The sequence below is a fragment of the Vicia villosa genome, linkage group LG3 (assembly GCF_029867415.1).
Source record: "Vicia villosa cultivar HV-30 ecotype Madison, WI linkage group LG3, Vvil1.0, whole genome shotgun sequence".
Classification (NCBI taxonomy): Eukaryota; Viridiplantae; Streptophyta; class Magnoliopsida; order Fabales; family Fabaceae; genus Vicia; species Vicia villosa.
In genome coordinates, this window is record NC_081182.1 from 35,148,360 (window position 1) to 35,220,448 (window position 72,089).

The 72,089-nt window shown below is 36.2% G+C and overlaps 2 protein-coding genes and 1 non-coding gene across 6 annotated transcripts; 1 reads left to right on the top strand and 2 right to left on the bottom strand.

Moving 5' to 3' along the window:
- Positions 1-19,092: 19,092 nt before the first annotated feature.
- TRNAG-UCC (transfer RNA glycine (anticodon UCC)) lies at positions 19,093-19,164 on the bottom strand. The gene has a single exon. It is a non-coding gene; the product is annotated as a tRNA-Gly (tRNA).
- Positions 19,165-22,204: 3,040 nt separating this feature from the next.
- On the top strand, positions 22,205-29,335 carry LOC131660969 (protein DETOXIFICATION 27-like). 4 transcript variants are annotated; one of them, XR_009301088.1, is made up of 10 exons: positions 22,205-22,642; positions 22,731-23,272; positions 23,351-23,437; positions 23,533-23,589; positions 23,686-23,924; positions 24,048-24,166; positions 24,321-24,407; positions 24,496-24,551; positions 25,157-25,297; positions 29,198-29,332. XR_009301088.1 is itself a non-coding variant. In XM_058930350.1 (9 exons), exons 1-8 carry the CDS (start codon positions 22,355-22,357, stop codon positions 24,544-24,546), a joined length of 1,470 nt encoding a protein of 489 aa, XP_058786333.1. In that variant the 5' UTR covers positions 22,205-22,354; the 3' UTR covers positions 24,547-24,551; positions 29,198-29,335. The 4 variants fall into 4 exon arrangements, 3 of the variants coding, with proteins under 3 accessions (XP_058786333.1, XP_058786332.1, XP_058786330.1); XM_058930350.1 differs by lacking the exon at positions 25,157-25,297 and having other exon boundaries at positions 29,198-29,335; XM_058930349.1 differs by lacking the exon at positions 29,198-29,332 and having other exon boundaries at positions 25,157-25,538.
- LOC131660968 (protein DETOXIFICATION 27-like) lies at positions 28,338-46,401 on the bottom strand. Its single transcript, XM_058930346.1, has 7 exons — positions 46,098-46,401; positions 45,396-46,024; positions 45,241-45,297; positions 29,186-29,424; positions 28,989-29,107; positions 28,808-28,897; positions 28,338-28,689 (listed from the first exon to the last, which is right to left on the bottom strand). Exons 1-7 carry the CDS (start codon positions 46,374-46,376, stop codon positions 28,615-28,617), a joined length of 1,488 nt encoding a protein of 495 aa, XP_058786329.1. The 5' UTR covers positions 46,377-46,401; the 3' UTR covers positions 28,338-28,614.
- Between the last annotated feature and the right edge of the window lie 25,688 nt (positions 46,402-72,089).

Sequence of the window (72,089 nt, forward strand, 5' to 3'; positions counted from 1 at the left end):
ATTTTTCCAAAAAGGTAACTTTTAGTTAAAAATTGATTTTTGTTTATTTCATTGACTTTCCTTTGACTAATATCCACCAAAAGTCAACATCACGAGATCGGCCCTGATTTTGACCAAAAAGTCAATTGTTTGACTTTTTCACCTTCAGACGAATTTTCTGATTAATCGATCCCCGATTCCACTATTGATCATCCATCAACCAAATAAAATCGATTGTACACCCTCACATGAGCCTTGTTCTACCCCACACTATAAAATCACCTCCTGATTAAATGTTTGACCAAAAATTCAACTGCGTTGACTTTGGTCAAAAACCCTGATTTGAGGGACCAGCTGATTTGCAAGTTTGTACCCTTCAATCAAAACTTTGCATCGAAAGTAATGGAACCTTAATCTCAGGAGAACTTCAAAGGACATAGTACCATACAATGAGACCTCCCATCTTTCTTTCTGAACCAAAACATATTTTCCACAAAGCCTTTTTCTTATCAATTTCTTGAATAGTAACCATGATATGGATGAATGTAATGGGTGAATGGCCTATATGAGGTATGCACATGAGTGTGAAGCCTAAGCCAGATAAAAATTAAAGGGTGGGACAAATTTGGGGTATGACAGCTGCCCCTATTTAATCCTCTTAAACCTGAAGGTGAGATTGGCGTCAGCCTTTCGAGCATTCGAGGTAGAAGAAGATTAAATATCAAAGTACCAGAAATTTGTCCTGAAGAGAAGATGGTGTAAGTGTTATCCTTATTTTTGTTTTGATATCTGCTGGGGAAAGAGACATTTATTTTTCTGGTGGGAAATATTCACAGTGAATAATGGATTTGAATGGTGGTAGTATATAATGTGGTAGCGGTGCCAATACAGGGTTCTCAATGGAAATGATTGTTGTATGAAACTATGATTTGAAAATACGGGTTCGATGGAAAGGTAGGACCTACGATCTGCGACTCGAAACTAGGGTAAGGTCAACGGACCTACAACCCACAAGAATTGAAAAAGATGAGGATAAGGTCAACGGACCTACGATCCACAAGAAATGAAAAAGATGAGGATAAGGTCAACGGACCTACGATCCACAAGAAATGAAAAAGATGAGGATAAGGTCAACGTACCTACGATCCACAAGAATTGGAAAAGATGAGGATAAGGTCAACGGACCTACGATCCACAAGAAATGAAAAAGATTGGGATAAGGTCAACGGACCTACGATCCACAAGAAATGAAAAAGATGAGGATAAGGTCAACGGACCTACGATCCACAAGAAATGAAAAAGATGAGGATAAGGTCAACGGACCTACGATCCACAAGAATTGAAAGAAGGGATGAACATCAACACTGGGGTTGGAGGACATCAACGCTGAGGTTGGAGCGTATCAACACTGAGGTTGGGGAGACATCAACACTGAGGTTGTGAAAGGAAAGGCGCCGACACTGAGGTCGAGGACATCAACACTGAGGTTGGACAAGAAAAGAAAAACATCAACACTGAGGTTGTGAATGACGATTGGCATCGACACAGAGGTCGGTGAAGGGATGATAGGCATGAACACTGAGGTTGGACAAGAAGAGGATAGACATCAACACTGAGGTTGAAAAAGAAAGATATCGACGCTGAGGTCAAGGGAAGAAAGAATTAATATCAACACTGAGGTTGGAAATTAGTCTTGAAATGGTTTTCCAGGACGGAAGGCAAGGGATACACAACACAGGGGTTGGATCTAAAAGTTTTCCCGTTCGAGGGAAGGGACCACGGAGACTAGTGACGACTAGACTCGATCGAAAGACATAATCACGAAGATGTTGATGCTGGTGAAGCATAAGAATTACATTAATCCCTCAGGCCAAAGGCGGGGTGTAACTTATCAAGAGTGGCAATCGTTCGAATTGCCACACACCAAGTATGGTTATTCAAACGGTTGAAAAATGAGATGGGTTGAATGCCCACCCTCATTCGCACTCTAATCTTCACGTAGCACACGGGAAATAACCTCGGAGACAACGATTCTGACGAAGAAGGCCAGGAGAGAGGAGATAAGATTTCTTTTGGGAATTGAGAATACCAGGTATTGGCACCATGGTTTGAGGAGATTTGTGATGTGGTAACAGATATCAATCGGAGTCTGTAAGGACAACTTTTTCTGTGGTGAAGTATTGTTATCTTGATTGGGTGTTGATCTGTATTATCTGGCTTATACTTTGATGCATGTTTGAATTTTTCTATGGCGTAATGATCCGCTTTGACGGATATGCTACGCTTTTGAGGATGCAATGCTATATGCAATGGGTTCTATATGCAAAAAGTGCCAAATAAAGGCATTAGAGTGATAGAGAAGCATGATTATTGGAGTCCCTTGCTTGTTGTCTTGAGCTACCAATATGAATCGGTGTTGGAAACCCTACAGTACCAAAGATTATTGGCAACTGCCTTGAGGGTTGGAATGTAGCTTTGTTGGGGAGGAAGTGACTTCATTTGACTTTCCCTACATCTTGAATTGCTTGGGGATGGTGAGCTTGAGGAGATTCCCTCGATTCAGCATGTTGAGGATGAAATATTCAGACAAGGAGACCAGGTTGGGGGGAGTGGAGCAAACTCCCATGAGAAATAAACTCATGTGCTTGGGGAGAGACCGAAGTTCCAGGAGAAATAAACTCCTATAATCGGGGAGAAGGCAATAAAACTCAGAAGATTGTGCCCCAAGCTTTGCGGACTATGAAAGAATTTTCCCCAAAAGGATCCTTGGAGAGATTTGTCAAATCTCGACGTAATTGCCCCAGATTAATTGACCCCAAGAGAGATTCCTCGACTTGATTGCCCCAGATTGATGGAAACTTGAATGGATGCCTTAGTTGACAGAGTCTTCACACAACTTGCCCTTTGGAGTAATCAGCCTTTGAAGTGAATGGCTCATGGAATCGATCAACTTTTTCTGCAGCTGTTCATTGTTTGGTCTTCCTTGATGTCAAGTGTTTATTCACAAGTAAAAGATATTTGTTTTGAAGATGATAATCCTAATGCAATGCTTATGCTAGCTTCGAGATCAAAGTTTTTGAAACAAAGTTGTGACATTCAGTGTTTGAATTATTTGTCACATCGATATCAACATGAATGGTAAGCAACATCTAGGAGTCAGTTTTACACAACTTGCTTTTGAAATAAACCCTGCTTCAATTAGGTCTTTTAAGGGTTGTAACATGGCCTGGTTCACGGTTTTAGAAAGAAAGGATTTAAGGCTCAAAGTCTAACCTAACCCACCCATTCTTCGTGATGTTCTCCAGTCCTAAGTTCAACTTAACCTGATACGAGCGTCCATCCTTCAAGAGGAGTTTGGGATGGTTGAGGAATCGATGAAGTCTTCTTGGACATGGCATTCACTCACTTTCTTCTTTGGCATCTGATCACACGACTTTGTTCTTTTGAGGAGGATCTTTATTTTATAATCCTCGTTTTTCGCTTCTGCTTGGCATTTCCTCTTTTTTTTTTGTTTCCCTAACTTTTGCCTGGACAAATTCTTTTGAATTTTATTTTGGAGTCCAGCGGGATGCCCTGATTTTTGCCTAAGTCACTTGTTTTCAAGTTGGTGACTTAGCGGGCTCTTTTTTTTTTTTTTTATTCGCTTCTTTTTTTTTTGAACAAGTCGTGTGATCCTGAATCTCTGATTTGTTGGAGGTAATTGTGACTGCCTCATTCTTTGATTGATGAGGGATTATCATTGTGGTATTTACTTTCCTCAACCTTTTTAAAGACAACCATTGTTGTGTCCTTGGATGCACACTCCTGATGAATTTTGATTGCTCGATCAGATTAATTGAACGCTACCCTGCCCCTGGGTTAAATGTGAGGGTTTTTTCTTTGGTATAGAAAAGGAACTCCTACTTCAAGGCTCAAAGGGGTTAACGAGGGTCTATCTCCCTTATATCTTCAGTGTTTGGGGATTTGAAACAATGCCTGTACATCCTCAGCGGGGTTTTATTCAAAAGCACATGATTAAAGATTTTTGCATTTATTATATTTTCATCATTCTCCTTTTGATATTTTTATGCTTTAGTCAAGAGTTTGATATCGATAGACAGAAAGATATGAGTGAACACGAATGGATTGATTCGAAACTAGCATATGCAATGCATTTTTATTTTTCATTAAAAAACAAACAAGTTTTACATGAAAAAACATTTAACAAAACAAAGAAAATTACAAATGAAAATGCAGAAATGATTGATGATTGCCATTGTTGAGGAGGCTTGACTCCGTCTGGACTTGTTGATCTTGAATACTTTTTGCAGTTCTTTCCAAATACTTCAGATTACTTCAAAAGAAAACTCCAACGAAGTCACCCAAGAGTTGTAAACTTTTGCCTTACTTTAGGGATTCGAGCAATGCAAGTGATGCAATGCTCAAGATAAGAGTATGTCTTGCTTATCCCTCGTGCGGGAGCCCCAAGCATAGTTGCTAGAGTAGTAATCGCCATCATAAATGGAAAGAATCTTGTATGATCATCAAACTCAAGAGAAATACTTGTGGTGAAGAAGACCCAATACTAGAATCTTAACCAATTGAAGTTCCAACAAACGGGGAAGCAACTTGAGAATGAGAAGCATTGTGTAGAACACTCTTAAATACCACATGGAAAAAGAATCTGACAAAGTCAACCCAGGATTTGTAACGCTATAAGGGATTCGAGCAATGCAAATGGTGCAATGCTCAAGATAGACCAGGTCTTGCTTATCCCTCGATCGGGAGCCCCAAGCACCTTTCAATTTATATGAAGACCATTTGGAGTGAATGATATCGCTTTGGAGTCAATGAGATCTTGGACCTTGTGTTTCAAAATATTACAATCCTCAGTTGAATGTCCAGATGTCCCAGAATGGTACTCGCACTTTGCATTTAGGTCATATCCTTGAGGAATCGGTGTTGGAGGGGGTTTAGCCTCCCTTAGTTCGACCAAGGATTCATTGAGTAAATGAGATAGCAGTTGACTATACGTCATAGGAATCGGGTCAATCTTTCTTGGGGGTCTTCTCGGCCTTCGTGGACCTTGTTGTTGGTAATTTTGGTGATAGTTAAGAACATGAACCTGAGGATAAGCAGGGAGTTCTTCTTCTCTATTCTCTGAAATTGCATTTGTTTCACTTTTCTCTTCTTCAGTAAATTCAGAAGCATTGGCCATATCTTGGATTTTACCCATCTTTAAGGCGTTTTCAATTCGTTCCCCTACGACAACCAAACTTGAGAATTCGGAGGAAGCGCATCCAATCATCATGTTCAGATAAGGATCTTTCAGGGTATTCATGAACATGTCTACAAGCTCTCGTTCCAAAAGAGGAGGTTGGACTCTGGAAGCTAATTCTCTCCATCTTTGTGCATACTCCTTAAAAGACTCATCCACCTTCTGAGTTAAACTTTGAAGTTGTAGTCTAGTAGGAGTCATGTCACTGTTGTACTTGTAATGCTTGAGGAAAGCCTCTGCTAGTTCATCCCAAGTGCGGATATGAATTCGTTCAAGTCTTGTATACCATTCAAGGGATGCCCCACTTAGGCTATCTTGGAAGAAGTGCATGAGAAGCTTATCATTTTCTGCATACGGAGCCATCTTGTTGCAAAATGCCTTGATGTGACTCATCGGACAAGTGGTACCCTTGTATTTCTCAAAACTGGGGACTTTGAACTTAGTAGGAATCTTGATATCAGGCACTAGGCACAAATCAATAGCACTTAATCCTGAGGAGCTTCGACCTTCTAAAGCCTTCAATCTTTCTTCCAAGAGATGAAATTTCCTCTCATTTTCCTCAATTGGGAACTTGAAAGCTTCGAGTTCAGAATCGTTCTCATGATGTGAATCCTCCTTATTTGGAACTTCCACGGGCACAGGTTTTGATCCTCTATTAGCAACAGTAGTCGGAGTACTATTAGCCCATTTAGCAACACTTTGTCTAAGCTCTTCCTGCCCTTGAACAACAATCTGGAGAGTCTCGAAGAGTTGGGTCATCCTTTCCCCCATAGTATCCAAGTCCTTACGAAGTTCAACCTGATTCTGTTCAAGACGGTCCATGATTCTCTTCTGATTAATCCTTGTATGCTACGGATGTAGGGAAGTCAGCTTTGATGATGAAGCAGAAATCTGATGAAAGGGACCCCAATTAGCTTCTGATGCGGAACCATGAAATGCATGATATGAATGCAATGTTTCATTTCCGAGGAATCCTAAAGTATTTTCGCACATTCTTTCTTTTATCCCTTTTTTTGAAATCAAAGCTTTCCCTTTTTATAGAATATCTTTTCTTTTCTTTTTTCCTTCTTTTCTATTTCCTTTTTCTTTTCATTTCTTTTTTGGAAATAGACTTTAGAATTCCTCACAAATGAAGTGGATAAAACAATAATGTTATGCAATGCAAGCATGGGATCAAGGTCCATATGATCTGAGTAACCACCACACAATCCTCTGAATAACTGATGTGGAGCTTCTGTACAGGCCAAGTGTCACAGGATCAGAGGTTCGACGCCTTTTTGAATACCAGAATATCAAGCACCATGAGAACAGACCAAATAAAGGTCCGACCTCCACTTTGAAGAAGCAATGGTATGTAGGAGCCAAGGTTTCCTGTCCCACCCCAATCTCACGGGTATGTAGTCTAGACACGGACAAGTGGTCCCTAATGGTCACTAGGGTCTACAGTTCCCATGGGGTACAAAGTGTTTGAGGCAACAAGGGTGCCAGACACAGTGTTCCATGAAAGAACCTCGCCCAGTTGTGGTACCCCATGTTGAACTCGATCGTAGCAAGGGCCACGGGAGTCAACATGAGCATCCACGCTAATCCTATGTGTCACTGGCCTGGGTAGTGGGCCTTTTACCTCACACAAACCCCCCACCTGCAAAACAGAACAGAAGACCCCAAGGAACACAAAATATAATCCATATGCATGATGTGCAAGCAGAAAATAACATGATATGCAAGCAGAAAATAAACATGCAAACATATATACAAGATATAAACATAAAAAACAAATAAACACCCAATAAAATAAAACAAACAAAGGCTAGGATCGACTTGCTTAGGTATCCCCAGCAGAGTCGCCAGCTGTCGCACGCTCGCGAAAAATGAACAGAGTCGCCACCAATATATTTATCCCATAAGGGAAAGGAATATTAGAAAACCTAACAAAGGAAGGAACAGGGTCTTGCGACCAGAGAATCAAGGTGCGGGAGTCGGTTACGCAAGGGGAAGGTATTAGCACCCCTCGCGCCCATCGTACTCGATGGTATCCACCTATGTTTGTTTCTATCTAAAGGGTGTGTACTATGCCTATGTCTATATGCGAATGTATGCAAAAGAAATACGGGGAAAAGAAGGAAATATTTACAAGTGTGCTCGTTCAAGCCCCGCGACTTGATGCCTACGTATCCTTTTCAGGAATCAGAGCGCCGTAGTTCGGCTCCATAGTTTTGTTTGTTTTTGTGTTTTTTAGTTGGGCGGAGTTAACGCTCGCGCTCTTGCATAAGGGGACAGCCTAGGATGCAATGGAGCGGAGATAACAATGCCCTTAAGAAAGGAGAGAAAGAGAGAGAGTTTGAGTGTTTCGAGGAAATCCCTAAAGCAAGGGAAACTCGAGTTACTCTATGGTTTGTGTTTTTTAGAATTTGGGAACTTACGCCCGAACGGAACCCTAAAGCAAGGGAGGTCCAAGCTCTCGAACGTTCCCTAAAGCAAGGGACGTTCAAGTTTCCATTCCCTTTTTATTAGTCAAAGTATTTATTAGTCATTTTTTAAGAGTTTTCTTTGTATTTTTTTATGGGGAATTTATTCAAGTATTTTTATTAAATGTTTTAGAGTTGAAAAAGAAAAAGAATGCAAAAAGGGAACTAGTCCTAGTTTCTACCTCTATGTTATGAATATTCTAAAAGGAAAATGAGGGAGAAAAAACAATTAAATGGATGAAAACAATATTAAAGGGCAAGGGCATTTTAGACACTTCACAAAGGAAAATATTCAAAAACAAAAGAATTAAATCTATACAAGACCCAAAGAACAATTATGAGAAATATTCACAAACTATGTTATTTTGTTTATGCAAGAGTCTACTTTGAATTAACTAAGAAAACAATTTATTTATTATGGTTTAACAAACAATCAAAGTTAAAAGAAAATATCAATTAAAAGTTCAATTAAAAGAAAATGACATTTCTAAAAATCTAATTGGATGAAGATATTTTTGTTATTATTTTTATTTCAAGCAAAACTCAAAAAAGGAATGAAAGAAAGAAGATTATTTATGCATTTTTATATGTCAACAGTGGGGTGCAAATATGAGTGGCGCTAAGGCCCAAACGAAATCATGGTCCAGCCTTTTCTACACTATCTTCTTTTATTTCTCATTTCCAGTAACATGCCAATTCATTTTTATTATATGATTCAAGGTCCTCTATTTATCAACGTGACACAACAATATGCTAACCTGAAATCAATTGGACATGGTCTCTTTTAAGTCACTACAGGACAAGAAACAAAACTGGCCAATCACGCTTCAACACACTTCATTTCAATGATTGTAATAAAACAAAAGGACCAAAAGCATGGGAAAAAGGACTAATCAGAGCACGCCACGTAAGCACGACGGAGCCTAAACCCTCAAACAAACTCAGACGCCGGAGGCGAACTCCGGTCGTCTTCTCCGGCCATCCCAACGGCGGAGCTTCATGAATATTTCCAGAAAAACGAAACAACACCTTCTTGCGACTCGGAATCTTGCACTGATTCCAAATCTGAACTCCTTTTCCACCGAAACGCAACGTAACCTTTAAACATAAGCCATCTACGAAACCCTAACATGAAGATTTCGCTAATACCTATGCTACTCGTCACAAATACTACCTCTTCTACCGCTATGCCTCGTTACAACGTTAAAACACCTCGAAACGCCGCATACAGCATACACCACATAACGAAGCCGAATTCAATCACAACAAGATAAACTACCTATATGTTCTAATCATGAATGTTCTGATATGTTGAGAAAGATTTGGAGTTTACCTGCTCGAACCTTTCACAGAAAGAAATAAAAAGCTCCTTGCTGCTTCCTTCCTTAGAGCTCGCGTAGTGAGAGAAATGATGATGATGATTTATGTAGAGTTCTGGATGAAGACGAAAGCGTGGCGATTGTTGTGTTGTTACGGCGCTGCTCGTGAGGGAGGTAGTGAGATGAAGATGTGATGAAGGCGGTGATTGCAGCGACGGTTATGGTGGTGGTGAAGATTCGGTTTTGAGCTTTTCTGAAAAACGGTTATGGAGGTTGTTGTGGTTTGTTAGGATTTTGTGAAGAGAGAATGAATCGAGTGATGGTGCAGTAATGAAGATGATGATGTGAGTTGAGGTTTGATGAGCAATAACCATGGAAGATCTTGAAGTTTCAACGATGATGGTGGTTATAGAGTTTGTTATGGAGGTTGCGTGGTGGTGATAGTGGCTGAAGAAGTTTGTTGTGGTGGTTGAAGGTGGAGAGAGAAACAGTTATGGTTTGTTATGGTGGAGAGAGAGAGGGATGAGAGGTGAGAGAGAATAGGAATGGAGAGTGATGAGAGAGCACGAGGGAGAGAGTCAAGAGAGAAAAATGAGAGTGTGAGGAGAGAAAATGAAGAATGAAATGGAAGTGTCTGAGGATTCGTGGAGAAGGTTTTGTTTATATAGTGAGTGTGAGGTGCATATGAGATTATCATGTGTTGCATGTGTAGTGTAGTATTTCCCCTTCCAAACTTAACACATGCTGGTGTATTTGTAGTAAATTGTTCCCACGCCTTTTGTGTATTCAGTATATGTGCATGAGTGTATCGTGGGATTGTGTGCATCAGATCTTTTCACAATACTTAACAAGCAAGTTTTGCATGAATAGGGCAAACTCTCCTTATGCTTTTTCGTTTTCTGAATCATGCATGGCTGCATATGGATGAAGGATGTCTCACGTGCTCACTGCCGGCATATAACCAAAGCTTTATATCCAAACCAAAATAGTCATTATGCCCTCCTCATATGCTTAGAACTCCTTCTACATAAGGCCATTCTTCTTGAAGCTAAGCTCATGGTTGAGTGGATATAAGAGAGAACAAGATTGACACTTAGAAACTCTTGAAACCAGGATTGCAAATGCATGGGAATTGGCAAATGAAGTTATTGGGTCGTGACTGATTCCAACTGCAGCACGATGGTGTTTGGCTAGCCGATTCTACTCATGCCGGATACGTGACTTCAGACCTTTCTAATTCCTTGATCACTTGTTCCAAAGCTTCATTTTTGATCTCATAGCAAAGCTGATACATGATAGAACATGTTTTGTGTTGGATATCTGGAAAAAAATGATAGCAAGCGTAAGAGAATTGATCCTGAACTCATCACGTTGCTACTGCGGCGTCCTGCGTGTGCGTGACTCAGATCCCGGCCCGATGCCTTCTCAAGCGCAACTTCCGAGGGCACGACTTCAATGCCCTATATCTTGCAATTTATGTGCCCAAATACCGTGATATTTAGATCAATAGAAAGAGGACATGAAGTAGAACAGTTTTATGTTTGAATTAGATCGAGAAGAGGCTTGAAGTTCTCTAAATTTGTCACCAAAGATGGCGTGCCAGGTGTTTGATCAAATGCTCTGCGCTGTGCACAATTTCTTATGGGCAACGTGACTTGGCTTCAGCATTATCTTTCCAAGTTCATAGCTTTATATCTCTCGATCCAGACCTTAAATTGAAAAGTTCCCAACTACAAAATTGTAGTATGCTATGAATGGAACAATCCTTATATTGAGCTTGTTTTGAAATGAGACCTAGATCCATGTGATAAATGAGCTTGAAGTTGACTACCCAGCCATTTCTCAAGAGTTCTAAAAAATAATCTAAGTTGGAACTTTCCTCTTTTGGCAGCATCATATTTTAACTAATTTTTCCAAAAAGGTAACTTTTAGTTAAAAATTGATTTTTGTTTATTTCATTGACTTTCCTTTGACTAATATCCACCAAAAGTCAACATCACGAGATCGGCCCTGATTTTGACCAAAAAGTCAATTGTTTGACTTTTTCACCTTCAGACGAATTTTCTGATTAATCGATCCCCGATTCCACTATTGATCATCCATCAACCAAATAAAATCGATTGTACACCCTCACATGAGCCTTGTTCTACCCCACACTATAAAATCACCTCCTAATTAAATGTTTGACCAAAAATTCAACTGCGTTGACTTTGGTCAAAAACCCTGATTTGAGGGACCAGCTGATTTGCAAGTTTGTACCCTTCAATCAAAACTTTGCATCGAAAGTAATGGAACCTTAATCTCAGGAGAACTTCAAAGGACATAGTACCATACAATGAGACCTCCCATCTTTCTTTCTGAACCAAAACATATTTTCCACAAAGCCTTTTTCTTATCAATTTCTTGAATAGTAACCATGATATGGATGAATGTAATGGGTGAATGGCCTATATGAGGTATGCACATGAGTGTGAAGCCTAAGCCAGATAAAAATTAAAGGGTGGGACAAATTTGGGGTATGACACCTTGTGACCGATGATTCGTTCGCTGAGTGTCACAACATCAATAATAATTTTGATTTCAAATTTTTTATTAGCATTGCATTAAAATCACCAGTTTGAAAGAACTATTCTATTTACAAGTAAACACTTAGCATCAAATAAATTCTAATAATGAGCATTCATTTGAAGAGCTTGATCATCCATAAGTGGTCCCATAAGAGGCAAATCACTTCAAGAAATGATCACCCCATGGGAAAAATTCTTGAAGACTCTGTTGAGTAGAGGAAAATCTCCTAGAGACTCTATTGAGCAAGGGAAATTTGCCTAAAAACTCTGTTGAGCAAGGGAAAATCCCCTAAAGACTTTGTTGAGTAGGGGCTAATCTTCTAGAGACTCTGTTGTGCAAGGGAAGATTGCATGAAGACTCATTTGAGCAAAGGAAAGTCGCCTGAAGACTCCGTTGAGCAAGGGGCAAACTACCTAAAGACTCTGTTGAGCAAGGGGCAGATTTCTGGAAGATTCTATTGAATCAGGGAAGATCTCCTGAAGACTCCATCGAGAAAAGTAAAATTACCAAAAGACTCTGTTAACTAGGGGCAAGTCACCTGAAGACTTCACTGAGCAGGAAAAGATCGTTTGAAGACTCCGTTGAGAAGGGGTAAAATTACTTGAAGATTCCATTGAGTAAGGGGAAGATTACCTGAAGACTCCGTTGAGCAGGGGCAGATTTCCTAAATAGTCCATCGAGAAAGGGAAAATTACCTGAAGACTCCTTTGAGTAGGGGAAAGTCGCCTGAAAACTCCATTGAGCAAGGGCAAATCCTCTGAAGACTCCATTGAGCAAATAAAAATATCCTAAAGACTCCATTGAGCAAAGGCAGGTCGCTTGAGGACTCTGTCGAGTAAGAGAAAGTTACTTAAAGAACTGGTTGACTTAGGGAAAATATTTGCAAGACTCTGTACACCGTCCCAAGGATCGATTAATAACTTCCATTTCATTCAAAGTTCAAGTACTAGAGCATGTCACCTAAAGATCATGAGTTTCTTCTAAACTTCTGTAAAGGCAAATTTCTTCAAATCCCAACAATCTAGGGTAGGATATGCTACAGAGGAGTCAAATTTTCTCCATATATCTGGTTGCTCAAGCAAATCCATGTCGTACATCAACAACCATTGAGTTAGATATAAGTGTTGGGAAATATTGCTTGCACAATACCTTATTAAATAACTTTTTTCATTGACAATAAGCTTTGTTGCAAAAGAACCCTTCTCAACATTAACCCACCACATGGGCATGTGTAGAAGTGTTCAAATCATGGTATTGATTATTATCATGAATCATTTAGGTCGCTTCGCTCTAGCATATTATCGCATTCATTAAGCATATTCCCAAAGCATGAAGCATCAAAGAGCGAACATGAGAAGTAAAAGCCCATTTTTGGCACTTCATAAAAAGCCTAACCTGGTCTCCATGAACATTAACATTTTCTCATCTACTATGGTTAGGACCTTTTATGGCAGATATTGGTGCACAAACCCCTTTTTCTATATTTTTAGAGAAATATAATTAATATATGATCTATTTGAAGCTGTGACAGGTATGAGAATGATGCATAATTTTTTTCCTTTCTAGTAGCAAACTTTCTTCTTTGGCTTTCCTTCCGTTCCACGAGAGTAGGGCACCAAAAGTTGTCCTATCATTTATTGGAGTGGAAGGCCTTCCCATCCTCATTCCAAAACAAAGAGAGTAAGGCCACTTGTGACCTATCTCACTCTTGTGGAAAAGATTGTTGGAAGAATTTCAGGTCGTAGAAGATACAACTGATCTTATCCTAATCCCCTGGTTGTTATATCTAAAGCATCCGAAATGGATCCGCCTCCTTAATAGGGAAAGCCCTTTCCTTATTGATACTCGTTTTTATCCCGTATAACCAGATCTTGTGTTTGAGCGGGTCGGGCCCTACGGGCGGGCATCTCCCGCAACGCAAGCTGCATTGTTCGCAACCACCCGAGAAGCAAAATATTCGAGAGTCCAGGCTTAATATACATGCATAGATAATGGTCTAATGACAAGGGCCGACGAAGGAAGCTTGGGACAGAGTCGTATGATGCGGAAGTCTCATGTACGGTTCCCTGAGAAGGTAGTGGCTACCTACCGGAGCTTTGACCAACCACCACCGGTAAATTCCGCTTTCGGGCCACCCCTTACTCTACATGTGCCAGCAAACAAACAAAGACCATAGTAGAGTAGGAATGGTTTAGCTCTCTATAGGGGAGGGAGATAGTTTACGCGTCAGTTGAAAGTAGGAAAGCTCTCAAGGAAGATAAATGGGGTGGTTTATAATGTCTTTTCCTATCTACGGTCCCTCAAAGCGAGGGGTTAGGCAGGTAGTATGGGACCTCTGACTTCCAGCTATGTGTTGTGCGGCTCCCGCGAAGCGAATGAAGGGAAGCTCTTCAAGCTTACGTTTACTCTTAGCCTCTTTGATTGGTAGGCGGGCGGGCCCCTTCTAAAAATGTGGGGTGCGTTCCGTCTATATTAGTTAATATGCTGCTGGAGTTGGATTCTTTGAGCTGTTAAACAATAGATACATGAGGGTTTTAATAACGCCAGATCGACACATCAATAGCAGCAGACGCAGAGGAAGAAATCCTAGCTCTTCGGGCTAAGATGCTGACTTTGTCGTGATTGTAAATCGGCGGTCCCTGTTTGGAAAAGTCATCCATATGTCATGCATAAAGGCAAAGTTTCAGATCATGCATAACTCGAAGTGTGTTTCACGCTCATTTTCATTTCCCAAGGTCTTGTTGTCGTCAATATTTTACCCAAGGATCAAAGTCCAACTTTGCTTGGCACCTACAAATACTATTTCCTTGTCTGACAAAATTCAGAATCTGACTAAATCCAAAGATTTAAGAATATCATTTGATTTGTTCTGTGAGAGGTTGGAACCTCTCTTGTTGTTACAAGATTGAAGAATATAATTTTATTCACTATGTGAGATGCTAGAACCTTTCTTGTTACAAGATTAATGAATATCATTTAATTTGTTCTGAGAGACGTCGAAACCTTTCTTGTTGTTACAAGATTGTTGAATGTAATTTGATTTGATATGAGAAATGTCGGAACCCTTATTATTGTTACAAGATTACTAAATGTCATTTGGGTTATTCTGAGAGATGTAGGAACCCTTCTTGTTGTTACAAGATCGCTGATTTTAATTTGATTTGTTCTGAGAGACACTGGAACCCTTCTTGTTGTTACAAGATTGCTGATTGTCATTTGATTTTTTTTCTATAATACGTCAGAACCTTTCTTGTTGTTATAGGATTGCTGAATGTCATTTGATTTATTCTAAGAAACACCAAAACCTTTCTTGTTGTTTCAAGATTGTTGAATGCCATTTGATTTGTTTTGATAGATGTTGGAACCCTTCTTGTTGTTACAAGATTTATGAATGTCATTTGATTTGTTCGGAGAGATTCCGGAACCTTTCTTGTTGTTACAAGATTGCTGAATGTCATTTGATTTGTTCTGAGAGACCCCGGAACCCTTTTTGATGTTATAGGATCGTTGGATAGAATCTGGAACTCTCTTATTGTTACAAGATTGATGGATAGAATTTGGAACATCTCTTGTTGTTAGAAGATCAATAGATATAATCTAGAACCTTTCTCATTGTTACAAGATCGATGGGTAGAATCTGGAACCTATCTTGTTGTTACAAGATCGATGGATGTCATTTGATTAATTGTGTGAAAATCTAGAATCCTTTATTGTTGTTACAAGATTCAGAAATATCTGATTCTTCATGTGAGAAGCTAGAACGCATCATCACTTTTGAAGTGTCCTTAAGGAACGTGCTCCCCGACCTTTTGTCGGATATATTCTCTAGTCTTTTCATCATACCTCACTTGATCCCCAATAGGCCTTCACCATTCATCTCCCATAATCCCCATAAAGTTTGTTTCCCATTTCATATCCCTAGAAAATAAATTCTCAATAAGTATACACAGATTGAATTGCATTTCATTCCATTCCATTTGTATTAGAGGGACAGAATCTGGGTTTGTTATATTTACCTATCTTCCACCTAAGCAATTTGAGGATTTAACATCCCACATATTAACCAATTAAAGATATTTAAAAATGGGAAGTTATCATACCCTAATTTTCCCTCCCTTTATTCATGTCATTAGGTCTAGGGGGTTTAAATTTCATCTATTTAGTTCATAGCATTCATGTTCATTTGTCAAAATCATATGGGTCATGGCATTAGGACTATATCATTTGGTTATTAGATTTTGTAACACCCCAAATCTACTCGATAAATTATACAGAAAAATCAGAGTATAAATTCCAAACACGTTCATTTGAGGTATCACATATTCGTCATTCAAAAACAATTACGGCTTATTTTCCTTCATATAGATACATAGCACAAGAATTTAAAACGATAATCAAGTCATTAGTAAAAATCACTGTGTTTAAATTCAATAATTAACTCGCAGCGGAATCAACAACTTCTTAAATATTCAAATCAAGTCGTAGCATCTTTGCACGGTAACTTTAAGTTACAATTTAAACCAAAATAATATAAAAATTTCAGCAAAAGAAATAATAATTAAAACAATCGTTTTATCCCCCGAGTGCTACGTATCAGAGCAAGACACCAACTTGAATAACAGGAACTAAAGACTTCATAAAATCACTTCAAACTTCCACCGTTATCTTGAGTACCTGTTCATTTCCCATGGTAGGGAAACATCATTCAGAAGGGGTGAGATATCGAAAGATATAAACAAAAGTATGATAATTAATATATTAGATCAGATCATACAATTTTCACCACTTCCAAACAACATGTCATAATAACAACTAACAACAACAGTTATAACAATAACTTTAGCAACAATTTGTAACGACAATTATAACAATCATTAGCAACAACAATAATCACAACAATTACAATAATTATTTCGCACATCAAACCAACACAACTTATACCAACAGCAACTCATAAGAATATTAACTTCACAACGACTCAAAATGCGACGCAACTATGCACATGTATGTGGTACCCAGGACTTCAGCCCCCATCGCCAATTGCCAGTTAAACCGAGGCATCAAGGCATAAGCCTTAGTCACTAATTTGCCAATACAGACCATCGCCAAAAATGCATATGTATATGAATGCAACAAACACAAACAACAACAACAACATCATCGTCACAAAGGCATAAGCCTATATCGTCGCTATACCAATAAATAGAGGTATTACATCGTCACTGAAACATCTTGCAACTTCGCATAAAACAATAATAATATACACATCACTGAGAAATCACAAGGAAAATAACAACACAACATACTCCTCATAATTCACAAAACAAGCCAATCGCGATCGCCTACTGACATATACGAACCACCTCTACAATTTTTAATTAATTTCGGATAACTAAATTTACCGCTAAATTTACTAATTTGGTACTGCATTTATTTTATTCTACCATTACTACTAGATACTTTTCATTTTCTACTACTAATACTACACTGTTCCTATTTATTTGGTTCACTGTTACTTAATTATTTCCTGCTACTAAACCGAACTACTACTAAATCCATCATCTCAGCTGTATATATAATCCAAGTCATGCTAAATTATTCAACACTATTGACAACTCTAACGAAATTGAAAATAACTTAAATTAAATAAATCATCCAAATAATTATCTATAATTAAAAACTTCTAAAAATTATTTTACTAATAATATTAACTTAATATATTATTATAGTGAATCATATATATGGTACTAAACTTGATACTGGTTTTACAATTTAACGCTACAGTAAATATCCCTGTTTATATTTCCACGCTATAGGAACAACATATCATGAATTTATGAAGCATAAGTTCATCCAACATAATTTACCCACTTATTATCTCTATCCAAAAAAACATCAGCTGTCATTAACCATTTATGTTTCTACATCGTTGTAGCTTATATTTCATCTGTGATACATATATAAGTTCTTAAACTCATTGTCGTTGATTATTTATACTACAAGTAATAAATTCTTATTGATTAGACATTTAGATAGATTTATTTTGATCTATTTGAATCATGTAATTGTTTAGTACTATTTAATGGAATCATAATACTAGTATTATTCAATTAAATTTGGTTTTAAAGCCTTTTATGCGTTAATGAATGTATAAAGTGAATTCAAGTGAAAATTTATTATTAACCACAACTTTTAGCGCGCTCTCTCATCTGTCAATTGGCTTGTACCTCCTCTTCCGACAAGACAAGAAGGAGCATAAGAGCATTGACGTTGTTCATTCCTCTGCCAACATTGTATATATGAACATCTAACAAACTAGAAGAATAAGTTTCTTCCTACAAGTACTTCCCACATGCCCTTTCTGATTCAGAATCGTCAAATATGAGTATGATTTCTGGTGCTAGGTAATCACTACTGTGAGGAAGGAGGTGAGAATCAAGAGAGATTCTCATTATATAAGCAGAAGTTTCAACTCCAGAATCGCTCACTAGGTTAATGGTACAATCACTTATCCTGATTAAAAAAAATAAGAAATGCTAAAGATAAAAGCTTGAGTTAGAAAGGTACCTGGTTATGTGGCCTATTATGGACCGGCCAAATAATAAAATGAATAAGGCCTATTTCACTCCACTTGACCCAAAATATAAAAGTTAGTTCACATGCTAAGACCAATGTACAATCTCTAATTTCTGATCTCCATTTTCAATATACTCATATTGAATTAACTTGGACGTTAAAGTGCTAACCATGCAAGTCTATCTCGCGCCACCGTAAAAGAGATCAGAGCCACGGTTCAAGATCATAGTTCTAAAATTGCATTTATTTAGGGTTCCCAAACGGATATATATATATATATATATATATATATATATATATATATATATATATATATATACACACACACACACGTATTTTACTCGTGCTTAAAATATGTAGTATTGTTTTTGTGCTTTAATGATAAATTTGATTAACCTGGATAGAACTTAAATAGAGTTTACAAACCTCAACCTCAGAAATATCAGACTTAGGAGGAGCTTACAAAGTCATCCTTATAAAGACTAAACTATTCTTACTCTTATAATAAAATCATAATATAATATTATTATTATTATTATTATTATCTAACAATTTAAAATTATAATAGTATATTATTATTAATATAAGTGATTTTTTTCTCTACAACTCTATTCTAAATATTAGTTGGTAACATCATCATACACTCCAAACTCATAGGATAGCATAAATATTAAACTAGTTTGTATTCAAATAAAAAAACATCATGTAATGTCATTTTTATAATTTAGTTTCTGTTTTTAAATACTAATTAATGTGCATATATTAATTTAAATGAATAAATGGTTGAAAGTGTTTGTTTTTGCATTGCATAATAAATTTTACACCTTAGCGTAGCGTGTAGTTCTCTTGAAATAAATAAATATAAAAAATCAATTAGCAATTCTTCCATTGGCCAGAAACAGAACATGCGTTAAAAATAATGAGTTGCGTTTGCCGGGAGTCGAACCCGGGTCTATTGCTTGGAAGGCAATTATCCTAACCGTTGGACTACAAACGCAAGCTTGTTTCCTTTCACTGCTTTTGTTTATTAGAATATTTCTCCAAATACTCACATGTGTTGTAAAATACCTCTGCCATCATTTTCACCACACAGCATCTTTTAGCTTTTATATATTAACCAAGTAAATGTATGAGCTGATATTTTTCTCTATAACTTTTTGTCATCTTTTCTTTCTTTCATTCATAATCCTTTGTCTAAATTTTATTAATTGGTATCTTAAAAATAGCTTAGTCTTTTATACCATTTGAGTCTACTTATGTGGAATTTAAAATTGCTTACCCATTAATTTTAAAGTTTAGTATTTCTTTTTTAAAAGTAGTAGAGGCTGTTAATGTAGAGTTTGAGATTATTTAAAAATAATTTTCGATGATCAACTTTCTCCTCGCATAATATTTTGACTCAATCTTAAATAAAAAACATAATATTAGTGAGATTTGTTTTATATTTTTATTATTCTTTAATAAAATTTAATTTTATTACTTGACAATTTGGACCCACATAAGATAAATTTAACAATTATTAAAAAAATATTTATTAATAAAGATTTCATGGTATATAGTCTTACTTTTTTATCTCCTTTATTCCTTTAAATTAAATTCCTTTGTTTGAAGGCACGCTATTAAATAGAAAAAAAATGTGAATTTTATATGTAAAATTTTTAAAATAAAAAACAATAGTTTGTGTTTATCTTCCAATAATTAAGTTGAAACAAAATTGTATTTTCTCATTCGATAAATAAGTTTACCGTTGAATGCGATTAATGAGAATTAAAGTATATTTCTAGAAATGATTTGCAAGCACAACATATATTACATGCACTGCGTGGAGAAGGTTCTTTTGTGGCAGGAGATCTTTTATATGCAAATTACTCTAGTTGTTAACTTATGATTGAGATAAAGATGTTCCATGAATTTGACAAAGTTTGTTGCCTCTGCATCCTTGACGCCCTTATTAAAGTTTGATGGCGGGTACAACCAATGACCGTGGATTCTATTTGGAGGCGGTCAGTGTTCAATGTTGCTGATCATTAAATATGTGACATGTTATCTTGATGACATCCAATTTGGGTTTGGGGTATCGGGTGAACGTCAATCACCTTACATGTTTGTAGAAGTAGGATGGTTTGTATTTACTTCTAAAATAAGACTAATATCTAATCTTTAAGAAAAAGTTTTAAAAAGAAAAGTGCACAAAGGACATAAAAGACTTGAATGAGTTTGATCTTTTCTTAAGCCTTTTGAAATAATTTTGATATGCGTAAGATGTTTTAGCATTTATTTTAAGCTTAATCCATTTTGGGTTGTTTTGTATCACTACTTATCACTTAACATCACCAGGTCCTAATCACATGTAAATATTGGATTAAAATTGAGAATAAGGTGAATTTACAAAACTGGTTTTGAGCAAAATTCAGTTGCAAATGGCCATTTTCGAAACCATGTGAAATTGTATACACTTGACCATTGCTTTTCATTCTTTTTGCTAAATGATCACATCATAACATAGAGTACCACTCAAAAAGAAAGATTTCATTTGGATGCTTGAACAAAAATTTATGTCCTTGTAAAGTTTGTACTATGACCTGTAATTATAAGTCAAAATTTTTGTCCAAAATTACCTTTAATGTATTCATCTCTTTCATGACCTTCCAAGCATAATTGGCTCTTGACTCGTGAAGAGAAGTTATAAGAAATGTCAAGAAGAGTCATTTTTCCAAAAGAATCACTGAAAAATGTTACAAAATAAGTGAGTTATGATGTTTTGAACTTGACTTGAAAAGTTGACTTTTTAGGTCAAACCACTTTGAACAAACTTGCTATTCTTGGACTTTTCTTGCAATTCAAGGTACATTGATGATCATATGAACTTAACATGGTAAACTCTTGAATGTCCTTTGATTAAACTTGCAGTTGCTTGAGGAAACTTGTTGAATAAGGCATGGAAATAAACACTTGAACCTTTGAAAAGTTTCTTGAGAAACAAACAACCAAACCTTGAGCTATCTTTGATCCATTGAAGTTGAATGATGCTTGAAGATCATATACTTTGATATTAGAAGCCATTCCTTGATGAATGAGCTCTTGAGAGTCAATGGTCAACCATACTTTGAGCTTGAGGAAGCAAACCCTAATTGAGGGAACCATACCTGATGCTCTTGATTCAAAATCTACCTTTCACAATAAACTAAAGGAAATAAGGCATATTTTTTTTATATTTTGATTGGTGGTTAGTGAAACATAAAGCATATAAACACAAATGAAAAAGATACACAAAGCGGTGCTTGATGATCTCTGCAAAACAAAGATGCAAATGAGATGGGATCTCAGAGGTAAAAATTAGGGTATGATAGTAACTATTTTTGAGTTTGAGAAAGTTAGTTATAGTTTCTCTCTGCATTTTTCCCTTATCTTCTTCAATTCTTGTGCATCAATGGAGGTGTGAACTCCAACATATTCAATTTTAAGGTAAGAAGTCAGGTTTAAGGTAAGGAGTCTTAAAAGTAAGAAAAAAAATTATACTTCAATATAATAAGATATACATCAACTAAAGTAGTAGAATAATGAAAGTTGTTAGAGTTCAAATCAATTTTTGTCTGCAAAAATCTTTTTGAGGAACCATTAACTAATCATCTTCAACGAGTGACTTTGTTTCGTTCACAATTTCACATCTCTCTCTTATTTAATTAAAGAGACTTTCAACTTAACTTTCATTCATTTCTTTTTCATCAGCATCAATATATTATAGAAATGAACTTAATGAAATAAAAATGTCATTTTATTGTTGAAATATTTTAAGATGCAATATAACAGTTTTATCATTACACCTAAATCAAATGATACAAAAAATAATAGAAAGTGATTGCATTCCGACCCGTTCCTTTTTTTTAATTTTTAAATTAGTCCAAATAATAAAACTCAAATTTATATCATTCATTTCATTATGAAACATAGATTAAAGGATAGAATCTATGTAAAATTTAATGGATAGTGAATTAGTGATAATTGATATTTCTCTTTCCATATATACCTGTCAATTTCTTGCGTCTATTTACACTTTAGTAGTATCTAGAGAGAAACCCCGAAAGGTGGAAGCTTGGTTCCTTCACGAAACTATGTTGTGGTGGCTAAGTGGTGAGTCATAGAGTTTTCCCCTCAAGTTCGTTTCTTGCATTACACAAATCAAACTTATGGGAAACAAAATCCCAAATGAATCAGAGCAACAAAACCACCCACTGATACAGTCAACTCAATCGTCACAACCACAATTTCAACCAAACACCATCTCTTTATTCCAACAAACATGTTCCGAATCAAACAAACTATGGCACATTGCTGCCCCTTCCATCTTCAGCCGTCTCACCATGTTCTCCATCACAGTCGTCTCTCAATCCTTCGCCGGCCATCTCAACGATCTCGACCTCGCCGCCATTTCCATCGCCTGCACCCTCCTCATCTCCATCACTTTCGGCTTCTTGGTACACCAAAAAAAAAACTTTTTAACTCTCTGTCTATTGTAAGTTCTTTTTTATCCAACAAAAAAATTACATTTTTTTGATTCTGTAGCTTGGAATGGCGAGTGCTCTTGAGACCCTTTGCGGCCAAGCTTACGGCGCAGGACAAAACCACATGTTGGGTGTTTATCTACAACGTTCCTGGGTTGTTCTGTTCTTGTCTTCAATTTTGTTGCTACCCATGTTTGTGTTCGCCACGCCTATGTTGAAGTTCATAGGACAGCCTGTTGAGGTTGCGGAGCAAGCGGGTTTGGTTGCAATTTGGTTGATTCCGTTTCATTTGAGTTTTCCATTTCAGTTCACTTTGCAAAGATTCTTGCAGTGTCAGTTGAAAACCGCGATTATAGCATTGGTTTCAGGAGGAGCACTTGTGATTCATGTGATATTGAGTTGGGTGTTTGTTTATAAGATGAGAATTGGGATTGTTGGGATTGCTCTTACTATTGATTTCTCTTGGTGGGTCTCGGTTTTGGGAATGCTTTGTTATACGCTATTTGGTGGGTGTTCAGATTCGTGGACTGGTTTTTCTGTTGAAGCTTTTGTTGGTCTTTGGGAGTTCTTTAAACTCTCTTTGGCTTCCGGTGTCATGCTTGCGTTAGTATTGTCCTTTTTTGATTATTTTTGAGGTTGTTATGTTGTGATTCTTTGAATGATGTTAATGTTATGTTTCAGGTTAGAGAATTTCTATTACAGATTGTTGCTTATAATGTCTGGTTATATGTACAACTCTGATGTTGCAATTGACGCTCTTTCGGTTTGGTAGTTTTTTTAACTTCCTTTGCTTTCTAGTTTTTATCTCATTATATCTTTCATTGTGTTTATTGGATTTTTGCTGATTTGTTTTCTGTTGGCAGCGTAACTGTTTATGGTTGGGAATCCATGATACCGCTTGGTTTTTTAGCTGCAACCGGGTATAAGTCTCCTGTTTTGATAGATTTCTTCTTTCTTTCAACCAAAACAACAGTCGCAAATCTCAATCTTTTTCTGTTTTAATCATTTCGTTTCAGGGTACGAGTTGCAAATGAGCTTGGCGCAGGCAATGCAAAAGGGGCGAAATTTGCGACAATGGTTTCGGTGGTAAATACAGTATTGGTGGGTTTCATATTTTGGTTGATAATTGTGGCCTTTAATGAGAAGCTTGCTTTGATCTTTACATCAAGCTTATCTGTAATCCAAATGGTCCATGAACTATCATTCTTGTTGGCTTTTACCATTCTTCTTAATTGCATTCAACCTGTTCTTTCAGGTAAATCTCAAAATCAAATAATATACTTATAAACACCTAACTACAATATCAATGTTCTGAACTTAAGATTACGTTTTCTGATGCTATCCTTACCGATGATATCGGTTGGTTTTCAACGTTCAGGTGTAGCTGTTGGATCTGGTCGGCAAGCAGTAGTGGCTTATATAAACATTGGCAGCTACTACTTGGTCGGGATACCTTTTGGGTTTCTCCTAGGTTGGCTGCTACCGTCCGGCATTGTTGTAAGTTTCATCACAAATTAATATTCCACTCCGAGCAAAAGTTAAATCAAATTTTAACACTATGCAATGTCATTGAAATACTTTCATATGTATTTAATCATATCTCAGCATATAATGTCATTGATAGTGATGATTTATGAATTGAATGCATAAGGGTATGTGGATTGGAATGATGAGCGGAACGGTGGTTCAAACATTGATCTTGGCCATTATCACGTCGAGATATGATTGGGAAAGAGAGGCAAGCTTTTGTTTTTTCTTGTCTGTTTGGTGATACTGATAACAGAAATTGTGACATAACAATGGTGTGTTTGTTATCTTGTTTGTAGGTACGGAAAGCACAGATTCTTGTTAAGGACGACGAAACATCCAACCAATAACGAAGGTAAATTTCATCTTGTATTGCACTATCTGAAAATATTACTTTGCCATTTAAGATAGTTGTATTCTTTGCCTCTTGAAAGGCTACCTTAGCACAGAATTGTGATGCTTTGCCAATAGATTTTTATATTTATGAGAACATTTATTTGTCAAGACAGAATCTGTTTTTTTTTATTATTATCAATAAAATATTTCTTTTTTATATTATTGTCTATTTTTGTTTATTGATAATAAAATTTTTGAGCATTACTAATTAAAAAAGAATATGGCATTTAGAAAAGACGCCAAGTGATATATCGTTGAAAAAAGTTTTAAATATGGCAACGGAGATTCGAAGTGAGGTTCCTTATAGCTATATTATCTCGGTTCTTAAGAAAACCGAGATAACATGTTTATTAAATTTTTTTTATGGATAACTTATAGCTGTGTTACCTCGGTTTTTTATGACACTGACGTAACATGTTATTTATCTAATTAAAAAATAAAACATTGCGCTCCCAGGACATATCCTCTCGGTTTTTAGCATGTTGGAGATGAAAATTTTGTCATAAAAAGTGTTATTTGTTGTAGTGTTTTCATCAACAGATTTTTCGTCTTCGTCTTTATTAGGGAGCATGATGTTGACATTGGTGTTGCTAGTACTTTTGACTTTTCCATAGCAAAAAGTTATTTAGACGGTCATAACATTCTCTAGGAGCTTGTTTCAGACCATGCAACACCTTCTTGAGCTTGAAAACATGGTTTCGAAAGGTACGGTTGATAAATCCAAGAGGTTGATCAACAAATACCTCCTCTTGGAAGTTTCCGTTTAGAAATTCACTCTTTACATCCATTTGGAAATTTCCGTTTAGAAATTCACTCTTTACATCCATTTGGAATAGTTTGAAATTCATAATGCATGAGAAAGTTAATGACATTATTATGGCATCTAATCTAGCCACATGGGCATAGAATTCATTAAAATCTATTCTCTCCTGTTAATTATGGGCCAGTTTGTTTCAGCTTTAAAAAAATGGATTTTTTCTTTGTATTTTTGAAAATAGATTTTTCAAAACCGTTTTTCAAAATATTACAAGTTTTTTTGTATTCGTTTTTTCTAAAATGAAACACTAATTTTGATATCCTAGAACATAAACATAGATTATTGAAGACCAAAACTTAGTCAAAATTGTAAGTTTTTTAAAAAGTTGTATTTCAAAAATGATTTTTATGAAAATCTATTTGAAATAGCTTCAAAATTAAGTGATTTTTTGAAATTTTGATATCCAATTTTTTCCCATAAATAGATGAAATACCTAAAATCACATTTTAAGAATAACTATTCAAACAAAATTTTCATTTGAAGCTTTTATCAAAAGTTTCTTTGTAAATTTTTTTTTCACAAAATTTTGTAACACTGTAAAAATCATTTTTAAAAAAAGCCAAAACAAACGGGCCCTAAATCCTTTCGTAACTAGTGTGACTTTATTTCTCAAAACGTTTCCTTCTACATTTGGCTTGTTGCAAAAGACCAATCGGATTTATATGACTAGACTAGATGAAGCTTTGCGAAGAGAGGTTGATTGGCTGGAAGCCTCCGATGCTTGGTTGGGTTCATGAATTGTCATCTCTTATAGGAAATTTCCACAAGGAATTAGGCCGAAGCAGGGGTATAAGAGAAAACCCGACAACCTTAAACGCTAACATACGTCATCTATAAAACAATCTTCCCCTTATTCAGTGTTTGCAAACATTTCTCAACTTAGCTCCTAACAATGACAACTCTTTATTGCCCTAATTATTGCAAATATTTTGGTGAATTGAAGATTTTGGAGAAGAATAAATTTTCTTTTTGGTAACCTTTGAAATGATAGGATTTTCTCAGAGCACATAACTTTTGTTTATCTCTTCCTTTTAAAGTCCCTTCCTTCTCTATTTTTTTAATACTTTTATCTATTTCTTCCTTAAAAATCATTTTATTATTTAATATTTCTCCACTAACCTTGTCCTTTCAACTCACTTCTACCTTACCTCTACTTTATTTCTAATTTATTAAAATAAATTCATAGCATAATTATACTAGAGGTCCTTTAAGTTATTTCATTGTAATAGGTTGATTCTTTAAGATTTTGTTAACAACTTGGTCCTTTAATTTTTTTTTGTTGCTAAATATGACTTTATATTTTTTGGATGCTACTTTATATATTTAAGATGCTAATATATGCATTTTGTTGCAACTTTATGTATTTTGGATGATTGGCCAATTTAATCAAAGATTGAAAAAAAGATAAAAAATGATAAGTGTGTACATATTTATTGTTAAAAAAAACTTAAGGGACCAACTTGTTAAAAAAATAACTTAGGACCTTGGATATAATTATGCTTAAATTCAATTAATTATATAGATTTTAATTAATCATATTAATAATAATAATAATAATAATAATAATAATAATAGTAATTTTCTCTTTTAAATAATAACAACAATAATACAAATAATAATAAAAATCATAAAAACTCATACTAATAATAATAATAATAATTGTAATAATAATAATAATAATAATAATAATAATTATAATAATTATTATAATAATTATAATAATAATAATAATTATTATTATAATTATAATTATAAATAATAATAATTATTATAATTATAATTATAATAATAATAATAATAATAATAATTAATTATAATAATTAATTATAATAATAATAATAAAAATAAAATTATTTTTGGATATTACATTTTTAGATATATATATTTTTTTAAATTAACTAAGTTTTTCAAAAATATTACACAAATAATCAAACTTTCAAATTATTTACCCAAATAGCCATTTCTTCACCAATTTAACACATTGTCGCTAATGGGAGTGATGACTACACTCATTTTAAGAGCAAGTCGCCAATGGGAGTGGTGACCACATTGGAAATTAGGGCAAGTCGTCACTGGGAGCGGCGACTACATTGTTTTTAGTGTTTTTATGTGGTCTACGGCAATTGAAATGGTCTATGGTAACTAGGAGAAATCCTACAAACAACTTCCGCGCTACTTGGCTGCATTTCAATTATATTCACCTGAGACAATTTTTATAATGGAGACCTTTTTAGTTGGTCCAAGAATGGATGTGCCGAAATTTCATCTGTATCGGGGGTTTGAGAGGAGAGAAAATAGCATGCCCGTCCCTTTTAAAAATAATTTGTTCAGGAGCAAGTTGCTTGGATGATGTTCTCTGCCATGGAGATGGCCAGGGGATGCCATGAACACAAATATATAGAGAAAGTGAGAAAATTGATGAAGAAATGAGTGAAGTTTAGTAAAAGAATGAACTTGTATTTATAAAAAAATAAAATAAAAACAATGTAGTCGCCACTCCCAGTGACGATGTGTCCTAATTTCCAATGTGGTAGCTACTCCCATTGACGATTTGCTCTTAAAATGAGTGTAGTCGCTACTTCCAGTGGCGACAATGTGTTAAATTGGTGAAGAAATGACCATTTGTGTAAATAATTTGGAAGTTTGGTTATTTGTATAATTTTTTTGAAAAACTTTGTTAATTTAAAAAAAAATCACATTTTCAACACATTCAAAACACATGCAACTGATTTAATCTATGGGACAATTTCTCATGATGAAGATGAGGTTTTCATTTTGTCATTGACGATGATTTTTGAACCCTTGCGAAGATGGTGATTTCGTCGAAGATGATCAATGACGTTATTTTCAAAACTATGATGATCATTCCTAATTATTGGATGAATTCTCGTAACAAAAGAAAGAAATTTTATTTTCGTCGCCGGTTTACATTCAACATTTCAAAACTATGTTGAGTCTTACATTTCAACATACGAAGTGGAAAAATATTACACTCAAGATGAACCATAAAAAGAATATTGGGAGAATTTTAGAGAAGCTACTTTTGGAGTAATGAATTCATTTTATTTTTTTTTATAGCAGCTTTGATCTAACTAAAGAATATATAATTGTCTTATTCATGCTAAAGATTAACATCAACCGCTTAATTAACTGAAACAACAATTATGTAAAAAACAACAACTAATATAGTAGGTTAATCCAAATATTAATCATTGATCTGCAATTGATCAATAGGTTTAGTTACAGACCACTTGTTTACATGTGAGCCAACCTTCTGTGCCTGTATAAGTTCATACAATCAAAACAAATACACACATTAATTAATACCATAAAATATATATTAAACTAAAGAGTTACATAACATAATAAAAGTTTAAATTGAAGTGTATAAAGTATACCTCTTTTTCCCAATCACACCTTACTGTTATTATGATGAGTATCAATGTTTGGATTGCTGTACCACCAAATATCATCCCACCCCATATGCCCTAATGTCACCATATAGATATTAACATATATTATTCAAAGCTCAAACATAATATAACTGATTTTCTTAATGAATTAATTATTGTTACTTACTTTAACACCAGTGTTAAAGACCCATCCCATAATAATTCCAAGTGGGAGTCCAATTAGATAGTAGCATCCAATATTAACGTATGCCACAAATACTTGCCATCCTGATCCAACAGCTACACCTGCATGCATACATGCATTTTTATAATCAATTATTAATCAGAATTACATTTTGAATTAAGTTGATCGATTCTTTTTACCTGATAGAACAGGTTGAACGCTATTGAGAAGAATGGTGACTGCCAAGAGGATTGACATGTCGTTAACAGCTTGAAGAACAGAAGGGCTTGATGTGAAAATGTATGCAAACTGTCTATTGAATATAATTATGAGAGCACATGAGATTAATCCAATCACTGTTGATTGTATCACTGATACTTGCATTGCAAATTTTGCTGATTTTCCTTTTCCTGCTCCAAGTTCGTTCGCCACCCGCACCCTGCAATTTGTGGTATCACTTGATAATTTTTGTTTCATGGCTAGTGTAATACTTTACAGTTTACACGCCATCACCTGATAATATTGTATACTTCACCACAATCATTAATAGACATGACTTTAAAGATATTATCCTCTGTATTATTAAATATAATTAAAAAATATATATTTGACTTATATATAATCTTAATATATTACTTACTCAATCAATTTAAAAAAAAAATCACTTATAAAAAGAATGGAGGGAGTATAACTAATTGTGCATCCTGGAAACTAAGACGAGTAATGTTATAGTTGTAGTCGAATCAAGTACGGCCTTTTTACGAGAAATGGGCACAATATTTGCCGCCCTAGGCAGGATACCAGCAAACATACATTATGGAGTCTTTATTCAATTAGATTATTTTGCGATTAAATTTTGTTTGCAAATATATATTTTGTAATTTTGTACTATTTTATTATGTGTGATACTTATGTTTAAAATTTGAATTTAAATTATGAACTTGTGAATTTATTTAGGATATGATATTTTTAAAAAATTTAAGTGCCGCTTATATTTTGTAGAGACTGAATCATCATGTTCGACATGATTTATACTTATATTATTTTGTTATAACGACCGGTCTGTTCAACCGAGTTATTCGGTTTAATCTGATTTAGTCATGCGGTTCGACCAGTGACCCAGTGGTTCGACCAATAAACCAGTGACCCAGTACCCTCACCGGTTTGATGTCAGGTCCGGTTTTTAAAACACTGGTTTAATGTATGAATATCAAATATACTGATTAATGGTATTCAAAGTCCTTGTCTCAAATGCAATAGCAAAAATTACTATAAAACGGGGCAAGACATCCTCAAATTTCTAGAGGTCTCGCGTAGGTTAATGGTAGTTTAACCATGATAAAATAAAGAGTTTATATCTTACCTAGATTTAATCGTACAAATATTTTATGAGGCTTTATTTACCCATAGTTTAACCTTAATAAATTTTGGACCTGAGCTGAGACAAAGAAATCAACTGCAACTCTTATCTGTTGGAACTTACACCTCCATTAATGTACAAGAGGATGAAGATGAAGAAAAGTTGTGCAGAGAGAGAGAGAGAGATAGATAGAGAGAGAAAGAGAGAGATGTAACTAAATTTTATTTTCAAACTCAATTATTTTACAAGTGAGTAATCACTCTGTCAAACAGAATGCAACTTCAGTTTATATATACACAGGCAGATTCAAAAGCAAATGAAATTAAACTCAAATGCAAATGAAACTTAAATACAAGCTAAATTCACACTACTTGAATCTGAATTACATTTCAACACCATCTCTTAATTCATATTCAAGTTTAAAAATCAACAACACCAATTTCATCTCTCAAATTGATGAAGTGTTCATTTTTGATTGTCTTGGTCAACACATCCACAAATTGCTTCTCGGTGCTACAGTGAACAACTTCAAATACTCCATTCCAAACTTGGTTGCTCAGAAAATGATACTTAGTATCTATATGCTTGCTTCTCGCATGCAACACTAGATTCTTGGCAAGGTTTATTGGTGACTTGTTGTCAATCATCAGCTTCACTGGTTTGCTCACCTTGAACTTCAGTTCCTGCAGTAAATTCATCAGCCAAACAACTTGACACACAAACAATTCTCCAGCAATGTATTTTGTTTCACAGGTTGACAGTGCAACCACGGGTTGCTTCTTGGAACACTAAGAAATGCGAGCACCTAAATACATACACAAATATTCTATTGTGTTTCTTTTGTCTATCATGTTTATACACCATTCAGAGTCTGAATAACATATCAGCTCAGAGTCATCTGACACTCTAGATGGAAACATAATATCATACTTCAGGGTTTCCTTAATATACATGGGAATTCTGATTGTAGTTGGTAATGTGACCACTTTGGTTTGCTCATAAACATACACACTATTCCAACAACATAACATATGTCAAGTCTAGTGTTACACATGTATCTCAGCAAACCAACCAACTATTTGAAGATTGTAGCATCTACTTCCTCATCATCTGGATCAGAGTCTAGCATCTACTTTCAGTCAGACGCAACTCTCGTGCCGTTAAACTACTATAAAGTTTTTCAATTCTCATGGTACTAGTGTCTTTCAAATGTTCTATGGATACAACTATGTAATCAAACTGTGGAGTAAGATATTTTAGTACCTTTTCAATAATTACTTGTTAAGAGAGCGTTTCTCCATAGGCTTTCATCTCATTCGTGATCATAGTCACTCTAGAGATGTAATCTGGTACCTTCTCATTATTTTTCATGCTGAGATTCTCATATTGCTTTTGTAGGGATTGCAACTTTACTTTATTCACTGATGCATCGCCACCATAGCACCACACAAGTGTATCCCACGCCGCCTTCATCGTCGTCGCATCGACAATCTTCTCAAACACCTTCGTATCCACACACTGATGTATATAGAACAATGCCTTATGATCCTTCTTCCTCGTATCATGTTGCTCATTTCTTTGCGCTTCTGTTGCATCTTCTGATCTATCTTGTGTTTCTACAGAAGCTTTCATCTCATTCGTGATCATAGTCACTCTAGAGATGTAATATGGCACCTTCTCATTATTCTTCATATTGAGAATCTTGTATTGCTTGCATAGGGACTGCAACTTTACTTTCTTCACTGATGATTGTCACCATAGCACCGTACAATTCTATCCCATACTGCATTCGCTGTCGTCGCATCGATAATCTTCTCAAACACCTTCATATCCACATAGTGATAGATATAGAACAATGCCTTCAGATCATTCTTCATCCTATCACATTTCACAGTTCTTTGCACTTCTGTTACATCTTCTACAACCAACGTGTATTCGTTATTAACGAGACCAAGAATATCTTGAGCTCCAAATAACACACGATTTGAATCGACCACCGATTCCAATTTTTTTTGTCGAACAATAGAAGCTTTGTGTTCAAGATACCGTTTCCGCCGTTCATCTTTGTTCTTGTGAAAATTACTCAAACCTCACAAACATTTGTGTTTCCCAAACCTTGAGAATCAAGAAATATGAGTAATCACTCTCACCAACTAAATGTAATTTGGCTAAATTTGTTAAATGAGTAATCATTCTCACTAAGTTAATGCGATTTCAATTTATATACACACAGTCAAATTCGAATGCAAATGAAATTAAACTTAAATGCAAATGAAACTTAAATGCAAGCAAAATTCAAACCAATTGAATCTGAATTACATCTCAACATTATTGACCAATAGTAGTAGAATTATCATATAATGTTCTTACATGAACATTTAACTTCCACCATTGGGTCTGATAAAACTAACTCGAACCTCAAATTCAACTTGCTTTCAATCTAGTATTGATAGCTTGACAATAACGATAAGGAAAACTTTGAGGGATGATCATGTTCAGTTGAAATTAAAACAATAAATGAACCAAAGACAACTACCACCCTCAGGGTAAGTTGGATCTCGCTGGGAAACATACCATCTTTCCCGCCAGAAAGCTTTAAGCTAATCTTTGTGAATTATTCAAATCTATCATCGATAGTTTAATCACCGCCAAGTTTTTCTGTCCCATTTATTACTTTATGTTGACATTGTAATTTGATAAATAGGACAATTTGAAAAAGAATTTAACCTAGAAAATACATTATTTTATTTTTTGGCAGACATTATTATTTGATAATAAACAATCATAAATTGTTAATATAACACATAATCAGGGCCGGTCTTGGGCCTAGGCAAGTAGGCCCACAGCCCAGGATCTCAGAAAAATGGGGGCCTCAATTTTAGGAGGTGTGGTTAATAATTTTCATACTGTAATAATAAAATTGTAATAATAAAATTTATAGCTTTTAGTGAAACAGGTTAACAGCTTCTTAGTCTAGCGTGTGTGCCAAATCTATTATAGTATAGTGTTAGCTGTTCGATACTGTGTGGCTACACAAATTAAGTACAATTTTTTTACACAAGAACAATTCAGTATTTGTTACAGTGATATACTCACAGGTTTCAACAAGTTCCTACTATAGTTTTTATTTTTGTGACCATAAGTATTTATAAAATAATATGTCTATAATCAATTAAAATTTATAATGAGATTTGAAATCATATTTTATTCTGGATGGTTATTTATTGTAACCTTTGTAACTTTATTTTAATTTATTTTGAGTTTAATTGCTATAAACGGATAGTGCTATCAATGCATCAAAACCATTCAATTATATTAGTTTAAAATAAATTATAATAAAAATCAAACATTTTCAACAAATTAACAATTATAATTAATTGACGGTGTAAAATTTCTTTACTGTCAATGTATTTCAATTATATTAATTTATTTTAGTATAAATTTTAGAGACTATTTATATGTTATAATTAAATATTAAAAGTTTGTTATACAATTAACTCTTTTATTATCAAATTTTTATAATGAAATTAAATTCATTATGAGTTGCGCTTTGATTTATCATTTATCTGATCATAGAAATAAACTTTTTATCAATTAAACTTAGAAATTGGAGCAATTAAGACACTTTAAAGATTCTCATTCTTAATTCAATTTATCATATTTCAATTTTGATTTCTTTAATAATTTGTATATGACTTTTTATCTGCATTAAAAATTGTTTATCGTTAAAAATAACCAAGACTAAGTATTTTTGATATTTTCTATGATATACTTCTTCATTTTGGAGGCGATTAAAATTTTATTTTTGTTAGGGGTCCATTTTTTTTTTGCTCCGGACCTCTAAAAAGTCGGGACCGACCCTGCACATAATCCATTATCGGCATTTTACTTTTTCTTTTGATAAATATTCTAATGAATTCAAAGATTTACTGTATTTATTAGTTAATTAAAAATAGAAAAAAAAATGTATTTATTAGTTTATTAAATTTTCAAATATTGACATGACAATAACTGAATGTTATAATCCTGTAAGTTATTTTACAATAACAGCAGCGCAATAGCTTTAATCTCTTAAAAATATTATTAATGAAATATATTTTGTCTTTTGTTAAAATTATGTTAAGATTTAATTTTGTTTATACACTCTATTGAAGTAAAAACTTAGTACTAAATTGTACTAAATTGGAATGCATGTTTTTGCATTGTTTTTTTTCTTTTGCAATATATATATATATATATATATATATATATATATATATATATATATATATATATATATATATATATATATATATATATATATATATATATATATATATATATATATATATATATATAATTTTTTTAATCAAATTATATCAAATAATCAGTTGTATAAATGTGTTTTTTTAAACATGTACTTTATGATGTCAACTAACTGTATTTGGGATATGGCAGTGTTTGTTTTTTTTTTTTTTATATGGTTCTGGTATTCAAACATCATCTTATTGATTTAATTTTTTCTATAGATTGAGGATTGATAAGTAAATATCCATTAACAAAAAATTAAATTATTTTTTAAATATTTAATAAAATTTTATTGTAAAAATTATTTTTAATTATATATTGTTAATTATACATTTATATAAATGTGAATCAATTTTTTTTGTTTTTTTTCTACGACATATTTAATAAATTCTATTTGTTTATTATCACTAATTGACATTAATTAATATATTTATTAATTTTAATAAAATTAATTATTTATTTTATCAAATTGATTAATACTCAATAATCGTGTACACAATTAATTTTTCTTTTATGAGTCACTGTTAACATAATATTTTTTTAATTTAAATCAACAATTTTATTTATTTGAATAATAAAAAATTTATTTTTAAATACCAATTTTTTCTTTCTTCATATCATCGAGTCATATTTTATCTTATTGTATGTTTATATTTATATAATAATATTTATTTTACAATTAAATAATTTATTTTAAATTTGCTATGCTTACACCCATAAACTTACACAAATACCTACAACATATACGCTCTTCACCATATTTATATGGTGAACAATGTTTTTAATAAAATAATATTATTTAAAAAAATATTTTTTTTTTACAAAAAGTATTTAATTTTAAAATTTATTTTATAATACAAATATAAGATTGTGTCATTAACCAACTTCAAACCTATATTAACCACAAAAATGTAAGTCATTAACCAATTATTTTACTTATAATTCATTAACCTCTTTCACTACTTCATTAACCAATGAAATACATACTATTAACCATGTTCTGACACTAAATTATAAATATGTTAATCAACATTTACTCTCCATTAATCAATTTTATTTTATTATTTTTGAAAACTCATTAACCAAGTTATGAACTGTATTATTAAATTTTATAAATATGATTAACCAAATTCTGTACCGAGTATATTAATTTTTTGTGTCAAAATATATATTAATCAACCTTTGAACTTTATTAACCAAATTTTAATATTTTACTAATCAAATTAATTTTAGAAAAATATATATTTGAAGTAAAAACAAAATGAAAATACGTATTTGTGAGCATTATTTAAGGTATAGGTATAGGATTTAGTGCAATAATAACAATTTTTCTTATAGTTAAGATAGTAGCTGCCCAAAAGTACTTTTTTGTTTCCAAGTAAACCCAGCTCACCACCGACACATTTCCAAGCTCAACAAGTGGTTGTCATTAGGCAATGCTTGGTAAATAGACAATGGAGTAGTTGATATTATATTGATGACTTGTGCAAAACTTTAGAATTGTTTATAACATGCGTTCATTTTCGGTGTTTAATTTGTTTTTCACACGGTATTCATATTATGATGTTGACCAATAATGTAGCTTAGGGAGGATAAATTCACTCGAAGAGTTTTAATACCAATCACGTGTTAGAAATATGGTATGATAATCTTGAATATCTTCAAGAATTGTGTTTGTTCACTTTCCGAACAAAGTATTTCGACCCTATTCTTGTCGGGTTCACGAAATCTTTGCGGGGATAATTCTTGAAGAACAATCTGTTTCTGACAATAGAGAGCATATCAGAATGTAGAGAGGAAGTATGTAATTTCGTTTACCAAATCGAGACCAAAAGACTCCTTATATAGAAGACCAATAATAAAAACGAACAGACACACCTTTTCGGAAAAACAGTTATGTCTGTTGGTATTGAAAGTATAAGCTGTGTTAGTATTAGCCTAGCTTTGTAACTGACAGCTGTCAGTCTCAATAGGATATTACCTGCTATCATAGGTTTATCACTTGTGCTATATAATGCACAAGTGCTCTTTGTAACTGAAATCAATCAATGAAAAATACCAATTCTGTTATAACAGAAAATGAAATTCTCTCTTTACCTTTCTATTTTCTCTAATATGGTATCCGACTTCTGAATCGGTCCATGGCTTTCGTTACTCCGCCGCCATCGCCGCCGCACTCTAACCTTGGTTCACCGGACGATCCGCCGGTGGCGCCACCGATTTCTGACGATTCTCGTCGTCTTCACTTCTCGCTCAAGATCGCGCAGAAGCTAGATGAAAAGAACTTTCATCTATGGCGCCAACAGGTGGAGCCGTATATCAATGCTCACGATCTCACCGATCTGGTGGTCTGTGCTCGTGTTCCTCCTAAATTTCTTTCTGAAGCTGCTCGCCGTGCCTGTTCGTTCAATCCGGCGTACTCCGCGTGGATCCACAAGGATCAGATGCTTCTCTCGTGGCTTCAGTCCACGTTATCGAGCGAGATCCTCTCACGCGTGCTTGGATGCTCGCATTCGCACGAACTTTGGGATCGTTTATTCAGCTACTTCCAGATTCAGTGTCAGGTTTGCTCCAAACCTGGTCATACTGCGTTGCAATGCTGGCACAGGTTTAATCATCAGTTTCAGGCTTCTGCTCCACAAGCATCCACTCCCTATGTGCAACCTCAGTGGCCTGGTGCTGGTGTCTACTACGCTCAGGCTCCTCAAGCTGCACCTCAACCTTCTCCTTATGTGTGGGCTCGTCTTCCTGTGACTGGTGTTCCAGCTTTAGTTCCTGCAGCTTCTGCAGCTGTTCCTACAGCCATTGCTCAGGCTCCAAGTGCTTTTGTGGCCAGTTCAGGGCCCTCATCTTCAGGTTCCTGGTTTCCTGACTCAGGAGCATCATATCATGTCACCAATGATGCCTCCAACCTGCAGCAGTTAACTCCTTTTGAGGGACATGATCAGATATATGTAGGCAATGGACAAGGTCTGCCTATTCACACTGCTGGCTCTAGTTCTTTTCCCTCTCCTTTACATCCTCCCACACATCTCACACTTAAGAACCTTCTTCATGTTCCATCTATAACCAAAAATCTGCTTAGTGTCAGTCAGTTTACTAAAGATAATAATGTCTATTTTATCTTTTCTACTAATCACTGTCTTGTTAAATGTCAGGTGTCTAATGCTACTTTACTAGAAGGTCATGTGGGTGCTGATGGTCTGTATGAGTTTCCTTCCATCAATGTCTCCAAGTCTGCTAAGTCTCCTTTGGCTTCCATTTCCAAGTCTTCCAATAATGTTGCACATAGTGCTTATTCTGTTTCTGTAAATTCTAGTTTGCCCTACATGTGGCATCTTAGGCTTGGGCATCCTAATACACATGCTCTTAGACTTGTTTTACAACAATGTAATATTCCATTTACTAATAAAGCCAATGATCTTTTTTGTTCAGCCCGTTGTGTTGGTAAATCACATAGAATTCACTCACCTACTTCACACACTGTGTACACTCAACCTCTTGAGTTGATTTACACTGACCTTTGGGGTCCATCTCCTTTTAAGTCCACTTCTGGCTATTTCTATTATATCTCCTTTGTAGATGCTTACTCCAAGTTCACTTGGCTGTATCTTATTAAGAATAAGTCTGAGGCTCTGTCTGTGTTTCAGAAATTTAAGGCTATGGTTGAACTGCAGCTCAATCTTCCCATCAAAGCTGTTCAATCTGACTGGGGTGGGGAGTTTAGACCTTTTGCTAACTATTTGTCTGCCTCAGGAATAGTTCATAGACTGATTTGTCCTCATACACACCATCAGAATGGTGTGGTTGAGAGAAAACATAAGCATATTGTTGATTTAGGGCTTACTTTACTCAGTCAAGCATCTCTTCCTCTCTCTTATTGGGACTATGCCTTTTCCACTGCAGTTTACCTTATTAACAGGCTGCCATCTGCTTCAGTGCAGTTTGCCATTCCCTTTACACTCTTGTTTCATCAGCAGCCTGATTATGGCTTTCTTAAAGTGTTTGGCTGTTCTTGTTTTCCTCTCTTAAGACCATATAACACTCATAAGTTGGCCTTTAGGTCTCAAGAGTGTTTGTTTTTGGGTTACTCTACCTCTCATAAGGGGTATAGATGCTTAGCTCCAAATGGTAGGCTGTACATCTCTAAGGATGTGGTCTTTAATGAATCTAAATTTCCCTTCCCTGACCTTTTCTCAAATTCTGTGGCTACTGAATCTCCTTCTACCTCTTTGGCTCCCAGCTGTTCTAGTCCTATTCTCAGTTCTCTTACTCCACATCTTAATAGAGTCCCACCTAGTCTCTCTTCCTCTCCTCCCTCTAATTCCCTTTCTGGTGGTTCTGTTCCTCAACCTAATTCTGGTATTTCTACCTCTAGTCCTGAATCAGTTCCTTCTGATGCTGGTTCCAGCACTCCCACCCTCTCCCAGTCTTCTGCTTCTGCTCCTGCTATTCCTCCTCATGCTATTCCTGTGTCTCAAATCCCTGTCAACAATCATCCCATGCAGACTAGAGCTAAATCTGGCTTTATTCAGCCTAGATTGGAACCTAAATTACTGCTTGCTCACACTGAGCCTAGGACTGTAAAACAGGCTCTTGCTGACCCTAATTGGAAGTCAGCTATGCAAGAGGAGTTTGATGCTCTCCAAAAGAACAATACTTGGTCTCTAGTGTCTTTGCCTTCCCACAAAAATGTTATAGGCTGCAAGTGGGTATTTAGGCTCAAAGAGAATCCTGATGGCTCTATTAGTAGGTACAAGGCACGCCTTGTTGCTAAGGGGTTTCATCAGAGGCATGGTCTGGATTTTACTGAAACTTTCTCCCCTGTGGTTAAGCCTATAACTATCAGGGTAATCCTTACCATTGCCATTACTCACAGGTGGCCACTTCACCAGCTTGATGTCAACAATGCCTTCTTAAATGGCTTGCTGTCTGAAGAAGTGTACATGGAACAGCCTCAAGGTTTCCTTCATTCTGACTCATCTCTTGTGTGCAAGCTCAATAAAGCACTCTATGGCCTTAAACAGGCCCCTAGGCAATGGTTTGAAAGGTTGCAGTCAGCTCTTATTCAGCTCCATTTCAGGCCTAGCAAATGTGATCCATCTCTTTTTACCTATTTCTCCAAAGGCCATTCTCTTTATCTTCTTGTCTATGTTGATGACATTATTCTCACTGGCAGCTCTCCTGCTCTCCTCAAGGAAGTTATCTCCAAACTGAATTCTGCATTCTCTCTTAAACACCTTGGTGAGCTTGATTACTTCCTTGGAATAGAGGTTAAACATACTGCTCAGGGGTCTCTTTTGCTGACTCAAACTAAATACCTTAGGGATTTATTGCAGAAAACTCATATGCTTGAGTCTAGCCCTGTTTCTACTCCCATGCAGTCTACTTGCAAGCTGACTAAAACTGGTTCTGCAGCTTTCTCTGATCCTTTCATGTACAGGTCTGTGGTTGGTGCCTTGCAGTATGCCACTATTACTAGACCTGATCTAACCTACTCTGTTAACAAAGTATGTCAGTTTATGTCCCACCCCCTTGACACTCACTGGGTTGCAGTCAAGAGAATTCTCAGGTACATCAAGGGCACTCTGCATCATGGCTTGGCTCTTAGTCCTTTGTCTCCTAAAGCCCCTCCTACCCTCCATGTTTTCTGTGATGCAGATTGGGCCTCTGACCCTGATGACAGGCGCAGTACTTCTGGTGCTGCCATCTTTTTTGGGCCCAACCTTATCTCCTGGTGGTCTAAAAAGAAGCCTGTTGTGGCTAGATCTAGTACTGAGTCAGAATACAGAAGTCTAGCTCAAGCTACTGCTGATCTGCTCTGGATTCAGACCTTACTTCTTGAACTCTGCATCACTACCAAACCTCCAGTTGTGTTATGTGACAATCAGTCTGTTGTGCTTTTGGCTCACAATCCTGTTCTTCACTCTAGAACTAAACACATGGAAATTGACCTATTTTTTGTTAGGGAAAAAGTCCTGGCCAAGCAAATTCAAGTGGTGCACATTCCTGGTACTGATCAACTTGCTGATGTTCTTACAAAGCCCCTAGCCTCTACTAAATTTCTTGAATTAATTCACAAACTTAGGGTTGCAAGCCCCCCTTAGTTTGTGGGGGGGGGGGGGGTATTGAAAGTATAAGCTGTGTTAGTATTAGCCTAGCTTTGTAACTGACAGCTGTCAGTCTCAATAGGATATTACCTGCTATCACAGGTTTATCACTTGTGCTATATAATGCACAAGTGCTCTTTGTAACTGAAATCAATCAATGAAAATACCAATTCTGTTATAACAGAAAATGAAATTCTCTCTTTACCTTTCTATTTTCTCTAATAGTTGGAAACGAGTGCAACTATTCAAACGAATTGTTATGTCCGTTGGGAAAGTCCATAACTATTCAAACGAATTTTTCGCTCGGGGCGCTGCCCCGCTCGCAGACCTGGCAGTGAGACCCCAGCCAGGGGCGCTGCCCCTTGGACCCCGGCAGGGCGCTGCCCCGCACTCCGCCAGTGGCTCCGCCCCTTGGAACCCCGTTTCTATTATTCGTATTCAATTGCATGTTTGGCTCTACGAGCGTGCACTCCGCACTACCCTAACTCGTTTCAAGCTTAACGCATAATTGCATCGGCCTACAGTAAAATCACCAATATCACATTTGGTAATATGAATCTAATTGCCTATAATATCGTATGATGTAGTAGTAGTATATCATATCGTACAATAACAACAATAAATCATGGACAACATGTTTGTAAAAGATCATTAATTGCTAAATGATTTGCTCTGAACATCATTCTTTAAATGTCTTGTTTCGGCTTACAAGTGATTTTTTAGGGGATTTCAAATTTAAACTGATTTAAATTAAAATTATTAACTGATCTAAAAAAATTGAAAATTGTAAAAAACTGAAAATTATTGAATATATTGAATGTTATTTTGTAAAAATTCTTCAATTCAGATCAAATTTTAGATTGAATTTTCAAAATCGATCTTAACGAACCGAACTGCATGTACATATATCTTTATATTTATTAATTTATTTATTGTATTAGTATGATATATTGTGTTTATTTATTATTTAATAATATTTGTTTTTAAAATATTATTTATTAATTTAAGTTGTTTATTTTATTATTTCATTTGTTTTAAGTATAATAAATTATTCATATTTTATAATATTAACTTTATATATATTATTTATCCATTAACAGTATTATTTAAATTTAAAATTTTAATTAGTTCTTTTAATTTTTAAACAAATTTCTCATTGTATTTTTCAATTTTTTAAAAATTATATATATTATTTTTAACAGTATTATTTAAATTTAAAATTTTAATTATTTCTTTTAATTTTTAAACAAATTTCTCATTGTATTTTTCAATTTTTTTAAAAATTAGTTTTATTCTACTCACTTAAATTAAAGGAAAATATTAATATATTGTTAATATTAATTTTATAAGTATTTATATATATTTTTTGTTTGAATAAATGTTAAAGAGTGATGACAATACTAGCACAATATTATAATTATAATGCTTCATGAATCTTACTAGAACAATAGTCTTTTTTTTCTTATTTTAAAACAAAATAATTTAATTGCCAATAAAAAACAAAATGAAATGACATTTGTTTTAAAATAAGAAAAAAAACTATTGTTTTACTAAGATTCACGATGCATTATAATTATAATATTGTGCTAATACTATTATCACTCTTTAATATTTATACAAAAAAATATAGATAAATACTTAAAAAATGAATATTAACAATATATTAATATTATACTTTAATTTAAGTGAGTAGAATAAAACTAATTTTTTTAAAAAATTGAAAAATACAATGAGAAATTTGTTTAAAAATTAAAAGAACTAATTACAAATTAAAATTTAAATAGTACTGTTAATGGATAAAAAATAATTTTTTTATAGTGTCACTTAAATTAAACTAATTGTAAATAATAATAATAATAATAATAATAATAATAATAATAATAATAATGAAATTCATTTTTTTTAAGAGTAGCTAGACTCATGTTTTATTTATTTTTAAAGGAAATTGAAAAAAAATCAAAATTATTTATAAATAAGAATAAACTATTTTTACTGAGAATCGTGAAAAATATTTAAGAATTCTGATATTTTTTAAGAAATATTAAAAAGAATCATTTTTTTATTTTATTACCAAAAGTGGAGGAACTTATTTTTAGTAAGAATCACATGAGTTCTTAACCATTAGATTAAAGTTAAATCAATGACTAAAAAAAGAGTGTAATAATTGGTGTAATTTATTGTTGTAATTTGATCCCTCATATATATATCTGGAGCATATCAAGTGAGAACATTTTTAAATGAGAGGATGAAAGAAATAAATATCAACCTTTACATTCATCAAAAGAGAGAAATTAATAGCCATATTAATGTATTAACATTCTCTCTCTTGATGAATCTAAAGGTTGATATTTATTCCTCTCATCTCTCATTTAAAAATGCTCTCACTTGATATATATATATATATATATATATATATATATATATATATATATATATATATATATATATATATATATATATATATATATATATATAATAAATGATAAGGAGAGAGAAAAAAAGAATGACACATAATTTTCACAATTTATTTTAAAATCTAATGGTTCAGATCCATTCTCATATTCTCACATAAAAATGACATTCTCATATAATACGTTCCCTATATATATATATATAGGTCGAAACCCATAGGGTTCTCTATGCATAACAAAGCTCTGAGTGCGAGTTGAAGGCCAAAATCCACCATGCTCTCCGTGCATAACAAAGCTCCCATGTGAGCTCTAGACCGGAATCCACAGAACTCTCAGTGTGAGCTCAAGGTCGCAACCCACTAGAGTCTTCCCCGCTTTGACGTAAAAAATTTCAGAAGAGCACAAAGCATGATTTCGTTTGGATCTTTAACAAAAATTCAGAACCTTTGAGCTCTAGGGAGTTTCTAACAGATTCAGAAAGACTCGGCCTAAAGTAGCAAAGGAGAGTCACCACACAAATTGAGCTACCTCAATTAAGAAGGTCAACTTGATAATCAGATGAGAAGATGCCTCAGCCCAATCAAGCTGACACCGCAAATAAGAAGACTTCAATTGCACTTAGGAAATGAAACTGAAGGAATAGTTGGACTATAAGAATCTTACACCAAGATAGTATACAGAGATAGAGAGTTCACGCTATAAAATGACAAGGACGTGCATCAACATTATATCAACTCAACTCGCAAGATTAAAATCGACCCGGTCAAACTAAGTATGACCTCAATAGAGGGAGAATAACTCTTAAAAGATTGTGCATACCATGACCCCTCCCTTAAAGTATCTCTCCCCAACGAGCCTCATTAAACATTAAAACACGGATTCCCATAGAAGGCTAAGAGATAGGACGAAGATATAAGTAGGGAGGAAGGCGGTCAAGCATGAATAGGTAGACACATACAAAAAGTCATCATCAAACTCGCCAAGGGCGGGTCCCAATCATGAGTTTTATGTAAGCCTGCCATATTAGGATAACTTTGGAAGGTCGATAAAGGCCGAAATTTTGTTGTACATCCTAGAAGTTGCAATGGTTAGCTTACCTGGATGAGTTTCCCTTAAGCATCTTTACCACTTGGGCTTCATGCTTAGGGATTTGTGTACATCCCAGAAGATGCAATGGCTAGCTTAGAATTTTTAATGTGCGTGCATTTGTCAGATCACCCGGATGATTGTGCCATAAGCACCTCTCCCCTCTAGACCTCATGCTTGAGGGTTGTGTATATCCCGAAAACTGAAGGCAGACTAGGTTGTGGCTATAGCCGAATCAAGCACTAACATTTTTGGGGCTATGTGCACGACAATAGCCTCCATATGTAGGATAGTAGCGGACATGCCTTAAAAAGTCTTTAGCGCACGATATCAATATATTCGAATATGTTTCTAATGCGTTAAATGTCAATTGAATGCCTATTAAACTAATTAATGATATTCAAAATAGTTATCTCAAATTCAATAACAATAATGATATAAAAGGGATTTCCTACAACCTAAAATTGGACTAATTACAGAAACAAATCAATTTACTAGCTAACATAGATAAAGTTATCAAATTATATTTTGCGTGAATGATAAGAAATGTCACATTTTTTAAAAATTAGGAAATTGTAATTAAATAATAGAAATAGTATACAAATTAATTCTTTTTGTGAAGATGAGGTAGTTAAGTAACTATGTGTTACTTGAGTTAGATGAATGTAGATGTTAATTAATACAAAGTTCAATCTATAATCGCAGTATATTTTTATATTTTTTCATAATGAACTATAACTAAACACCTTTTAAATTTTTTAATCTTTTGTACTATTTTTCCTTCTGTATTTTTGACAATAAAAATATATCAATGATTAATTTAAAAAATTAGATAAAATAATTATTTTTCAAATTTATCATTTTAAATCTCTGTAAAATAATAAAGTACAATAGTTATTCTAAATTTGAAAGAATAATGTAGTTTTTCTTTTCATCTTAGTTTTTATAAGATGTAGGGACTAGGGAAGATTAATGCAAAAGAACAGACAAAAGTAGCATACCCGGTAGCAGCAAAGAAGGCAAGAGGGATCATCATTTCCCATCCATTGATAGTCATACTACAAAACCAATTAAATCCACCACATTCATTCCTCAACAACTATAATAAATATTAAACTTGTAAAATTCAAATACTTGTTTGTGACTAATAACTTACCACACAGACAATGCATCAACAGAAACTGTTGCATTTTCCATCTTACCAGTCATAAGCAGTAAAATCCTATAATACCAATTCTCTAAACAAAGCATCACCCCTGATGCAAAAGAGAGTTTGAAGAAATCCCAAAGACCATAAAATGCTTCCATTGAAAAACCATTCCAAGTCAAAGGACAACCACCACAAACTGTGTAACCAAACAACCCAAAAACCAATACCCACCATGAAACATTCAAAGCAATAGCAGCACCAAAAAGTCCAAAATCCCAAACGTAAATAAACAACCAACTAGTTACCACATTCACCACCAAACCCAACAGAGAAACCCATGCAATCACACCTGATTTCAGCTGGCACTGTAGAAACCTATGAAGAGGAAACATAAATGCAAAACTGAAATGCAAAGGTATAAGCCATATAGCTAGGGTACCACTCCATTCCGCCACGTCATCTGGTTGTCCTATAAGTTTGAGAAACGGAGTAGCAAAAACATAGCATGGTAACAGAAGAAAACAACATACGAAGAGAACAATCCATGATCTTTGTAGATATATTCCTAACATGTGATGTCGTTTTGCACCAAACGCTTGTCCACAAAGTGTCTCCAACGCGCTTGCCATCCCCAACTATATATGATCACATCATTTATCAAGAATGTTACAGCATAAAATAATGTTAGGATTAAGAAGAAGGGCTTACGAGGAGGCCGAAGTTGAAGCCAACGATGACGGTGTTGGCGATGGTGATGGAGGCGAGTTGAAGTTCACCTAAGTGACCGGCGAAAGCTTGACTAACAACGTTCATGGTGAATGCTGCGATGCGGCTGAAGATAGAGGGACCCAATATCACCCAAAGTTTCTTGGTTTCAATCCATAGTTTCTTTCCAAATCTTTCTTCTTCTTCCTCTGAAACCTCTTTTGACAAGAGAGATCGGATAAGAGTGTCTTTAATATCACTGTCTCTATCATTGCTACTCATTGTGATATAATAGGACCTTCTTCAAGAAATGAATTGGGTTATGTGTGTAAATATGTATAATAAATACTAAAAATAAGAGTTAGGTTCACAATTCTGAATTGGATTGTGATAGTGGAAAGGTACATAATAATAAAAAGGACAAAATATTTGGTTTCAGCCTCATGTTGAGTCAACCTACCACTCTATCTTGTTATTACTCTCTCAATTTTTGTTTACTGTAATGTTTTTCTCTCATGTCCTTTACATTCATGGTATTTATTACATTCAAATAAATGTTAACTTGTTCTTTAGTTATTGTTGGGACGAATATTCGAATCCTTAATATTCTATTTTTTATTTTAAACGGTAAAATTTGACAGTTAAATTATTAAATTAAAAAAATAATTTTTTTTTGGACATAAATAATCTTATCAATGTTTTAAAAATCAGATCAGTCAATTAATTGATATGGGTATTAGATTACTGATTTATTGGTCGAATTACTGAGTCATTAGTCGATTCACATGAGTGAACCAGATTAAATCGGGTATCTCGTTGAATAAATTGACCTCTATAACAAAATTATATTATTATTAAACACCGGATCAGATAATATTATTTCTAAAAAAATCACAACACTTACAGAATTTTAAATTTTCGAAATATAATATTTTTATAAGTTTAATCTTTAAATTTAAATTCTAAACATAATCATCACACAAAATAAAATAGTACAAAATACAAATTTAAATAAATTTTCAACGAAGTCTAATTGCAAAATAATTTGAAGTGTCTAATAAATTTAATTCTAAGAAGATAAAGTTGTTCTAAATAAATTTTATACAAAATTTACTCATCATTTAAATTTATTTTTAAAAAAATTATCAAGAATATAACCATGTCAACAATATTTACTCATCTTTGAAATATAAACATGTCAACAATTATCTAGAATATAACCATGTCAACAAAATTTACTCATCTTTTAAATATAATCATGTCAACAATATTTAATTTCCATTTTTAAAAAATTATCAAGAATATAACCATGTCAACAATATTTACTCATCTTTGGAATATAACCATGTCAACAATTATCTAGAATATAACCATGTTAACAATTTTTTTTGGTGATTTTAGTATCATCAATGTATTTTGGTAGTAATGTGATTTACTGTAGGCCGATGCAATTATGCGTTAAGCTTGAAACGAGTTAGGGTAGTGTGGTGGTCGTTTTCTTTTACCTCCCCGTTTCACTTGGGAGGACGGCACGCTAGACCCTTCACGCGAAATTTGGAAGGAGAGTGCGCCCGTGGTGGGATGAATTTTATTTCAGTTCTTCCTACGATATCACACGAACTTTCTTATTTGTCCTACGAGTAGGAAAGGGGAAAAAAGATCTCAACTAAACCCTAAGAGTTTGCTAAGTGTGGGGATTTACACCTAGACTAGAAATTCTGGAGTCCGGGAGGTCGGTTATACATAGGGAAGTGTTTAAACACCCTACATATCTGTAGTACTCTACAGGAACCTTCTCTGTGTCATTGTGATTGTGTTTGCTGCTAATGATTGGGAAAGTTTCTCCTTTGTGTTAGGAGAAGGAATTGAATTGATTAAAAAAGACAGACAGATAGACAAACTGACTATTTTTGGTATTTTATTAGCTCGCTGAGATTCCTTGTGAACCTCATGCCTACATATCCCTAGTGGAAGTCAGAGCTTAATGTAGTTCGGGGAACTAACTAGGGAAATTAATTGTTTTTTTGGTGCCTTGCTTGAAGCTCAAGGTTGAAGCTTGGAATTAAATCTCTGTTTACAGTAAAGTGACATGAAATCATCTTTACAGAGAGGTATTTGTACTATTCTACCACAAACATTTTGAAAGAGTGACAGAATAACTGGATTCATTTCATTCAAGAGGGGGACCTTACTTGTGTGTGCAAGTATGCCAGTCAGATGCCTCTTAAATGAAAGAAAGATGCTCGTCCAAATTAGGGAAAGTGTACAAGTCTGGGGATGTGCCAGAACATGTCTTTCAGAGTCCTAAATGGGAGACTTTGATTGAAATTGAAATTGAAATGTTTGTTTGTTTGAATGTGGTAGAGTAGTAAAAATATCTCTCTATAGAGATAAGCTATGTCTATCTACTGTATAAAAGATTTGAATTTAGCTGGCTTGTATGAGGCCCAAGCTTGAGGCTTTTTGATTGATTAATTAATATTATTGACTCTGGGAGATGACTCCACTGGGAATTAATTACAGGGTATTTTTGTGTTCTGTACAAAGCCCAGAATTGAGGCTGACTCTACTTAGGGAGACTCTATTTGTGTGCCTTGTACAAAGCCCAAGGTTGTGGCTAACTGTTGAGAATAATTGAATGACTCTATTTTATGTGCCTTGTACAAAGCCCAAGGTTGTGGCTGACTCTAGCTATGAAAAACATTATTTTCTGCCTTGTACAAAGCCCAAGGTTGTGGCGGACTCTTAAATAAATGAATTGAGTATGGATGACTATATAGGGAAAGATCCTAAGTGTTAGGAATCTTTGACACATGAAAGTATGGTTTATCTGCCTTGTACAAAGCCCAAGGTTGAGGCTGACTCTTGACAGGGGAGTTTTATTGTTTGGTGCCTTGTATGAAGCCCAAGGTTGAGGCTAACTGTTTTTGTTGGTTTTAACTCTACTGGAGATTAAAAAGACTGTTTTTCTTTGGAAGCTAACCCTTTCCAGGGATTTTGACTCAGCTGGTGAATTTGTATGTTAAAAGGCTGACTTTTATCATGTTTTTGGAGGCTGACCCTTTCCAGGGGTTTTGACTCTTTTGGGGAAACTATCTCCTAAGAGAAATGACATTATTTATTAATTGACTTTGGAGGCTAACCCTTTCCAGGGGTTTTGACATTTTAGACAGATGTTGGAGGCTAACCCTTTCCAGGGGTTTTGACATTTTAGATAGATGTTGGAGGCTAACCCTTTCCAGGGGTTTTATTGAAAATGAAAGAATGTGTGGAAGCTAACCCTTTCCAGGGATTTTGATTGAAAAGAATGGCAGAAAGATTATCTAGTGAGACTTCTTGTTTAAAGCCCAAGATGAAGGCTGACTCAATGCTGAGGATGATCAAACATGGATCCTAGACTCTGCTAAGGAAGATTGATGAAGATAAGGGTGACAGAGACTGTCCATGTCTCTCATTCCAAAAATGTACTCAATGTGAAATTGAGACAAACTTAGCTTGTTTAAAGTCTGGTTTAAATTGGAAGAAACTCACCAGGGTAGGCTAAAAGGGTGACTAAAGACCTGTTCCTATGTTTATAAGAAACCTGATGGGTCCTTGTATACAAGCTCAAGAGGAAGCTGGAAATGCTTTTAAGAAGCCTGTGGGTCCTTGTACAAAGCCCAAGAGGAGGCTAATCGAGGGTCCTTGTTATAGCACAAGAGAAAGCTATGTAGTTTTGAACTTATTTTGGCTCTAAGCAAATGGGTAAGAGGTTTCACCGGGAATAATTCCTCTTTGGGTGGATGTGTCCTATTATTTGGATTCTAAGGTTTTTGCCAAGATGTTTCACCGGGAATAATTCATCTTGGGGGTTTGAACTACAGATCTCTAATTAGGAAAGAGCCTTCACCGGGAAGACATTCTCAATCCTAGGTCATATTCCTATAATATATATATAGTTTAACTGTCCTAAGGTTTATACTCAAACGTAGTTCTAAACAAATATATGTACAGTTTATATTTGACAGTAATTTAAACAAAGACTGTAAATTGAAAGCTTGTAAAGCCTAACCTGGATGGAGTGGAGGCCATTGAAGAAGTATGTACAGAGCCTCAACAGTATTTTTGTTGTTTTGTTGATAACAGTTGAATATATATATGATAAACAGTTAATGGTTTTTTTTTTGAAAACAGAAGAAGTGAAGATGGACAAAGGTCACATAGGTATCTGAAGAGTTTCACCGGGAATAATGCCCTTCAAATACCAGAAGAATGTTTTGAAAACAGAAAGAAGATTTTGAAAATACAGTTTTGAAAACAAGCTAAGAAGAGAAGGTTTTTGGGACTTACACTCTATTAGAGGCCCAGTACTTTACAGTACTGGTGTAAAAGCAATTTGAAAAATGATTTGGAATGATGCAAGGTTTTGTTGTTTGAAAACCTTAATCATCCGTTTAATCGGAAATTGATAACAGCTTTAAAAATTGACAAAAGTCAACTTAATTAAAGTAAAAATAAAGATTTTTACTTAATTAAGACCTAAATAATTAGGGTTTTATCATAAACTTATTTACAAAAATGATTAGGTTAAAATAAAGTGATAATATATATTTAAAGTATTTAAGAAACACTTAAAACATACTATTTTAAACCTAATTAAAAACTCAAGAAATAAATAATATTTTTATGATTTTTTTGACTATTCACAAAATAGATATATTAAATAATAGGTGTATGAAAAATGAAGTGAAAATGATTTATTTTGATAGGTTAAATAAATATGTGAAGTTGTGAAGAGAAATGAAAGAAATTAGTGTTAAAAAAATAAGTTTTGGCCCTTGGAGGGTTTGAACCCACGCCCTTGAGGTTACCAGCCCAAAACAACACCACTGAGCCAACGCGCGCTCAGTGTTAGTGACTTGCCTTCATTTGGTTATGTTTCAAAACAAGTTGTAAATCTTTGAAAAATAAAAGAAACAAAAAGTCTGGGGCGAGGGGGATTCGAACCCCAGACCTTTGGCATGAGGAGACTAAGAGCGCATGTGTGGCCACTAGGGCAAGTTATTCAGTCGTTAATAAAACACACACCATTCAAAATAAAATAAACTCTCCCCTGAGAATTCAAATTTGCGCGCCACCACCATCTTCATCTTCAACCTCAAGCTCTCCATTTTTGAATTTCTGAACTTACTCGTTTCTCAACCATTTGCAACGATGTAAACATGAAACTTGCTCTAAATTCACTCACGATTCTAAATATGTAACTAACATGAACTATCATTAACTACATCTCACTAATTTACCAGAAATCGTGAAGAACCCTAAAATTTCGAAATTAAATTAAATGACTATACTGAAAGATAAATGGATGATGATAGAGGGTTTTCAATCCTCTGATGATGCTGAACAAGATAGAATCGAGCTATTTCACAAAGAGTACTTAAATTAAAGAGAGAGAGTTCAGAAACTTACCTCTGAAAATGGAGATCGTGAGGATGATAGAGAGCAACTGGGCTTGTATGAATGATCCCAAAAGCTTCCTTGTGGTTCAGTGATGCTAACTGAATGCTTGTAATGACCTCAAACCTCCTGAATTGTTCTATGGACCTCCCTCGATTTCAGCTTCAAGTGAACATGGAGGGTGTTGATTCTCAAGTTACAGATGAGCTGCAGCCATCTGATTAGCTTCACTATGACCTGAGGAGTGTGTCTGGATGACTGGCTTGCCTTGAAACCTTCTGAATCACTCCATGGACCTCCAACTGCAGATGCTCCAAAGTGAGAGCAACAATGGGGTTCCTCCACCTACAGAAGTGATCCAGGTGCTTGGATCACCTCAAATGACCTCCCTTGAGATGTTAGAATGCTCACTTCCCAAAGATAAGCTCTGGTTTGAAGAAATCGATTCTTCTTGCCAAAGAACTTTGAAAAACAATCAACAAGAGAAGAGAAAGAGAAAGCAAGTAATATGGTTGCTTTGGTGTGTTTTTGAATGAGGAATGCATCTGTATTTATAGGCAAATGGATCAGTATAGCTGCAGAGGAGTGAGCTTCCTTAGTGAAGTTGATTTGGTTTCTTAGTCATGAAGGAAATTTGCAAATATCTCTTATGTAATGATGAGAATTTTGATTCCATTTGATCAATCCCCTAGCCCTCGATTTTGCTTGATCTTAGGGGAAAATTCTGAGCCAGAAATGAGCTCTAATTGGTTGGTGAGAAGATTCCTTGGGTGATTCATCAATTTGCCATAAATTCACAAATGTAATCATTACATAATCACATGTTCTTGTTTTTAGAATCTTCTTCAATTCTTATGGCATGGTGAAAATGAATGCATGGCATGTGTTCAGATGTGTTATGGGTCGTGTAGCATCCATAAGAGAGGTTATTTGCACAAAATTTGCAAAGTCCAAAAGTGTCCATGACCTATAATTTCACTTCATGAGGCCAACTTTGAACAAGCATAACTCCTAGCTCAAATTGAATTTGGAGAAGTTTGAACACAATTTGGAAAGCCCTAAACATCTACTTTAAATCATTAGTTTATGTCTTCTTCAGAATCATTTGGGAAATTTGTGAAAAATGAGCCCAAAGTTGGATTAAAACTAGGTTAAAACACTTAGAAAAATTTCTAAGTGTTTATGACCTAAACTTCAAAATTTCCAAAACTTCATAAATGGTTGATCTTTTGAAAAAAGTTCCTTTGTAAGATGTTGTTTTATTTTGCAAGATCTACAACTTTCATGTTGGAAGTTTTTTGAGTTGTGTAGGTGAAATTTTGAGTTCTCACCATGCCTTCAAAAACCCTAATTCCCGACTTTTTGCTCCTTGATGAATTTCTTTGAATTTCTTTGGTCAAATGACTTTAATATCCATATATTGATGATATTGATCTTTGAAAGTCATTTTTTGACCAAAAACCTTAAAAGTCAATGATGATCCTTCACAGTTGACTTTTTTCCTGACAAAGTGAATTTTTGGGCTTTTGTGTAGAAACAAGATCTTCTCCCCAAATGGATGATATAAATGGATTATATGGAGGTAGTAGAGATCCTTGAATCATGTCTTGAGTTTTGGATTCATGCCCTGATCAGAAGTCAACTATCTTGGTGAATTAGGTCAAAACCCTAATTTGTCGACCATGTGAAAATAATGACTGTAGACTTTGAATTGAAGTGTGATGTCCAGTAGATCTTGTAATATGAGTTATTTGAAGATGATTGATGTCTTTGAATGGTTCCCTGAGGCTTTTTAGGGTTTCCCAAAAGTGATCCCTGATTTTAGTCCTTGATAGGCTCAAAACCCTAGTCTGGTGACCTGAGTAAACCTGTACTCATATGACTGGATGTCTAATCAATCATAGATGAGAAAAGTGAAGTCTTTGAGCCCCATGATTGTATTAGGGACTAATCCTTGTATTGATTGATCCTTTGCCTGAGCTTTCTTGTCTTTGAGCATCCTCGATTGGATACCAGATGGAGAAGTGACTGCTCTGGGAACTTGTCTTGACCTGATGAACAATCCTGAAGATATGCCATCTCAGGGGGGTCAAAAATTAGGGTATGACAGATGCCCCTATTTAAGTTTCTTTTATCTGGAGGGAGAGAGATTGATATCTCGATCTCTCCTGCGTAAAAGAGACTTAAATATCAAAGAATGCCCGAATTTTGGGCGCTCCTGAGATGTTGTAACTGACATAGTCTTTGTATGATTTGATCCCGTTGTCGCGCTTGGCGGGGGATGAGGAGACAAACTCCTGCAGGAATACTTGATGTGGATTCTGGTGAATGGATGGCAATGTTGGATGCGCAATCCATCTTCTTTAACTAAGTGTTGATACTTAGAAAAAGGTAAACAACCTCTCCTCGTTTCGGATGTCCATATCTCGAAACTGGTCTCGGTTGTGTTTGGACAATATCTCAGATAAAGAGAAAATTTCCAACGGTTTGTTTCCTCATCAAACTTCTCATCAGCACTTGGAGACGAGACGCCATTTGATGGTAAATAAAGAAACTTCAAAGGTTTGTTTCCTCGTCAAACTTCTTATCAGCGCTTGGAGATAAGATGCCATTTGACGGTAGTAAAGAAACTTCAAAGGTTTGTTTCCTCGTCAAACTTCTTATCAGTGCTTGGAGATAAGATGCCATTTGACGGCTGTAAAGAAACTTCAAAGGTTTGTTTCCTCGTCAAACTTCTTATCAGTGCTTGGAAATAAGATGCCATTTGACGGCTGTAAAGAAACTTCACCATCTTCCCTTTTGACTTGACGTCTTTGAAAGAATGTCATATGGCCTCATGATCTTTTGAGGGGCTAATGACTTTGTTTGAAGGCGGACGAACTGTTTTCGGGGTGAAAACTGCCATTCGTCGACTGATGCCTGGGGAATCAACGAACTGTTTTCCTAAGAGAAAAACTGCCATTCATTGGCTCTGTGGGGAGCTAAGCATCCCATGAACAGACAAACTGTTTGAAGAAACTGCCATTTGTCGATCTCTTGAGTATTTAACAGACAAACTGTCTTTCCTTGGGGAAAGGCTGCCATTTGCCAATCGCTAGGGGAACAAACTGTCTTCTACTGGGAGAGACTGCCATTTGTAGACCCTGCTGTGAGAAAGTGAGCAAACTGTCTTCTGCTGAAAGAGACTGCCATTTGCTGACTGCTGGGGAAACAAACTGTCTTCTACTGGGAGAGACTGCCATTTGTAGACCCTGCTGTGAGAAAGTGAGCAAACTGTCTTCTACTGAAAGAGACTGCCATTTGCTGACTGCTGGGGAAACAAACTGTCTTCTACTGGGAGAGACTGCCATTTGTAGACCCTGCTGTGAGAAAGTGAGCAAACTGTCTTCTACTGAAAGAGACTGCCATTTGCTGACTTTGTTGGGGAATCTGAACTATCTTCTGGATGAAGACTATCATTCGCTGACTCCGCTGGGGAATCATTTGTCGATCTGCTGGGAGATTCTGGATTATTCTTTGACAAGAAGTGGCACCTCTCGACCTTGTTGGGGAAATGCCAAACTTTTGGGGAAGTCCAAAATGCGAAGCAGACTATCTTATCTGAAGAAGACTGTTGAATGTCGCTCTGCAGGAGATTCTCGGCTGAGGAATTCCAAAAGTGAACAAACTAATCTCTTTGAGGGAGACTACCATTTGTTGACTTGCTTGGGGAGATCCTTGTGTATGAACTGTTGTCTCGAAGGAAAAAGTTTCTCCGGAACTTGCAGGGGAAACTTGAGTTCATGCCTCAATGACTTAGGCATTCACAGGATCAAAGCCTGATTCGGCTATGCAATTATGATGTAATGTATGCATGAATATTATGACAATGATAAAATGTAAAGTGAATGTGAATAGAATTGTCGCGGATGTAAAATCCTAAGATACGACTGAAATTCTTGTGGATCAGAAGATGTCCTCTTCTTGGAGTTCGAACTCTGTCGGGAATATCTGGTTATCAGTTGTCCGCTGTCCGAAATGAGTAATATGAATTGAAGTAAAGATCCGTCATCGGGAGATGTTCGCAAAGCGACCTCATGGGGAAATATTGGTTCCCGGAGTCTCAACCGTTCTCGGAGCAACTGTTTGCATTCTTCCTATTGTTTGTAAACCTCAGAAAGAAATTTCACCATTATTTTTGCAAGTAAATTCATTTTTATTTTATGAAAACATTTGTTTCAAGAAATTGACTGTTTAAACTTAAAATGCATTTCAAGAAACTGAATAAGACTCGATTTGCAAAGAAAGGCACAAGGCTCAAATTATTATATATGGAATGGTAATCAGCCAAATGCTTGATTCCATGGAGTATTTACAAAGTTGGAAATTGGTAATTTTCGGGAAAAGGGCTACGATGAAACGTGACGACCGTTATCTTTCCCTTCCACTCCGAGTTGCGCTGTATTCGTGCTTCGTAGAAGATGACCTGCTGCTGATGAATACTCCGCTATGGATTTTGAATGATCAAGTTTGTCCTGAACACAGTTACTTGCCATATATCCCTAACTTTTGCGTAAACTACCCCTTTCGGGTTTTAAGTTTACCGGGATTGATTATATATATATATATATTTTTTTTTATGTCTCTAATTTTTGCCTGAATCGCCCTTTCGGGTTTTCGATTCACCGAGACGCTCTTTTTTGCCTAAGTCGCTCTTTGCGAGTTTTCAACTTAGCGAGCTGTTCTTTTAATTATTTAGGCGAAGTATTTCTTGACTGCGTCGACGTTCACAGGACGGGTGAATTCTTCTCCATCCATAGTCGTGAGTATTAAGGCTCCTCCTGAGAAAGCTCTCTTGACCACGTAGGGGCCGTCATAATTGGGAGTCCATTTCCCTCTCGAATCTGTGAGAAAAGATTGAATCTTTTTGAGTACAAGGTCGCCTTCTTTGATTGTGCGAGGTCGAACCTTTTTGTCGAAAGCTTTCTTCATTCTTTGTTGATATAGCTGTCCGTGGCATAAAGCTGTCATGCGCTTTTCTTCGATTAAGTTCAATTCATCGAATCTGCTTTGACACCACTCGGCTTCTGTTAATTTTGCCTCCATCAAGACTCTCATTGATGGAATCTCAACCTCTATAGGTAGGACTGCCTCCATGCCATATACAAGGGAGAAAGGAGTTGCTCCAGTCGAAGTACGTACTGATGTACGGTAACCGTGAAGAGCATACGGGAGCATTTCATGCCAATCTTTGTAAGTGATGACCATCTTCTGAATGATTTTCTTGATGTTTTTGTTAGCTGCTTCTACAGCTCCATTCATCTTTGGTCTGTAAGGAGATGAGTTGTGATGTTCGATCTTGAATTCTTCACAAAGCTCCTTCATCATTTTGTTATTCAAATTTGACCCATTGTCAGTGATTATCTTGCTAGGAACGCCGTAGCGACAGATGATGTGATTCTTGATAAACCTGACGACAACTTGTCTTGTAACGTTTGCATATGAAGCTGCTTCAACCCATTTGGTGAAATAGTCTATGGCTACCAAGATGAAGCGATGTCCGTTGGACGCTTTTGGTTCGATCATTCCAATCATGTCGATTCCCCACATGGAGAAAGGCCAAGGGGAAGAGAGTATGTTGAGCAGAGATGGTGGCACATGAATTCTATCGGCGTAGATCTGGCATTTGTGACACCTCTTTGCGTACTGGTAGCAATCTGACTCCATTGTCAGCCAATAATATCCTGCTCTCAGTATTTTCCTTGTCATGGTATGTCCATTGGTGTGAGTACCAAAGGAACCTTCATGTATTTCTCTCATGAGTATTTCTGCTTCTTTTCTGTCAACGCATCTGAGCAGAACCATGTCGAAGTTTCTCTTGTACAGAACATCTTCATTCAGGAAGAATCTACAAGCTAACTTTCTCAAAGTCTTTCTATCTTTCTTTGACGCCCCAAGAGGGTACTCTTGCTTTTGAAGAAAGTTCTTGATGTCGTGATACCACGGTTTGTCGTCGATGATTGCTTCTACTGTGAAAACATGAGCGGGCCTATCCAGGCGCATAACATCGATCCGAGGAATGTCATTCCAATGATTTATCCTAATCATGGAAGAGAGTGTGGCTAATGCATCAGCCAAGTTGTTTTCTTCACGAGGAATGTGATGAAAATCTACCCTGTCGAAGAATGGTAATAATCTTCTCGCGTAGTCTTTGTAAGGAATTAGCCCTGGTTGGCGTGTTTCCCATTCTCCTTTGATTTGATTGATGACCAAAGCAGAATCTCCATATACATCCAAGTGTTTGATTCTTAGATCCATGGCTTCTTCGAGACCCATGATACAAGCTTCATATTCGGCCTCATTGTTTGTGCATTTGAAAGTTAATCTGGCAGTAAATGGAATATGGGTACCCTGAGGTGTAACAATGATTGCCCCAATTCCTCGTCCATAAGCATTGACAGCTCCGTCAAAGATTAAGCCCCACTGGGATCCTATCTCAGGTCCTTCGTCTGGTAGTGGCTCGTCGTAATCTTTCATCTTGAGGTACATGACGTCCTCGTCCGGAAAGTCGAAATTGGTTGATTCATGACCATTGAGTGGGTGGTGAGCCAGGTGCTCAGCTAGAATGCTTCCTTTCACGGCTTTCTGTGCGTGATACTCAATGTCATATTCTGATAACAACATCCGCCAACGGGCAATTCTCCCGGTTAAAGCAGGCTTCTCAAAGATGTACTTGATCGGATCCATATGAGAGATCAAACAAGTAGTATGTTGAATCATGTACTGGCGGAGACGCTTGGCAGCCCAGGCCAAAGCACAACACGTCTTCTCGAGCATGGAGTAGCGGGATTCACAGTCAGTGAATTTCTTGCTCAGGTAGTAGATGGCATGCTCTTTTCTCTTTGTCTCGTCTTGCTGTCCAAGGACACAACCCATGGAGTCTTCTAAGACGGTTAAGTACATTATCAAAGGTCTTCCTTCCACTGGAGGAGACAAGATGGGTGGTTCGAGCAGATATTCCTTAATGCTGTCGAACGCTTTCTGACAATCGTCTGTCCAGACGCAACTTTGATTTTTCCGTAGAAGTTTGAAAATAGGAGCGCAAGTTGCAGTCATGAGATATATGAATCTCGAAATGTAATTCAGACGTCCAAGAAATTCTCTAACTTGTTTCTCGGTTCTGGGTGAAGGCATTTCTTGAATTGCCTTGACTTTGTCTGGATCTACTTCGATTCCTCGTTTGCTGACAATGAAACCAAGGAGTTTTCCTGAATAGACACCAAAGGTACACTTGTTGGGGTTCAGGCGAAGCTGAAACTTCCGTAAGCGTTGAAATAACTTTCTCAGATTCTGTATGTGATCTTCTTCGTTTTCTGATTTGGCAATCATGTCGTCCACGTAGACTTCCACCTCCTTATGCATCATGTCGTGGAAAAGCGTAGTCATAGCTCTTTGATAAGTTGCCCCTGCGTTCTTTAGTCCAAAAGGCATAACACGGTAGCAGAACGTGCCCCAGGGGGTGATGAAAGCTGTTTTTTCCATGTCTTCAGGAGCCATTTTGATTTGGTTGTATCCTGAAAATCCGTCCATGAACGAGAAAAATTTGGATTTTGCTGTACTGTCTACCAACATATCAATATGTGGTAAAGGAAAATCATCCTTAGGGCTAGCTTTGTTCAAATCTCTGTAGTCGACGCACATGCGGACTTTTCCGTCTTTCTTAGGAACGGGAACAATGTTGGCTAACCACTGAGGGTATTCTGAAGTGACGAGGAAACCTGCGTTGATCTGCTTTTGAACTTCCTCTTTGATTTTCATGGCCATCTCCGGGTGAGTTCTTCTCAATTTTTGCTTGACCGGAGGGCATTCTGCTTTTAATGGCAAGTGATGCTCCACTATACTGGTATCCAACCCTGGCATATCTTGATAAGACCAAGCGAAGACATCTGAGAATTCTTTGAGTAGCTGTATCAAACTCTCTCTGATCTCTGAACTGAGCGAAGCTCCAATCTTAACCTCTCTTCTGTTTCCATCGGAATCAAGGTTAATGATCTCTAGAGGCTCATTGTATGGCTGAATGGCCTCTTCCTTTTGTTGAAGTAACCGTGAAATTTCCTTTGATATTTCTTCGTCTTCTTCTTCCTCTGCCTCGAATACAGGAAACTCAAAGCTTGGAGAAGTCATACGGTCGCACGTTTCAACGGGGTATTTTATGATTAATCTGCATATCTGTGATAAGTTTTATTTAGACAACGAGGGAAGACTCGGTGTATGCAGTTAATGGAATATTTTGATGTTTTTTAAGGGTGTTTTTTAGGATTACCAATTTCCGAAAAAAGAAAAGGGAAAACTACACGAAGGAACAGAATGACATTGTTATTTATTGACAGTCATTTCTTGAAACAAAGACCCTATAAAACAAAACTCTATTGCTTTGGGCGAAGCAAAGAGGGACATTTTCCTAAGAAATAGTAAAATGCAAAGCCCTATGAAACATCTCTTCACCCTGGGCTATGGTGAGAGGACAAAATAACGGTGAAAGTTCCTACTTAGGAGTGCGAACAACAGTTGAAACTTCAACAGCTGTCCAGTAGTGGCGAACCCCATTGTGCACTAAGTAATCTGGAACCTTAGGCTTAAGCTGGCCTGTGGTAGGTCTTGATTTACCAACCACTGTCTTTGCAACACTCAGACGATCTTCTTCTACTTCAGCAGACTGAGCGGTGTGAGCATACCCATTTCCAAGTGGAGTATGTCGGTTTTTCTTTTGAGGAAACTTCCAATCTTCTGAATGGAGAGACTCGTTGTCGGAGACACTTTCGAGATCATCCTCTTCTGTATTTTGGTCTTGCTCTTCTCCCAAGATGGCATTGACTAGATATGTGAACTCTATATCCGTAGCCTCGGAAGGTGACTTGGGGATATAATCCTCAATGATGATTTCACCAGTCGATGATGATGAATAGCAAGGGTTATACATCTCTTTTGGCTGAGAGAGGTACTCAAAATCACTGTTCCATCCAGTTGGAACAATATCTTCAAGAGAGATTCTTGAACTTTCAGGAGCGGAGTATTTCACCATGTAGTCGAATTTTCCGCTTGGTTCTCCTAATGTATCCCAAGTCTCTTCGGGGATAGGAGGAACTTCTTCTGATGAACCATGACTTCTGGTGGTGAAGCTGTCAGTAACTTCATCACTGCTTGATTGAGTCTTACTTTCAGATCCTTTAGTCGGATAACAGCAAGGTGGATCAGACTCTGATAGGGAGATGTATCCTGCTTTGTTAAGATAGGATAACCACTCCTCTTCATCGGTGTTTTTCGTACTGATGGTATTGACTGTTTGTTGAACAGGTTGAAGAAAACCTCCACTGCAGAAAGTTTCTTGAATTGGGAGAACTACCTCAATTCCTGGAATAGCTTTTGATGATGTCGGAAAGAATCCAATTCCCGTTCTGTTCTTGTTGTTGGTAGGAATATTAATGTGCCCCCAACCACTGGTAGTGCCATCCTTTACAACTTGGATTGCATCTTTGTATGAAGAAATAGACGCTGCTTTCTCCTTTCCTTTTTCTAAGGAAAGTGCTTGGAATTTAGTTCCCACAACTTCTTTTGGTTCTATGTCGGAGAATGATGACAGGTTGCTGACGATTAGAGCTCGTTCTCCACATACGGTTACCAATTTGTCATTTCTTATGAACTTCAGTTTCTGATGAAGTGTTGAAGTAATTGCCCCAGCTTCATGAATCCATGGGCGACCTAGCAAACAACTGTATTATGCTGGAATATCCATAACTTGGAAAGTGATTTTGAACGTCTGAGGTCCAATAGTTATGGGAAGATCTACTTCTCCGAAAACTGACTTCCTTGATCCATCAAATGCTTTGACGATGACATGACTTTTTCTTAGAGGGTAATCTTCGAAAGATAATCTTGATAATGTTGATTTAGGCATGACGTTGAGAGAGGATCCATTGTCTATTAGGACTCCTGTGAGTACATCACCCATGCAGCCAACTGAGATGTGAAGTGGAAGATTGTGGTCCACTCCTTCTTCAGGAAGATCTTCGTCACAGAAACTTAGGCTAGTTCCTGCGGAGATGTTGGCAACGATGTTGTTGAATTGGCTTATTGTAACACTTGGTTCTACGAAAGCTTGTTCCAAAACTTTCTGTAGAGCTTCCCTATGAGCTTCAGAACTCAATAGCAGGGAAAGAACAGAAATCCTAGATGGAGTATGTAGTAATTGATCTACAATGTTGTATTCACTCCTCTGGATTAACTTCAAGATCTCATCATTTTCTTTCGCTTGAACAACATTGGTCGGACTATTGTCTTGCCTATGTGGTACTTCCTCCGAAGGTTTCTCCACATTTTCTGTTGTTCTGTTGAAGACTCGTCCACTTCTGGTGACTCGACTAACATCAGCAATGTTGACAACAGACGGTAATGGTATTTCCTTACCATTTTCAATGAATGTAGCGTTGTACTTGTATGGTATAGCCTTGCTGGACTCATACGGTACAGGTCCTGGTAAGTAGATGACTAGCGGTGCAACTGCTGTCTTCCTGCTGTCATACTTAACTTGCATAGGTTCAACTTGATTAATTTGAGGAGATACGGTAAAGACTTCATCATCTTCTCTATTGGCAAGAACAGTAATGGTATTGTCATCCATCAGCTTTTGAATGTCGTTGCGAACACGCAAACATCCTCGTGAATTTCTTCGACAGATTCTGCATCTACTGTAAGCGTGGAAATCTGTTCCAAAGTAGGCAAGTCCATTTAAAGTTTTGTGGAACCTGACTACTGATCCTTCAAGGTCTTCAACTTTGTAGATTTTGTATTCTCCTGGACATCCTTGAACCATGTTGATGTCATGTTCAGTTCTGACTCGGATATGTTGAATCCATCCCAAGTCCATTTGTTCTTGTAATGCAGCTTGAACTACGGCACATCCTTGATTATTCCTTGGATAAATTTCGCATGTGAAGTAGTTGTGAGGTGGTACATGACCGTACCCAGCTTGTTTAGCGTGCATCTTGACAAGATTTTCCCCTATCTGACGAATGTCGTAGATTTGAATGACATTGGGGTGTTGATCTATCAGATTTACTGAAGCTTCTTTATGCTGCGGCAAAGGATTTGCTTGGACGTTTGGATTAGTATCTTTGAAGGATAGCATTCCGCTTTTCACTAATCGTTGGACGTCAATCTTGAAAGAGAAACAGTTCTCAATATTGTGACCCGGTGCCCCCTGATGATAGGGACAAGATTGGTCAGCCTTATACCATGGTGAGGAACTGTTTGTAGGATTTGGAGGACTTCTCGTCTGAATGAGTCCTTTTGCCAGTAATGTTGGAAACAATTCTGCATACGGCATTGGTACGGGGTCAAAGGCAGGATACCTTGGAGCCCGATTGTTGTAATTTGGAGGTCGAACCTGCTGCTGAGGTTGCTGCGACCTTTGTTGAATTTGTTGTTGCGAGACCTGAGGTTGATAAGCTGGCGCTGAGTTAACAACCGGAGTTATTGTTGCAACCTGAGGTTGGAATTTCTTCTTGATTTTGTGCAAGACATTGCTGACATCTTGATCCTTTTTCTTCTGGAAAGAACTTCCATACTTCCTTGGACCAACAGAAGATTCTGGTTCTTTGTTCAGGCGTCCTTCTCGAACTGCTTCTTCTAAACGCACACCCATGTTTACCATCTCGGTAAAGTCACTTGGTGCACTTGCAACCATTCGTCCGTAGTAAAATGGACTCAAAGTTTTGAGATAGATTTTTGTCATTTCTTTCTCTTCAAGTGGTGGACAAATTTGAGCAGCAACTTCACGCCATCTCTGAGCGTATTCCTTGAAGCTTTCTCTATCCTTTTGAGTCATGGCCCGGAGTTGATCTCTGTCGGGAGCCATATCTAGATTGTACTTATACTGTTTGACGAAGGCCTCTCCGAGGTCTCGAAAAGTACGAATCTCTGAACTGTCCAAGTTCATGTACCATTTGAGTGCAGCACCAGTCAGGCTGTCTTGAAAATAATGAATGAGCAATTGTTGATTATCAGTCTGAGTTGACATTCTTCGAGCGTACATCACAAGATGACTTTGTGGGCATGAATTCCCTTTATATTTCTCGAATTCTGGTACTTTGAATTTGTGAGGAATCTTAACATTTGGAACTAGACAGAGGTCTGCAGCATTCTTTCCAAATAGATCTTGTCCTCGAAGAGTCTTGAGTTCCTTCTGCATTTGCAGAAACTGTTCCTGGAACTCGTCCAATCTTTCATACACGCCAGCATCCTCACTTGGAGCGTGATGATATACTTGTCCGCCTTGCGGGGGAAAAGTATGCATAATGGGCTGTGGAGAAGCCATGACAGCAGATCTTGGAATCTCAGCATTTTGTTGTGCGAAACCCATTGCCGTTGTTCTTGGAACTTCAATTTCCAGAGGTTTGTAACCCTCCGGTGGACGCATATCCATGGTGACTTTTGGAGCTTCAGAAGCTGGAGGTATGTACCCTTCTGGAGTAAAGTTATACGGCATGCCCCAAGGTCGATCAGGCGGCATGGTATACTGAGGAATAGGAGTAGAAACAATCTCGGAAACCACAGTCCTTTGTGGTTCTTCTGGCGTTGGTCGATTCTGCGCAACTACCAGGGCTTCCACCATACTATTGAGTCTTTCAACAGTACCTTTGAGAGTATTAATCTCTTCTCTGAGTTCTTCATTCTCTTGCTCAAAGTCTTCCATTCTTTTCTTGCGACTTGAACGAGTGTTGTATGGATGAGACAGCTTGAAAGTCTTGGTTCACCTCCTTCTCCTCCTCTCTTTCTGGAGAAAGGAAAGTAACTCTTAGATCCGCGACAATTCTCGTGTCAGTGCGTACGACTAAAGCGATGTATGATATGCAATTAAGTTAATATTTTTCAAGGAAACACCATAATTACGTTATGAAACATCAAACTTTTATTAATTAAGCGAAAACGCCGTTTTTACACACTTTGAAAAGAAATACAGAGAAACTGAGAGAAAGGACTCTAAAACTTTGACGAAGAGCCGACTTCACGTTCTAACATCTTTTTCTGTTTCTTGAGCTGAGCGTTCTCTGACGTGAGCTGATCGATGATCCAGGAAGCAGGAGGGATATGATGAGAAAGTGACGTTTGTGTCACTTGTCGATCGAGTACTTCAAGTAACTCATCCTTCCTTCTTAGGATGTTTTGAATTTCAACATTTTCCGTGTTGACAATTCGATACTTGTTCCTCCAAGCATTCCTTTCTTGGCATACCTTGTTTAATGCCGCTTGTAATTTTTCAACATCGGTGGAGAAAAGGTAAATTGGTTCCCTTAGGGGAATAGGTTCTTGATGTTGATATGGCATCCTGAGCTTGAATGCTCTGATGCGTACCCATTGAAGGTAAGGATCCAGGGAGATGCAAAGATGTTTTCCTAACAATCTTCTCCCTTTGCTGTGAACAAGACGCCAGGCTTGGACAATTTCTTTCTTCAGCATGTTGCCATGATCGTCGATGTTCTTGAAGAACAGACCCTCCAATTGGATGTTACTTGGAATGTTTTTCATGGGATAGCCGTATTGACGACGGGCTAAAGCTGGATTGTAACTAATCCCTCCCTTAGTTCCAATAAGGGGTACGTTGGGGAAACTTCCGCAACTGAAGATGATCTTGGTTTCGTCGTTGTCAGGACTACACCAATCAATGTTTGTATGAGTGAGAGACATGATTTTCTGTGACCAGTAAAGGCCATCCCTCATATTCCAGAAAGTGCTAGACTTTGGTAGGTGTGAAACGAACCATTCGTATAACAACGGTACGCAGCATGTGATTAATCCTTCTCGCTGCAGGTTTCTTGAATGCACAGAGTGATAAGCATCCGCAAGCAAGGTTGGAACTGGATTTCCGATTAAGAAGATCTTAATTGCGTTGATGTCGACGAAATCGTTAATGTTAGGGAACAAAAACAATCCGTAGATAAGCAAAGCCAAGATTTCATCAAAAGCGCTCATATCTCGGATGCTGACGAAGTACCGAGCTTGATCAAACAGGAATTTGGAGGGCAATCCTTGAATTCCTCCTCTACTCACCATATGAGTTCTGATGTCGACTACGTTCAAAGGAGTAGTTGCAGCAATGATAATGTCGTCAGGATTCTTTTCCAAACCGGAGTACGGATCTTGCGCGTACACGGGTATTCCAATCAGACGAGAGTACTCCTCTAACGTAGGTATGAGCTGATAATCTGGAAAAGTGAAGCAGTGATACGTTGGATCGTAAAACTGTACCAAGGTGGGAAGGATCCCATCCACCATGTTGGTATTGAGCAAAGGCAGAAGTTTTCCATACTTCTCCTTGAAAGCCTGGGGGTTGACCACCAGTTTTCCGAGCTTTCCTAGTTCCTCGACCTGGGGAATCTTGAAGGTGTATTTCCTAGCTCTCTTTCTTCCGTAATCCATGGTATAGATCCTTAAGTCCTTTCTCCGTTTCTCTCTTTCTATGAAGTTCAAAACGTTCGTTATTTAGTTTCCTTGAAAAACGACTCGAAAAAGACTCTTTTTGTTTTTAGTTGTTTACTAATGAATGATGCATGAATGCATGAATGCACACACAAGAGTTTTAAACAAACATGGCGTTGAAGGGTATAGTGGTCATGAAGTCCAACGCAATCCCCGCCCCAATGGTAAACTAAGGATAAGGATTTTTGTACCTGTAGAACGGGTTCTAGGGGTCTCAGAGTTTTTGCTCAACCTTAAAGATACGTTGACTGGTATCTATAAGAGAGTTTTCTCTGAGTGTAGTATCTGCGTGACAATTACTTCCGTAATCACCGCTCTACGTCCTAAAAAAAAGGCTTTAAGTGGGGTTAATGTGTTTCTAGGTCCTCCTGGTACAAATCAGTCTCGGAATGCAGTGGCGCAGTTAATCACAACCAGCCAGGCAAATCCCAAGAGTAGACTTGGAAACCAAGATTAGAGGGCCTTCACCGGGAAGACATCCTCCATCCTATCTTATGTTGCACTCAAATCTGGGTATAGGATTTCTCACCACAAGGGGGAATCAAGCCCTTTCCCGATACAGAATAAACAAAATTAACAAATATATATGCAACAATCACATGATATGACACAGAGGTTAGGCAGGACCTCTCTTGTTTGAGGGGGAATTTGGCATCCCTAATTCCTCATTGGGGCTGGACCAGCAACAGGTCAACCATTGGTTTGGATGAAAAACCAAGGTTTTTAACACTTATATCCCCAGCAGAGTCGCCATTTTTCTGTGGTGGTCGTTTTCTTTTACCTCCCCGTTTCACTTGGGAGGACGGCACGCTAGACCCTTCACGCGAAATTTGGAAGGAGAGTGCGCCCGTGGTGGGATGAATTTTATTTCAGTTCTTCCTACGATATCACACGAACTTTCTTATTTGTCCTACGAGTAGGAAAGGGGAAAAAAGATCTCAACTAAACCCTAAGAGTTTGCTAAGTGTGGGGATTTACACCTAGACTAGAAATTCTGGAGTCCGGGAGGTCGGTTATACATAGGGAAGTGTTTAAACACCCTACATATCTGTAGTACTCTACAGGAACCTTCTCTGTGTCATTGTGATTGTGTTTGCTGCTAATGATTGGGAAAGTTTCTCCTTTGTGTTAGGAGAAGGAATTGAATTGATTAAAAAAGACAGACAGATAGACAAACTGACTATTTTTGGTATTTTATTAGCTCGCTGAGATTCCTTGTGAACCTCATGCCTACATATCCCTAGTGGAAGTCAGAGCTTAATGTAGTTCGGGGAACTAACTAGGGAAATTAATTGTTTTTTTGGTGCCTTGCTTGAAGCTCAAGGTTGAAGCTTGGAATTAAATCTCTGTTTACAGTAAAGTGACATGAAATCATCTTTACAGAGAGGTATTTGTACTATTCTACCACAAACATTTTGAAAGAGTGACAGAATAACTGGATTCATTTCATTCAAGAGGGGGACCTTACTTGTGTGTGCAAGTATGCCAGTCAGATGCCTCTTAAATGAAAGAAAGATGCTCGTCCAAATTAGGGAAAGTGTACAAGTCTGGGGATGTGCCAGAACATGTCTTTCAGAGTCCTAAATGGGAGACTTTGATTGAAATTGAAATTGAAATGTTTGTTTGTTTGAATGTGGTAGAGTAGTAAAAATATCTCTCTATAGAGATAAGCTATGTCTATCTACTGTATAAAAGATTTGAATTTAGCTGGCTTGTATGAGGCCCAAGCTTGAGGCTTTTTGATTGATTAATTAATATTATTGACTCTGGGAGATGACTCCACTGGGAATTAATTACAGGGTATTTTTGTGTTCTGTACAAAGCCCAGAATTGAGGCTGACTCTACTTAGGGAGACTCTATTTGTGTGCCTTGTACAAAGCCCAAGGTTGTGGCTAACTGTTGAGAATAATTGAATGACTCTATTTTATGTGCCTTGTACAAAGCCCAAGGTTGTGGCTGACTCTAGCTATGAAAAACATTATTTTCTGCCTTGTACAAAGCCCAAGGTTGTGGCGGACTCTTAAATAAATGAATTGAGTATGGATGACTATATAGGGAAAGATCCTAAGTGTTAGGAATCTTTGACACATGAAAGTATGGTTTATCTGCCTTGTACAAAGCCCAAGGTTGAGGCTGACTCTTGACAGGGGAGTTTTATTGTTTGGTGCCTTGTATGAAGCCCAAGGTTGAGGCTAACTGTTTTTGTTGGTTTTAACTCTACTGGAGATTAAAAAGACTGTTTTTCTTTGGAAGCTAACCCTTTCCAGGGATTTTGACTCAGCTGGTGAATTTGTATGTTAAAAGGCTGACTTTTATCATGTTTTTGGAGGCTGACCCTTTCCAGGGGTTTTGACTCTTTTGGGGAAACTATCTCCTAAGAGAAATGACATTATTTATTAATTGACTTTGGAGGCTAACCCTTTCCAGGGGTTTTGACATTTTAGACAGATGTTGGAGGCTAACCCTTTCCAGGGGTTTTGACATTTTAGACAGATGTTGGAGGCTAACCCTTTCCAGGGGTTTTATTGAAAATGAAAGAATGTGTGGAAGCTAACCCTTTCCAGGGATTTTGATTGAAAAGAATGGCAGAAAGATTATCTAGTGAGACTTCTTGTTTAAAGCCCAAGATGAAGGCTGACTCAATGCTGAGGATGATCAAACATGGATCCTAGACTCTGCTAAGGAAGATTGATGAAGATAAGGGTGACAGAGACTGTCCATGTCTCTCATTCCAAAAATGTACTCAATGTGAAATTGAGACAAACTTAGCTTGTTTAAATTCTGGTTTAAATTGGAAGAAACTCACCAGGGTAGGCTAAAAGGGTGACTAAAGACCTGTTCCTATGTTTATAAGAAACCTGATGGGTCCTTGTATACAAGCTCAAGAGGAAGCTGGAAATGCTTTTAAGAAGCCTGTGGGTCCTTGTACAAAGCCCAAGAGGAGGCTAATCGAGGGTCCTTGTTATAGCACAAGAGAAAGCTATGTAGTTTTGAACTTATTTTGGCTCTAAGCAAATGGGTAAGAGGTTTCACCGGGAATAATTCCTCTTTGGGTGGATGTGTCCTATTATTTGGATTCTAAGGTTTTTGCCAAGATGTTTCACCGGGAATAATTCATCTTGGGGGTTTGAACTACAGATCTCTAATTAGGAAAGAGCCTTCACCGAGAAGACATTCTCAATCCTAGGTCATATTCCTATAATATATATATATAGTTTAACTGTCCTAAGGTTTATACTCAAACGTAGTTCTAAACAAATATATGTACAGTTTATATTTGACAGTAATTTAAACAAAGACTGTAAATTGAAAGCTTGTAAAGCCTAACCTGGATGGAGTGGAGGCCATTGAAGAAGTATGTACAGAGCCTCAACAGTATTTTTGTTGTTTTGTTGATAACAGTTGAATATATATATGATAAACAGTTAATGGTTTTTTTTTTGAAAACAGAAGAAGTGAAGATGGACAAAGGTCACATAGGTATCTGTAGAGTTTCACCGGGAATAATGCCCTTCAAATACCAGAAGAATGTTTTGAAAACAGAAAGAAGATTTTGAAAATACAGTTTTGAAAACAAGCTAAGAAGAGAAGGTTTTTGGGACTTACACTCTATTAGAGGCCCAGTACTTTACAGTACTGGTGTAAAAGCAATTTGAAAAATGATTTGGAATGATGCAAGGTTTTGTTGTTTGAAAACCTTAATCATCCGTTTAATCGGAAATTGATAACAGCTTTAAAAATTGACAAAAGTCAACTTAATTAAAGTAAAAATAAAGATTTTTACTTAATTAAGACCTAAATAATTAGGGTTTTATCATAAACTTATTTACAAAAATGATTAGGTTAAAATAAAGTGATAATATATATTTAAAGTATTTAAGAAACACTTAAAACATACTATTTTAAACCTAATTAAAAACTCAAGAAATAAATAATATTTTTATGATTTTTTTGACTATTCACAAAATAGATATATTAAATAATAGGTGTATGAAAAATGAAGTGAAAATGATTTATTTTGATAGGTTAAATAAATATGTGAAGTTGTGAAGAGAAATGAAAGAAATTAGTGTTAAAAAAATAAGTTTTGGCCCTTGGAGGGTTTGAACCCACGCCCTTGAGGTTACCAGCCCAAAACAACACCACTGAGCCAACGCGCGCTCAGTGTTAGTGACTTGCCTTCATTTGGTTATGTTTCAAAACAAGTTGTAAATCTTTGAAAAATAAAAGAAACAAAAAGTCTGGGGCGAGGGGGATTCGAACCCCAGACCTTTGGCATGAGGAGACTAAGAGCGCATGTGTGGCCACTAGGGCAAGTTATTCAGTCGTTAATAAAACACACACCATTCAAAATAAAATAAACTCTCCCCTGAGAATTCAAATTTGCGCGCCACCACCATCTTCATCTTCAACCTCAAGCTCTCCATTTTTGAATTTCTGAACTTACTCGTTTCTCAACCATTTGCAACGATGTAAACATGAAACTTGCTCTAAATTCACTCACGATTCTAAATATGTAACTAACATGAACTATCATTAACTACATCTCACTAATTTACCAGAAATCGTGAAGAACCCTAAAATTTCGAAATTAAATTAAATGACTATACTGAAAGATAAATGGATGATGATAGAGGGTTTTCAATCCTCTGATGATGCTGAACAAGATAGAATCGAGCTATTTCACAAAGAGTACTTAAATTAAAGAGAGAGAGTTCAGAAACTTACCTCTGAAAATGGAGATCGTGAGGATGATAGAGAGCAACTGGGCTTGTATGAATGATCCCAAAAGCTTCCTTGTGGTTCAGTGATGCTAACTGAATGCTTGTAATGACCTCAAACCTCCTGAATTGTTCTATGGACCTCCATCGATTTCAGCTTCAAGTGAACATGGAGGGTGTTGATTCTCAAGTTACAGATGAGCTGCAGCCATCTGATTAGCTTCACTATGACCTGAGGAGTGTGTCTGGATGACTGGCTTGCCTTGAAACCTTCTGAATCACTCCATGGACCTCCAACTGCAGATGCTCCAAAGTGAGAGCAACAATGGGGTTCCTCCACCTACAGAAGTGATCCAGGTGCTTGGATCACCTCAAATGACCTCCCTTGAGATGTTAGAATGCTCACTTCCCAAAGATAAGCTATGGTTTGAAGAAATCGATTCTTCTTGCCAAAGAACTTTGAAAAACAATCAACAAGAGAAGAGAAAGAGAAAGCAAGTAATATGGTTGCTTTGGTGTGTTTTTGAATGAGGAATGCATCTGTATTTATAGGCAAATGGATCAGTATAGCTGCAGAGGAGTGAGCTTCCTTAGTGAAGTTGATTTGGTTTCTTAGTCATGAAGGAAATTTGCAAATATCTCTTATGTAATGATGAGAATTTTGATTCCATTTGATCAATCCCCTAGCCCTCGATTTTGCTTGATCTTAGGGGACAATTCTGAGCCAGAAATGAGCTCTAATTGGTTGGTGAGAAGATTCCTTGGGTGATTCATCAATTTGCCATAAATTCACAAATGTAATCATTACATAATCACATGTTCTTGTTTTTAGAATCTTCTTCAATTCTTATGGCATGGTGAAAATGAATGCATGGCATGTGTTCAGATGTGTTATGGGTCGTGTAGCATCCATAAGAGAGGTTATTTGCACAAAATTTGCAAAGTCCAAAAGTGTCCATGACCTATAATTTCACTTCATGAGGCCAACTTTGAACAAGCATAACTCCTAGCTCAAATTGAATTTGGAGAAGGTTGAACACAATTTGGAAAGCCCTAAACATCTACTTTAAATCATTAGTTTATGTCTTCTTCAGAATCATTTGGGAAATTTGTGAAAAATGAGCCCAAAGTTGGATGAAAACTAGGTTAAAACACTTAGAAAAATTTCTAAGTGTTTATGACCTAAACTTCAAAATTTCCAAAACTTCATAAATGGTTGATCTTTTGAAAAAAGTTCCTTTGTAAGATGTTGTTTTATTTTGCAAGATCTACAACTTTCATGTTGGAAGTTTTTTGAGTTGTGTAGGTGAAATTTTGAGT

What these genes read in the sequence shown, in the direction of transcription:
- LOC131660968 (XM_058930346.1), bottom strand. Translation starts at nt 46,376, where the DNA reads ATGAGTAGCAATGATAGAGACAGTGATATTAAAGACACTCTTATCCGA. An exon ending in CGTTCAACCTGTTCTATCAG is followed by an intron (nt 29,108 to 29,185) that starts GTAAAAAGAATC and finishes GTATGCATGCAG; the next exon opens with GTGTAGCTGTTGGATCAGGA. An exon ending in GGTGTGATTGGGAAAAAGAG is followed by an intron (nt 28,690 to 28,807) that starts GTATACTTTATA and finishes GAACTTATACAG; the next exon opens with GCACAGAAGGTTGGCTCACA.
- LOC131660969 (XM_058930350.1), top strand. Translation starts at nt 22,355, where the DNA reads ATGGGAAACAAAATCCCAAATGAATCAGAGCAACAAAACCACCCACTG. An exon ending in CCATCACTTTCGGCTTCTTG is followed by an intron (nt 22,643 to 22,730) that starts GTACACCAAAAA and finishes TTGATTCTGTAG; the next exon opens with CTTGGAATGGCGAGTGCTCT. An exon ending in ATTGACGCTCTTTCGGTTTG is followed by an intron (nt 23,438 to 23,532) that starts GTAGTTTTTTTA and finishes TTCTGTTGGCAG; the next exon opens with CGTAACTGTTTATGGTTGGG.